Source organism: Enoplosus armatus, chromosome 14 (assembly GCF_043641665.1).
Source record: "Enoplosus armatus isolate fEnoArm2 chromosome 14, fEnoArm2.hap1, whole genome shotgun sequence".
Lineage (NCBI taxonomy): Eukaryota > Metazoa > Chordata > Actinopteri > Centrarchiformes > Enoplosidae > Enoplosus > Enoplosus armatus.
In genome coordinates, this window is record NC_092193.1 from 17117137 (window position 1) to 17188254 (window position 71118).

The 71118-nt window shown below is 43.1% G+C and overlaps 5 protein-coding genes across 8 annotated transcripts in view; 2 read left to right on the forward strand and 3 right to left on the reverse strand.

The window, feature by feature from the left end:
• Window positions 1-2940: 2940 nt before the first annotated feature.
• On the reverse strand, window positions 2941-31286 carry ephb3a (eph receptor B3a). Of its 3 annotated transcripts, none has more exons than XM_070919099.1 (15): window positions 31223-31286; window positions 23765-23829; window positions 20874-21546; window positions 18663-18818; window positions 16126-16461; window positions 15258-15382; window positions 14166-14322; window positions 13851-13959; window positions 13499-13551; window positions 12336-12458; window positions 11373-11620; window positions 7642-7857; window positions 7207-7356; window positions 5353-5546; window positions 2941-3052 (listed from the first exon to the last, which is right to left on the reverse strand). In XM_070919099.1, the coding sequence occupies exons 1-15, from the start codon at window positions 31284-31286 to the stop codon at window positions 2941-2943; spliced, it is 2781 nt and encodes a 926-aa protein (XP_070775200.1). The 3 variants fall into 3 exon arrangements, with proteins under 3 accessions (XP_070775200.1, XP_070775202.1, XP_070775201.1); XM_070919101.1 differs by lacking the exon at window positions 2941-3052 and adding an exon at window positions 22567-22581 and having other exon boundaries at window positions 5349-5546; window positions 13487-13551; XM_070919100.1 differs by lacking the exon at window positions 2941-3052 and having other exon boundaries at window positions 5349-5546; window positions 13487-13551.
• Window positions 31287-48399: 17113 nt separating this feature from the next.
• Window positions 48400-51201, forward strand: LOC139296659 (neuromedin-U receptor 1-like). Its single transcript, XM_070919129.1, has 3 exons — window positions 48400-49087; window positions 49725-49946; window positions 50897-51201. Exons 1-3 carry the CDS (start codon window positions 48400-48402, stop codon window positions 51199-51201), a joined length of 1215 nt encoding a protein of 404 aa, XP_070775230.1.
• An 8187-nt stretch (window positions 51202-59388) lies between these two features.
• Window positions 59389-63679, reverse strand: cpdp (CPD photolyase). Its single transcript, XM_070919114.1, has 10 exons — window positions 63577-63679; window positions 62993-63348; window positions 62746-62894; window positions 61881-62063; window positions 61618-61776; window positions 60858-61056; window positions 60579-60731; window positions 60256-60377; window positions 59972-60131; window positions 59389-59872 (listed from the first exon to the last, which is right to left on the reverse strand). Exons 1-10 carry the CDS (start codon window positions 63597-63599, stop codon window positions 59724-59726), a joined length of 1653 nt encoding a protein of 550 aa, XP_070775215.1. The 5' UTR covers window positions 63600-63679; the 3' UTR covers window positions 59389-59723.
• Window positions 63680-63926: 247 nt separating this feature from the next.
• On the forward strand, window positions 63927-71071 carry LOC139296666 (UAP56-interacting factor-like). Its single transcript, XM_070919137.1, has 9 exons — window positions 63927-64064; window positions 64235-64375; window positions 64493-64656; window positions 66303-66451; window positions 68983-69055; window positions 69157-69212; window positions 69430-69504; window positions 69730-69856; window positions 69975-71071. Exons 1-9 carry the CDS (start codon window positions 63992-63994, stop codon window positions 70074-70076), a joined length of 960 nt encoding a protein of 319 aa, XP_070775238.1. The 5' UTR covers window positions 63927-63991; the 3' UTR covers window positions 70077-71071.
• Window positions 70872-71118, reverse strand: part of LOC139296637 (TSC22 domain family protein 2-like) — a 21233-nt gene continuing 20986 nt past the window's right edge. For both annotated transcript variants that reach the window (XM_070919103.1, XM_070919102.1), the window contains one exon: window positions 70872-71118. This exon is cut by the window's right edge and continues 1737 nt beyond it. The gene's annotated coding sequence lies outside the window, so the exon portion shown is untranslated.

The window sequence follows — 71118 nt, forward strand, 5'->3', positions numbered from 1 at the left end:
AGGGATTTGACGTTGAACCGCAGACTGTCCGGTCACTGACGAGTAACCAGCAGCCATGAAATAAAACAGTGTCTGTCATCCTGCCATCACTTCCTCAGTTTTCCCTCCACCAAGCACGCTCATTAAAATCTCCGTGAGAAACTGTCACAGCTGATTTCTCATCACTTAATGGCCTGTAATACGATAATGAGATATTTTCCTGTAGGTTTGCTGCCATTTTGCATCATCTTTAAGATGCAGCAGTGAAAAACATTACACCCGGCTCTGCTGAGATGGAGGGCTGCGAGTGTTTTCTGCAGCGAGCCAGAGCGGCCTGCGAAGCTGGAAACGCTCCAAATGTTTTAATGCTAAACAGGATGCAAAAATCTCACTTTTGACATTGTGTCAGATCTCAGATGCAATGGCAAATACCAAGCGAGCGTGTTTTAAAATAGTCTCCTCTAGTGTTTTAGAGCTTGGTTAAAAGCTGGGCCCTAAAAGAAATATTCAGCCATTCACTGGAAGACTACCTCCTCAGCAGACTTGTATGTGTAAAATTCTTCAAGGTCAAGCACCTCTACACGTCTTCTTTCTTTCCACAGAAAGAGCAGCTATACCACCACAGAGTATTTATGCGCTATCTACCTGCAAAGGTTTTACACACATGATAAATGCCACGCTTCGTGGGGTCACCCAGTGGAATTACGCTCAGTGTCTGCATATATTGTACATTTCCGTCTGGCCTTTGTGTTGGCCTGCGTGTGTGTGTACATCCTGTGAGAGCAGCAGAGATGATTAGAGAACATGCAGAGAACACGACACCACCAGTCCTCCCTTTGGTGGCTGATCATACAGCTGCTGTCTGAGCAGCGAGTCAAAAATGGTTAAGCATGAACCGCCGGAGCCCCGATAGACTGAGCTTCCTCTCAGTCAATAGAAACAGAAGGTGACAGCTTCACTCATCTGCACTAGTATGGAGAGAGACCCAGTTTGTGTCCTGGCTGACAGATTAAAGCCAAACAACACTGACATTTGGTGTGAAGCCAGATTAACTTTGCCTCCTTGAAGCCTCTCCAGCAGCAACAGAGACTGAAATCCCCAGAATAGTCCTGTGGTCTCGCTAATTGGCGAGCCGTGTGGACCGGCCTTTGATTAACCTTAAATCTTAATGAGTCCATCCAAAAGCTGCTGTGATATTCCGACTGGTGAAAAACACACTTGCTATTCCCTCTTTTCTTCCTTCGGCCAGATAAGAGGAGACCTGGAACTTCAGCCTGGTGAACCCGACGAAATCAAAAAGAATACCAGAGATCCGTTTAATAATTTATTTGCATATGATTATCGTAAAAATACTGAAAGAGAAATGCTTATTTTTGTTCTAGTTTTCTTTTTTTTTTTTTCCTTCTTTTTTTACAATCTAATACACCTTTAATTGCACAGGAAAAAGTCTGCCCTAACAGACACACATTTTCTTCTTTCATTGTGACATATAGGTTTCAGATATGTAATGACCGTAATTTGTAATGCAATTTCTCCATTTTGTTTGCTCCCCAACAATAAACAAACAAGCATATAAACGAGGGTCATAGAGAGGCCAGAGTCAGGTCAGATAGCTGTAAATGCTGAGCTGACTGGTCTGATAGAAATATAGTAGTATATACAGGCAGTTGTTGTTAGATAGGAACTGCGCTGACAGCTGGCGCGCTGAAGAAAACACATGTCAGGAGAAATGGCCCAATGAGTGATTTGTTCTACATCAATGTTTGTAGGTCAGGTCAATATTTAGGTCATGAGGCTCTCATCTGGATAGTGACCTTTTTAAATTCCCACTGATCTGCAACACGCTTGCCAAAGTAAAATATACAACACAGCACTACCACGGGCGCTCAGCGATCTGGACAAAAAGTCTCCTCAGTGTGTTTAAAGGTAATTATTCCTTCTTCATTCACTCATTCATGTCTGTCTGGTTTTGTTAATGTGTGAAAAAACAAGCATTGTAATAAAAAAGTTTTAAGCCCCGGTGCTTGTAAAAAAAACAAAAAAACACACCTCTGCGATAATAGATAATAACTTAGCATTCAAAAACAATGCGTATATGAATCAAACAAAGTTAAAAAACACGGACGTTAAAGTCCAAACAGCAAAATGCCACCAAAGCAACAGTTAATGTGGAACTTATTTGTACTTTTCTCATGAAGACGTTTTCCACTTTGGCATGCACATGACGTGTCCCGCACAGTGTCAGTTACATCTCTCCTCTGACAAGAGAGACGGTGTGAAGACTCGGATGCTTTGTACAGATTTGTAACATATATATATATATATATATATATATATATATCTCCCAGTACATGTGGAAGACAGTATTTAAAAGGAAGCAGATGAAAAGTGTGGTTTTTTTCTTGTTCCCAAAAAAAAAAGCAAAAGAATACACTTGGTTGGGTTGAAAAGAAGAAGAAGAAAAAAAAAAAAAGATTGATTGGATTGAAGGTCTTCAGATGTGGAGCGGTCTTTAGTTTCAAGCAAATGTTTGCTTTATCTTGGCACTGTCGTATCATCTAGACACTGAACCCTATCATCTGTGTGTGTGTGTGTGTGTGTGTGTGTGAGCTCTCCGGTCCTCAGCTGAAGGTGAAGAGAAGAGAAAGACTGATTCCCAACCAGCAGAAAACACATGCAGACATGCAAACACAACCTGAGAGGGGGGCAACAGGAAGTTTGGCTTTATGTCAATAGTCACAAATCCACAAGTGTCAAGTAATGAACACACACACACACACTGCAATCGAAAGTTCTCTTTAAATCAATCTCCAAACTGAGATCCAAATCTCCAAAACGGTCCTCTCTCTGTAGTCGGAGCTTCCTTCTTGTATTTTCTTCTTATTATTTTACATCAGGCTCTTCATGTCAGAGTTTCTAGGTAGTTTTCATCCATTTCTGTATCCTCCGGTCTGCAGCGGCTCACACCCTGATGGGGAGAGTTTGGCTCATCTGTTGCCGAACAATTTCCTGACTGCTGTCCGGACTCTTCCTGTTGTGTCCCGGCAGCGTCCCTCCGAGCCGCAGCAGGTCCCTGCCAACACAAAGCCACACAGGTCAGCAGCAGGTTCACAGCCACTTTAAACAAAAGACACAGCTCGTCATTACTCCGCTAAGTGCACTCATTGAAGGTGGATAAAGGTCTAATCCATCTTGGTGTCAGTGTAGCTAAATTCTGCGTAGCATATACGACCTTGTGGTCATAAACAATAAAAATACAGCAGCATGAGAATATGCTCAAATCTGCTGATCTAGAGCTTCAGTCCAACTCAAATGCCGAGCCAAATCTATTCAACACATTTCCAGTTTTAATAAAAGTTCAGCATATTTCACTGCTATCTTGGAAAAAAAAAGCGCAGCAGCCTCCGAGTGTCCTTTCTTCGTCGGCCAGTGTCCTTGTTTCTTAAGGCCCTCGTGGCTGAAGATACTCTACAGATAGCGCCGCATCTCATATCCTCTCTCTCCCTCCGTTATCTGCGCCAACATCACTGAGCGGGCCAATGGCAGGTGAGCAGGATCGAGCGTTCGCCGCCGTACGCGCACAACACGGGAGACGCTCTCTAAATCATGCTCTGACAACATGATCCTTTGCCTCTCCTCCTCCTCTTCCTCCTCCTCCTCCTTCTCCTCCTCCCTCTCCGTCTATCTCCCTTGCTGTTGCATATACAGATGAGGCCATAAATTAATCATTGGCATGTCATCTGCACACAGTGACACGTAGCATAACATGCACACACACACATAAGCATACCACACACACACACACACACACACACACACACACACATATCCCTTTCCTATTCGCCCATCACAGCATTGGGTGCGCCCTCCCCTGATGCATTAAAAAGCTCATTAGCAACCTAATTAAACACATTCCTCTCTTTTAGCTTCTCCTCAATCTCCCTTATTACTCACACTTCATCACCTCCTGCTTTTCCACATCAGCAGCTCTGGCTGCTGTCTGTCCTATCACCTACATTCCAGCATCCAGCCAAGTATAGGGGGAATTAAACCGAGGTCAGCCATTACATTTCCACACACAATTAGCTTCACTGAGCCCAAATCCTGGCATAGAAATCGCCCTTGGGGCTCGGTGTTAGAGTGAAACTGTGAGCCAAGGAGCTGGCACAAGACCTGGATACTGTATGTATGATTTCTGCCTTTTGTGTGCCGGGAAACAGGAAACCATCGCATAGTCAGAGCCACAGAGTCGGGGAGGCGCGCTTGATTCATTATACATCACTACAGAGCTGAGGATCTAGCATCTAAACCAGCACTAATCATACTGTTGACTGGATGCCAGGCTAACAAAATTCAGAACAAACACGTCGGTAAAAATGGCTGGAACGTTTGGAGTCGCTGCACTCTAAACAAAGTTGAAACACAACTCGTCAACATGACGATGGCTACCTATGAATAAGTCAACTTCTACGCTTCCAAGGGAGGTGTCAGAGAAAAAGAGGCAGACATCTGTCTGGCAGTGAAACCCTTCAGCTCAGAGAAATATCCTCCTAAATCAACTGAAAGGATAAAACAAACCAAACCCAACAAGCATGAACCTTGTTGTGCTTCTCTTTAAGGCAGCCACATTTTTTTTTTACTGTGACATCTTATTCCAAGAACCCGGAGGCTCTGCGCCGCTCGTCTCTGCACCAGGAGGAATCTTCATCCTGCACTTCACAGCCGTCATATACAATACAAGGGACAATTTCACACAAGGTGAAAGAGAGGGAATTGCATCACCCCTTTTTTTGCACTATTCTGCTGTTATTCTAGAAAAAACCTCAAAAGCATTTTGTGCTTATATGGAAAACCCAGCAGAATAATGGATATATTTTCAACAAAAGGTCGGCGACAGTAGCTGCCAAGTCAGCCAACAACAAAACTGCACCAACGCAGCCAACATTACACACCTAATGATGAAAGTTCCTGCAAATTTGTTATCAACTATTATAACATTTCTACTATGAGCTTCAACATTTACTGTAAAGTCTGGTTGCTGTTTTGACCTGAGATTTTTCACAATGCTCCCTCGATACATAGCTGCATGCCGTAGAAAGTACATTCAGCAAGTCGGAAAAGTTGCTAAATCTCACAACAAAGTTGCCAGGGTGGCAACAGTGAAGTGCTTTGCTCCTCCTAAAAAGAGCTGAGATGTGACACATTTTCCAAAAGCAGACACTTCCCATCCACCTTGAAACTTTTCTCCATTTGCTTCAATGTAAGAAAGCAAGTTTGAGAACAATGCCAGGGCATAAACTACGACATGAACCTTTGTTTAATCAAGAAAAGCGTGTGAGAAAACGCGCCCTCTGCTCTTGCCTATGGACTCACCCTGAGTAGGTGCTGGTCACCACCTTGAGGCTGGCGGCGTTGCGGAGCAGCTTGTCCAGGGTGCTGACGATGCGGGAGAACTTGGGCCTCAGGTTTCTCTCCTTCATCCAGCACTCGAGCATCAGCTGGTGCAGCACCATGGGGCAGTCCATGGGCGGGGGCAGCCGGTAGTCCTGCTCTACCGCCGTCATCACCTGTGGGACAGGAAATCACCCTTAAAGGTCTCCGTGAGGCTGCACTGAGGCACAACATGCTAACAGGCTCACAGTGACACTGCTAACAGATATTGTTTACCGTGTTTGTCATCTTAGATTTGCCTGTTAGCATGCTAACATTAGCTAATTAGCACTAAACACAAAGTACAGCTGAGGCTGATGGGAATGTTATTAATTCTGCAGGTATTTAGTTATAAACCAAAGTATTGGACAGACTAAACTTTTGACCTGATGATGGCACTAGAGGAAAAGTTAAGGGATCACCAAAGTTATCATAATTCATCCTCTGGGGAACTTGAATGTCTGTATAAAATGTTCCCACAATCTATCCAATAACTGTAAAGGTATTTCCCTCTGAACCATCAAAGTGTTTCATTGAATGCCGTTAGCATCACGTTCACGTTTACTGGGAGAAATATCGACCCAGAAGATCTTGCATGTGAGGATTCAAGCAAATATCATGTGGTGCTTCGACAGAAAGTGTTAACATTTGGATCTGACTCATTCGCGTTATGCTCACTCGGTTTGGCCTTTGTCAGCGTGGTGGAGGAACAATCCCCAGTTACTGTATTATGTCCTACATTAGACAGTGTCTCAGCTCGTGCTGTCACACAGTCCAATCTTCCCTTTCAGTGTCTTTACAAAACTATGAAAAACAATATTCTCAAGTCTTCTCAAAATTGTCACTTCAAAACCAGCATGATTGACAGGAGAGACAATAAGTGGAGGATGAAAACATTCGCTCATTGATTTGATTTCGCCTAGCAACTGCGTTTCCCTCCATAAGCTCTGTATGGGTTTTAACTCCCCACAACAATAAAAAATTGCCATTTGGGAACAATAAAACATTTCTGCTGTAGTCCTCCTCTCCTGCTGCTTGTCCTTTGATTTTTATGTCGTGCTTCTAGTCGGCGAGCACCTCTGTTTATACCTCGCGTTTGTTGACTGTTGCTTATTGAGCGATGACTGTGGCACAAAGGCTATTGGGAACAATAGAGGGCCTCCACTTTGATGCTTTCATTACTGCATGTGGGTTTTGTTATGAAAGTTATACATACATTACTGGCATTTTTCATTCCGGCTCCTTTTTTTAAATTTTTTTTTTGCTTTATTGCTATCAGTGTTACAACTCTCTTTCTGAAGCACAATACAGAGTCGATATTCCTCAGAGAATAAAGTTGAGGTGTACACATTGCTTCAGTACTTTGTTCAGGGAGGAGGAACCAAGAGATTTCTTTTTCTTTCCTGCGAGCTCACTGCTGTAGTTACGATGTCTGTGCAGTGCAGATAGCCTACAGGTAACAACGCCTGCAAAAAAAAATAGAGGGAAAGACGGGAAAAAAAGCCTTTTCCTGACTATGCCTTTGTGAGTGTGTGTGTGAGGCTTTACAGTATGGATTTGTAGAGGGTGGGCAGGCTCGGGCTGTAAATAAGGTGGTAAAAACTAGAACACAGGCACACAGCTGCACCAGCATCTGCAATGAGGAGATAAAGACAGCAGAACAGGCCCCGGTCCAACATGTCACGCTGGAAATCAAAGCCACTCTCAGCCGGCCCCAAACTTACACGTAAAACTCCCTGCGTGTGCGTTTGGTCTATGGATACGTGTTTGTAACATGACATGGTCAAGCTAACTCACATCCTGGTTGCTCATGTCCCAGTATGGCCGCTCTCCATAGGACACCACCTCCCACATGACGATGCCGTAACTCCACACATCACTGGCAGAGGTGAACTTCCTGAAGGCGATGGCCTCTGGCGCCGTCCACCGGATGGGAATCTTCCCTCCCTGCACACACACATACACACACACACATAGAGAGGGGGGGTGGTATCAACACCCTGGGAGACACTACAGTCCTATGAAAACACACACACAGAAGCTAATGCAAATTTCACAGACGGCCTTGCACACTAACGCAAATATTGGCACGCATGAACAGTCACACATGCGTCCATATGCACATGTGAAACAACTGAAGGGGATCAAATTAACAAGCTCAATTAAACAGTATACAAACACAGAGCGGAGTTAGCACACACATACACACACACACACACACATAATACTGACCAGGGAGCTGGTGTAAGTGGGGTCAGCGGAAGTGTCGTCCAGAAAGCGCGACAGGCCAAAGTCAGAGACCTTGCAGACCAAGTTACTGTTGACCAGGATGTTCCGGGCGGCGAGGTCTCGGTGAACATAGTTCATGTCGGACAGGTACTTCATCCCCGCAGCGATGCCACGCAGCATCCCGACCAGCTGTGTCATCGTGAAGCGCCCGTCGTTCAGCTACAGAAACACAGCCAGAGAGGGTGAGGCAGGTAACAAACAGGGAGGAAAGTGAACAAATGACGAATGAGAAGGTCAAAAAAAAAGGATGCGTTGAAATGTGGAGAAAGAGGCGATAGGGAAGAGTACAGGAGATAAGGAGGAAGCACCAGAGGCAGCCAATCAGTCGCCGAGGCCACATAAACATGACATCTGTCATAATGCTTCATGGCTGCTCCTGGCAGTCGGTGACAGCTGACCTTTTCACGCATGCTGTCCAATTAGCTGATTAATTAGACTCTTTACTGTAGTACTAAACCCATTAGGGCTCAATATTGATTCCACACACAAAAACAAAAAAAGGGAGCTGCAACGCTGAAATCAGAACCAGACAACTGCAGGTATTTTTTTCTTCATTCTCCAACTGACACAAACTAGTTGCAGGAACAGGCACTGCACGGTTGTTAACAAAAAACGTTGTTTGCATTTTTTTTTTTGCTTGTGAACATTAAAGCAAAATGGGCCCGTCAACTGAATTAGAATGGCATGTTGCTCAAAGCTTATTTTCCCCATTTGAAAGTCCTTGATTTGCAGAATTGTGCCCTTTCATGTTAACATTTGAGAGGCATGAAACAAATCTGAGATTAGGGCTTTCAGGGTTTAATTTACAATTCTCCACGTTTATGAAGCGTGACACAGAGGGATAAACTCGAGATCGTCATAAATCAGCACTCCAACATGTGAAGGCTCATGAGACCTGATGTGTGTGGACTGAAACGAATCAATGGAATATCAATACACAATTAACTGATATAAAAAAAAATGGATGAAGCAGAAACTACTCTGTGAGGTTTTCTTTCATGACCTGAATATTGAATAAAAGTAAAATATGGAGGAGGAGAAAAAACAACATAATCAATCCCTTCTTTCACAATGAGAAAGCAAAGACATGACATGACAAAACCATAAACATTCTGCTTTGTAGTCTGCACACTCCAATGAAGTCTGACAGCAAAACAAGCCGGGATGGATGGATGTGTAAACACCCATGATTCATAGCAGGCCTTCAAAGCCACATTGGACAGTGTGTGTGTGCGTTATTTCTGTATATCTGTAATGCTTTTACGTGTGCATATGCCGTGTGTGTGTAAGTGTGTCCATGTCTCCAGGGAGCTGCAGTACCAAGTCTCATGTGTGTGACACACATGGACAGTTTGTGCATGTGTGTGTGTGTGTGTGTGTGTGTGTGTGTGTGTTAACTCTATAGTCTCCTTGTTAGAGCAGAATTCAGAGTTCCTCTGAGTCACAGGCAGTGTGTCACTGGCTGGAGAGCGGGGGTGAGGACAGCACAGGCCGTGGAGTTTTTAGTGTTATTTGTCGGACAGCTGACTGAGAGGAGTGGGTGAGAAGGAGGGAAGAGGCTCAGGCTGGACTCTCAGATGTAGGTCCGCAGTTAATGATTGTTTCCATTATCGATTTATCAGTCAATTTCTTGTTTTAATAACGGATTAATTGTCTGGTCCATAAAATGTCAGGAAAAATTGTGAATAGTGTCCATAACAATGTGCAAGAGCCCACGGTGATGTTTCCAACTGAAAATTAATTGGCAATTATCTGATCATTGATTTATCATTTAAGTCACTTTTCAAGAAGGAAGAAATGCTGTTTGCTGCGCTCAGCGTCTCAAACGGTACTGTCAACGGTACATGACAGTAAACATGTCAGTTGGACAAAACAAGCTATTTGAAGATGCCACCTCGGGCTCCTTTTCACATCTCATCAACAAATTTACTACTTGATTATTTGAGAAAATAATTGGCAGATTAATCGATAATGAAAATAATCGTTAGTTGCAGCTTTTTCAAATAGCTTGCTTTGTCTGAGCAACAGCACAAAAGCCAAAGACGTTCAATGACAAACAAAAAGCAGCAAATTCACGCTGGTAGCAGTAAAAAAAACGATCACCAAAATTCAATTAATTGAATTTTAATTGACCAAATGATTGGGCTTGGTATCCATTCTCATTACCTTTTTACAGATCAAAATGCGTATCAACAAACGAGTATCAACAGCAGTTAAGTGCCAATAGTCAGCACTGAATGCCTTCTGAAGATCCGTCTCATTTACTTCATTTATCTTCTATTCACGAACTTAACTCTCACTCACGCAAAGTTCTTGTAAGGCTGCATGTTTAGACAACATTTAACATCGAGACGTTATAAATATTTATCACAAGTTATATTTAAATACATTATGTGGAAAATCATGTTTATATTCCTTAAATTAAGGTAGTGAAAAAAGCACCTACTAAAAGACATATCAAAGAAAAGCAGGGCTGCAACTAACAATTATTATATTAATAATCTGATCATTATTTTTCTGATTAATTGATTAATCATTGATTTTTTAACTTTACTGACCATCAGTCCAAAATCCAAAGCAAAAAGCAGCAAATCCTCACATTTTGATTAACATTCTGTCAATCGATAATCGATTAATTGACTTGTCATTTCAGCTCTAAAAGGAGGGAAGAGGACTTAGAAGGAATCTTTCAGCTGCATCTAACTGTTATTTTCATTACTGATAAATCTGATGATTTTTTATGTTTCTTTGCTCAATCAGTTGGTGAATCATCGGTCCATAAAATGACAGAAAGTAGTAAAAATGCCCATTACAATTTCCCTGAGCTCGAGAGGACAATTTGCTTGTTTTTTACAAAAAAACAAAGATGAAAAACTGATAAAAGCAGAAAATTCACACATTTGAGAAGCGAGAAGCTAGAACCAGCAAATATTTGCAATTATGCTTGATGCATTACTTAAAAACTAAATGTGTTGATCAACTAGATGTGGGTAGCACCAGGTATTGACAAGAAATATAGTAATTGTGTAATGTTCCTTTTTTTTATCATCTATGCAAACAATCAGCTGTACATCGCTTAAAGATAAACAGCTTTTAAGACCAGCAGCATTAAGTAGCCTCACCCTGCCTAACAGTTACAGTAAGTAGACTTCTTCACAGTGCAGCCATGCAAGAAAACACATTTTATTGAATGTAAATGACATGTAATAGCCCCCACACAGCTGGAAATGTACTGTGTGACACCTCATTTCTCATCCTGCCTTTGTTCAGTGCTTTGTGTAGGTGGTGGTGGTCTGAACCGAAAACTCTGATCAGTAATGTATTCTGTAGCCGTACAAAGACTCTCTAATACACTGAAGCAAACCTATCCAAAGGTCTGCTGTGTGACAGTTTTCCACCAGGAGTTTGAGCATTGGAAAGCCTGTCAGCATCAGTCAGTCACGTCAAGCAGAGACACTATGCCTGTCTCCAGGCGTTATATTGCACATTTAATCTCTATCACTCAGCAAGTGAGCGCCTCGGGGTGTTTTACAGAGAGTAAAACATTCCGATAACCCAGAGGTGTCGTGAATGACTGTCTGTGTCTGTGTGTGTGCTCCTCTCAGCTTTCATACAAACAGAAAGTAATCTTCCCTGTCAGAGGTGTTACGGCACGCACCTCCCACCAAGCTTACCCTGAGGAAGGAATCGAGTGCTCCGTTCTCCATGAATTCGGTGATGATGAGGACGGGGCAGCTCCGAGTCAGGACGCCCTCCATCCGGATCACGTTGGGGTGGTCGAACTGGCCCATGATCGAGGCCTCGGCGAGGAAGTCCCGCCTCTGGCGCTCGGTGTAGCCGGCTTTCAGCGTCTTAATCGCCACCACCATCTCCCTGCGACCGGGCTGCTTGAGACGTCCGCGGCACACCTCGCCGAATTCACCTGGATTGAGAGAACAAGGTGGGGGTGAGGGGAGGGGGGGGGGGGGGGGTGTGGGTGATGGGGGAGAGGGGTTGAGTGAGCAGAGGAAGGGTGGAGGGAATGAGGGAGAGGGATGTGCAGGGAGAGGGAACGTTACTGGTCGGATTCGGGAGTGAAGGAGCTGATTTGAAAGAGTCAGGGAGTCGGCTTCAACTGTGGGAGAGGATTAGAAAGAGAAGAGGAGAGGACAGGAGGTCAGGGGTCAAAGATGTTGGGGAGAGAAGGAGTGACCGGTATCGATCGAGTGTGCAACCTGGGAGCGGTGAAGGGAGACAGAGGACGGGCGAGGAACTTGAGGGTTTTGCATTTGGTTTCTGAGTACGAGTGTTTACAAGGGGGAGAGAAAGAGAAAGAAAGACAGAAAAGACAGGGAGGGGGGAAGGTTGAACGAGCAGGAGCAGACCGTCATTTGAGGTGAAGTTAGGACACAACATGCCGCTGGAGAGAGAAAAAAAAAACAGACTAGAGGGGAAAGAGCTACAGAGAAGATTTTCACTTCAATCCTTCCCACCCGCAGCTCTCATGCACACTCTGAATCCTAACCCCCTTTCTCCCAGAGAGGACTCTCTTACAGAACAGACCTCGGGGCTTGATGGCACACTCCTGTTCAAATGAATGATTAATAAACCTGAATTATTCTCCGTCCTCTTGGACAAAAAACGCAGGCGTAGTTTACCTGCGCCGATGACTTCTTCTATTTTCACGCAGGAGATGTCTATCTCTTTGGCAAACTCGTGGACAGCGTCGTTGGGGTCCTCGTAGGTGAAGGGGTCGATGTACACTTTGACCCCCGGAGAAACTGAGGGGGAGAAGTCACAGAGAAGTCAGCATGTAGTCACATCTGCCTGAGTGAAATCTATGTCATGATGTTAATAAGAGTAAATCACAATATGGCTATTGTATAAAAAATACAGATAAATGAAATAAATGTGATTCTTGTAAATTGCATTAAATGAATAGTTATGGGAAATATGTTTATTTGCTTTCCTGCTCAGAATATGATGAGACGATTGATACCACTCTCATGTCATTGCGATAAATATGAAGCTACGGCCAGGAGATGGTTGGCTTAGCTTAGCATAAAGCCGCAGGAAGCAGGAGGAAACAGCTTACCCAAAGCTCACCAATGAACGCGTTTTAGCTCATTTGTGTATTCTGCACAAAACAAACGAGATACAACGTGTTGATTTGTGAGCGTTAGAGGTGCTGGTAGGCAGATCTTTTGCACTTTGGACAGAGCCAGGCTAGCTGGCTTTATGCTAAGCTAAGCTAACCATTGCGTGGCTTTAGCATTTAATGGACAGACATGAGAGTGGTATCGAAGCAAGAAAGCAAAACGTCAAACAATTTCTTTGATTGCAACATAATTTTGAAAAACCATAAAGCTACATGTTTTGTGATTCATTGCCCAGGTCTGCAGTACATTTGTCTCCTTTTTATTTTACAGCTCAACGGATCTGTTTGTTAATTGTGTTTATTTTCTAATTTGATTTGTTTATTGATCAGGGACATTGTTCATTGGTAAACAGAAAAAATTAGACTGTAAGTGAGCCAGAGTTTGCCTGAAGGCTCATTTTAATCTGCTGTTCCAGGCCAAATGCTAATAATGCACCCTAGAGATACACTGAAACAACATATACTATAAAGTTCACATATAGAAAGGAGTATAGTGCCAAAATCAGGCAGACAACAAGGCCAGGACTTCCTCTGAGCAAATGGGGGAATGGTTTCGTGCCTCCATCAGGTGATTGGATAATTGATTGAATCAGTTGGTTAACTGTACTGGCATGACCAAGGACCACGGAGGAGACGGTTCCCAAGCCGAACACATAAACTTACTGTATTGCTGCAGCTTCTCAGTGTACTCCAGCTCTGAGCCGCTGCGCTGCTTCCTGTAAACAAGCAGCACATAAACAAAGTCACAATCTCATAATCAGTCTTGACCCTTTCCGGGTAAAGCAAATGAAACTAATATCTAACTCGACTATCGGATGAAACCATGGGCTGCCAATGAAGAAACCCAAAGAGCAGCTCTGGGTTTTTTTCTCCTCCAGAGCTCCTTTCTGAAGCTCAAGAGTAAGTATACGCCCTTTGAAAGCATGTAAAAATTTAATGAGCGTCTTTGTTCTGAGTCTAACTAACAAAATGAAACATGCAGTTCAGGCTGTAGTAATAAAAATCAAACACTTACTTAAGGCAGACAACAGCAATAACCACCAAGGCAACAATGACCACCAGACCCGCTGAGGCCGAGCCGATGATGAGAGGCAGCTGGTCCTGCACCGACTTCTGAGGGTCACCTGCACCACACCACACACAGAGACGCAAATGAGTAAATAACAGCAGAAACACTACTTGAGAGATTAAAGGGTGGCCTGTACTGCGAGTGTAATGGCTACCAATTAAGGCTGCCGCAAAAACGGCTAAGCTTGAACCTCTCATTAAGAAAACTGTAGCAGCACATCATTAAGAACAGACTGTAACGCAGGAGAGAGATGGTCCGTACTGTGAAGGCTGGTGCTGAAGTCCATGGGGTTGCTATAGCGTCCGTATCCAGCGACGGTGCGAGCTCTGACCTGCACCACGTAGGGCGTGGCGGCCCTCAGCCCCTCCACCTTGGCTGAGCTGTGCTGGGATGTCACGGTGTGGGACATGGCCTGACCCTGAAGTGAAGCAAAGGAGCTTTTTTAAAGCAGCAGTGTCGAGTGTTCCCTGGTGATTTTCAGATGGCTCTCAGTTAGCATTATAAAGCATGTGACTTTTGAAAGATGAAATAACGCAATGTTCATCTTACAAATTAAAAGTTGAATTCATGACCAATAAAACGCACCACTGCTCATTTCAATAGACTTTAAGGTTTTGCTACGACAGCTTTCCTGAACCTGGAATGAGCCCGTAGCTTGTGGTGGCTAATGTTGCTAATGTTAGCTAACCTAAGATAGAACATCACTGAGTAAGTTTGACTGTTCTCTAATTAGTTACACTACATTTTAGCATTCACCCGTATCCTGCAACTGTCACTTTTAGCAAAAGTTACAAAGTCTAAGATTAACATTAGCAGTGCAAGAAGACAAAATGCAGCCTTCTGTAGAAGTGGCCCTTATCAATCGCTCTGCTAATTCAAATATCTATATTCAGTTCAAAGATTTGTAGTCATTGACTATGTAGTTTGTTCATTTAATTTTGTTAAATGTCTGTTAAACCTTCAAACAAATGGACCTATTACTAAAACTGGCCTTACTGGAACCAAAGCAGACCCTTACATTCTTTTAATGCAACGCTGTTTTCAGTCTGAGCACCCGTTAAGGATCTAAGGGTCCAGGTCATAAAATGGACATGTTATATCTGCAGGGCTTTACTGGGGAATTTGATCAATACCAATGACGCAGTATTTACCAGCATCACCAGTTGCTGAGTCTAACCAGCCTATACTCTGCAACAACTGACACACACACACACATCACATTTCAATATAACATTTTTCAGCATCCACAAAAATGCTTCTCTCTGCATAGGGCTGGAAAAGTAGATTTTCAGAGTCAATAAAGCATGCACTGTGACCTACATTAAGGCAACAGCTAAAAAAGTTAGAGCTTACCCTCTCATGGTATTTAATTTCGTAGTCGAGGATGACCCCGTTGGGTTTCTCAGGGGGCAGCCACGACAGGCTGAGAGTGTCTGAGGTGGAGCGCATCAAATGGACGGTGGGCACTGCTGAAGGTGCTGCGGTTGGACATCAGAGTAGACACAGTTTACATTACACGTTAAGGTACTGGAAAGTTACTTTATTTGTGAGTTTGGGGGGATCGTCACAAGTTCTGAGGCTGCCAAGATTTTCCTCTTTGGAAGCCACAAACCATCACAGTAAGATCATTATGATTCAAAATACCTCAACCTGAACGGTTTAAGAAAAACGGGACATGTTTCACCTTCACTGTTCTGCAGCTTATTGATTTGTGAGGCCTGAAAGTGACTCGATTGACAGTCGTTGTCTTGGGTCCATAAACTGCAGTAAGGTGGATTAAGTGCAGGTTAACTGGGAGAGTAATTACAGCCTGTGAAAGGTGCTGAGCAGTTTGGTTGATGATGACGCTGCAAATATTAAGTGGAGATTTTGAAAGGTGACATTGTCAGTGATGTGACGCAAGACGCCTGGTTGACAGTGTGCTGAATGCTGACAGTGGAGATATGAAGTACATTGTATCTGCCTTTCATGTAACCCCCTCAGAAAGAGTTTTTCCATCTGTCGCTCTCGCCGAGCTCGTGCAACAATGTTTGCTTGTTGGTGTTAGTACTGCTCTGGATCCTACGAGCTCATTAAGACACTCATTGACATTGACTGAACGTAGGATCCACTAACCACCCTGTTTCATCGCGATGTTAAGTGGTATTGATCGGAGCAGCTCTATGAATTAACTTGGTTTGTGGACACATCCAATGTCACTGACAGATCTCCACCTACTAACCGGCTTGGTTGGTGGTGATGTTGACTGTGGAGTAGCTGGGTGAGACAGGGTTTTTCCCAGAGACCCCGTTGACAGCCTGCACCTCGAAGCTGTAGCGGGTGTGAGCCTGCAGGTTCCTCACCACCACCTTCCTCTGCCTCAGCCCCAGCCGGCGAGGCGCGATGTCTACGTTGTCGTCACAGCGCGTGCATGGGCTCTGGTCCCGCAGGCACTTCTTGCACACCACGTTGTAGACGAGGTCGCTCCTCCCGCCTGTGTCCTCGGGCTCCTCCCACTCCAAGGACAGCGAGGTCTCGTTCACGCTGGATATAACATTGCGAGGTGCTGAGGGGATTGCTGCACAAACACACACACACACACACACACACACACGTAGGTGTTTAAGAAGGTGGGCAAGCAGACTAGGAAAAACACACAACGGAGGCTTTAGTCATGTTCCCTATGCAGTGCTTACATTATTCTCCCTCAGTGGTGAAAGAACTGTTTTAATGTCTCTGTAAGAAGGCAACACAAGGAAGAATTTCATGTACAGAAATAGGCAAAGAGTGTAATCCTATCCTTTTTATAAAATCCTGTTGCACAAATAAATGTGTTAGATTGCTTTACATGCCCCAAACAAATCCTTAGGATGGAGCAAAGGGCCTGGAAACGTGTCAAAACATAACAAGTGGGAAAATCCTTCCTGGTGCAAATAAATAAATCAACATATTCAGAAACAGAGGGATAAATACAACTTGTCACTACTGTACTAAGTAATGGTCCTTTATTAAAAGCACAATGCCATACAGCTCCATTCCTATGCATACCTCCTCTTGGTGTTCGTGGAACTTAGCTAATCCACTCCTGATAGAAATTCATGTTCTTGTATCAGTATAACCCAAGGCCGCCACGTTTCAATGAGCAGCTCTCCGTTTTGAGTGAAGAGTGTTTGAAACCCGGATAAAGTATGATAACGGCAGAGGGAGGCAACAAAGATACTTCCATCCTTTTACCGCGAAAGAAGAGAAGGGCTCTCCCTCTAAGCTTCCAGCGGCATAAAGTCTAACCTGTCTCAAAGCAGAGAGAGAGAGAGAGAGAGAGAGAGAGAGAAGGGAAGGCTCTCAGGCCATCAGCTCTTGTCGGCCAAAACTGCCTGTCCTCTGAGTTCAGCTTGCCCTGAGCTGCATTTCACTCGCCCTGTCCTCTCTAATTAGGCAGACACAGTTCAGAGTGGAGGCTCTTCTAATTGGACACCCGTCTGAAACACACGCTGAGCCCAAGCTGCCGGCCATTGACTGGCTGAGTCTCTCTTGCGCAACACACCGCTTCCAACACAAAGCACAGGCGGCCTGGCACAAGCTCTGACAGACCGCGGGGACAGAGCTGTCAGGCCTGCGTGTTTGTGTGTGTTTGCGTGTTCAGTCAGAGGTGGTGCTTGTGTCCCTGCCCGCCTGTCTGTGTGCGCTGGTCAGTGTCCACAGTGTTCCTGTGACAAGGATCTGGGGAAGACAGTTGCGGGCCGTGTGTGTCATTAAATGCGACGAAAGGCCCCTGGGGGTGATTTTACACGGTCAAGGCAGCACATGTCGCTCTCCATCAGCACGACTGCTGGGACTTCTCTCAGAGGCCTGTGCATGCAGTGCAGGCCTGGACGCTGCAGTGAACACCGGACCAGACTAGTTAGAAATGCTGACACGTAGCCGCAGATTTGTCATTTTAAAGTCGAACTTAATTGTGAAATCTCCACAGTTTCTTGTGAGGGCATACCAACTACAATGATACTGCAGCTATAGTGCATGACTCTACATTTTTTAGAGAGGATAAATGCATTTGTGGAATCTGTTTTTAAAGGGGAATTATTATGCTCATTTCCAGATCTATATTTTAATTTTGTGATTCCACTAGAGTAGCTTTGCATGATTCATAGTTCAAAAAACTATTTATCAGATACTGACCCTTCGCGCAGCCCCTCAGTTCACCCTCTGTCTGAACCAAGCCGTTTGAGCTCCTGTCTCTTTAAGGCCCGCCTCCCTATAAGCCCACTTTCTTCTGATTGGCTGGCCAAGTTCCGGAAGTCTTTGGAAGAATTTCCAAAGGCAAACTGCAAACCTAATGTTACTAAGCAACGTTGACATAAACATAGACATCTCGTCTACCATATAAGGACATCCCTACCTATCTGACATCAGATAGACACGGCGATTGTAAAAACTGAAACGGAGCGTTAACTCACTATAAGCACTATTAGAGAGCTGCAGATTCAGGTGATCATTCTGAAAGTGACCCCTTTCACATCGTCACTTTCTTTTCACATTGTGATTTTGATAATTATAAAAATATCGATTACAGCTGCTTTCAATGTCTTCTATTCTGTAATTACAATTTCGAGTAGTACGCAGTAAGTACACACGTCAAAACAAACACCACAGATATGTTCATTTCAGTTGGGCTGTAAACACAATGATAGATGCAACCTGGCACTGATCATTTACTCCTCTGACTTTTCAAAAGAACATTTGAGGATTTTCTTTTTGTCTGTGCAGTGGAGGATGACTTACTGGTGCAGTCAGAGTCAGGGGGGTCGCTGTCAGCGCGGTAGAAACCATTCTGGCAGGGACAAATATTGGCTCCTCGTGCACTGGTGCGACTGTTGGACGGGCAGGGGGAACAGGATCCCTCCCCAAATTTTGATTTGAAGGTCCCACGGATGCAAGCTGGATGAGCGGGAGAGAAAATAAAAGGGACAATAAGAACAAAAGAGAAGGAAAAACACACTGTGCTGTCACTTATCTAAAAGACAAGTGGCTGTCACATCTGTCACAGAACAGAAACTGTACCTGTGAAGTACCCGCGAAGCCCAATATTCATGGAGAAAATGCTGATACGTACGTGAGAAATGGCGAACACTTAAGCATCGGGTCTTATCTATATATTTGCATCTGCTCTTTCTCTCTACCAGGTGACATTAATCTCCCCAAAAAGAGAGTCGGGATGACAGCTAAGTTTCATGTTAAAGAGGAGGAAAAGGAGGATAAAGATGAATATAGACTACTGACAGGAGATTGCTGTTGTCAGACAAACGGGGATGGAGAACGCTTCTGAGAAAAGGGATACACCCAATCCTAAACCCATCAATCAGTGTCTGTTCGGTCCTCAGCTCTCCAAACCACATCGCTGAATACAAACAAGGCCTCCACATGCATGCAGAACGGCGCCATAATAAGCCAATAAATCAATTCAAATGAAGGCACATCAGACTAGACGTGAATTAGCTGAGGAGAGTTATTAGAAAAATACACAAAGTATGGTAATCTAAGACGATGTGTCCAAGCGATTAATTTGAATTCCAAAGTGTAACGCTGAAGGTTGGCTGATATCGAGTCTTAAGGATAAACCGCATAAGCCCAGACTAAAGAAGGATTCAGATAAAGGGGATTAGCAGCAAAAGGTCTGGATATATCAGCCTCCAGAGCCCCCACGTTTTACTGTTTGCCACATTCCTAACTGGTGGTGTAAAAGTGGGGTCTCTGGCAAACATCTGTCCTGTCAGCGTGAGGGCTCATAAAACCCTGCCAGTGAGAGGGAGAGAGTGTGATTAACTAGTTAGGCTAAGTGGTCTTTTTCAGCTTGAACTCAAGTTCCTCCCTAATTCCCAACAATGGCACTTTTAGGGAAATCAGCACGGCTAATGGCCCCCGTATTGTGGCTCTAAAACCGTGCAATAAAAAACCAAAGAAGATAAGATGAAAATGTGCCTTTTTTTCTATCTCTCCCATAATTCACTGAGACCTTTTGGGCTCTACACTCTCTGAGCTGATTTATTTTCCTCCTATTACACACTGCATCATCATTTTCTCTTATTTGTTTGTTTTCCTCGCTCCTTTTCGAGAGGGTGCTGAATCACCCCACTGTCTTGCTTCAATCCATAAACCTCTTTGGAGGGCACCATGATTCTCCTGTTTTTGATACAGTAATACCCCCCCCCCCTGTTGTCTCTCCTCTCCTCTCCCTCACCTTCTCCCCATCTCATGCGGTGTTTGGCTGGCGAGCGAGCGGCGAGACTGAGGTAAGAAATGAAACGTCTGAGTGATTAATGTTAGCGTGGCAGTGTTGGCTCACGTTGGTCTGAATGGTGTTAATGAGTGTGGCCGACTGTAGATTAACTAACGGGAGGCCGCAGAGGAAATTACACTTCCTCATCGCAACCGCTTGCTGAAGCCCTGGAGAGCTTTTTATCAGGCATTGGCGGCAAGCTTTTAACCTTGAGCCGCCAAATGGCAACGAATGAGCTCCCCAGCGCATGTTAGACACTATTTCTCACGCCCAGGTGAGAGGAGGCTTTGCATGTCTTTCTTTGACTTCCTGCAGCCCCCCCTCCCTTTTCATTCTTCTCCTTTTGGCTGCTGTTCCCACCCCATCTTTAGCAATTCACACCTTTTAACTCACACTATCTCTCTTTCTCCGTTAATATCTTTCTTCTCTGGACGTTGGGTGCCTTTCCCTTCTATTATCTGCATTTTCCTCTCTGGCTCTCTATTTTGTGCCTCCCCGCTATCTTTCTCTCCCTCCCGTCCTGCTCTCACAATATTTGTATGCTGCTCCTCTCTGCAACACCTCATTAATTCATACTCTCCTCCACCCTCCTTCACCCCCTTTCAGGAGCCACACAATAAATGCAGAGAAGAGGGCACAGACTGAGGTGACTTGCACTGAGCATATAAAGGAGGTTTGGTTAAATAAAAGTCCAAATGTCTGTTAAATACACATACCCTGGCACTGAGTGCCGTCAGCAGAAGGTTCGAAGCCAGCGACGCAGGTGCACGAGCCCACAGGAACCATCCACTCGCCGTCCCCGTTGCAGTAGAGCTTCAGAGGGACGGACACCTCCATAGCGTTGGTCACACAGGCCCCCGGAGCGATGACCAAGGAGGTGGCTTCTGCCCCTGTAGCAGTCTCGGGGAAGACAGCGAAATTGGCGATAGTGGTGGAGCACTTCTTGAAGAAAACCCTGACTGAGATAAGCGACATGCAGGCGCCCAGATCCTGGAAGGCCAGGTAGAAGCCTGCCTTGGAGAGGGGGCCAAAGCTGCGCACTTTGGTGTTGATCCTGCCCGCCTCCAGCAGAGAGAAACTCTCATCTGGGGCGATTGTATCCACCTTCACATAGGGGTTCTCCCTCCACAGAGGGCTGGTGTCTGTAGCTGTGTCCCCCTCCGACTCGTAGTAAAACAGATTAAAGGTCTCTTTGCAGGAGCCGGGGATGTTGGGGATGCTGGCACAGTCACGCACAGAGAACTTGAGCTCCACATAGACACGCAGCACGCCCTTGCGGGGGATAAAGTCCGTCCTGAGCCAATTGTTCTGGTTGGGCTGTCGAACGTTACACACCTGGTAGGTTCTGATCGGGCTCATGGAGTCATCATAGCCGCTGACTTCCTCCCACTGTGGAAACAACAGAGGCAACACTGTGATAAAGAGAGAGACGACAGCAGGGAAACAAAATTCTCTGATGACGACTGATGAGTGGAATAGGTTTAGGAATAAAATGAGGCTTAATTTAATTGATTATCTAATGCTTTCTCTTAATGCAGCAACAGTTCTATTTCTCATCCGCCAACAACTGAGCTACAGCAGAACCTCGCTTATCCAATATGTTGTTAATTAATATTGAGCAATGTTAAACGCAGTGCATCCTAATGCAAACCATTCAAGCATGGAGGGCCTTCAAAACAGCAGCGCGACGTCTGATACAAACAGAATCTGAAAATGCAACACATGCACACTGACACACACACACACACACACACACACACACACACACACACACACTTTCCCACAGTGTGCTGTGTACATGTGGCCTGTGAGGAATAATTTGCAGCTAAAATGTTTCTAATTACATGAATCATTCAGAAAATTCCAATCACTACGGACTATTAATAGAAAACATTTTCCCATTAAAACACATTTCACGCATTATGCCTACTTGACTAACAGTTGTGATGCTGATCACGGGTTGCAGGTTTGGAGGAAAGAGGGATGTTTTGCAGCTACGATCATCACAAACGTGTTGGTTAGACCCTTATCGAAGTCCACCTTCAGTGGCTATTAAACAAACTGCAGACACACTTATAGGAGGCAGCGCTCATATTTATAACTGCTGCAGTGCAATCGAAATAGCCTCAAGAGGCGATTTGGTTTCTACAACATATATATTTGTTATCTGCGCAAAGAGAGATGAGAGCATTAAACTGTATATTGAGAAAAGGAACTTCCCCCATGTATCTATAATGCAAGCTGTGAGTTATTTATTAAAACGGCCATCTAAATGCAAGGCTGTCAGTGTGATTGCACTGTTGCAGCACTCCTGAGCACTTCAGGTTATTTAGAATATATTATATATGTATATATTGCCTACACATATAGCCTGAGGGCAGATATTTACATCTGTTGTGGTTAATATACCAGGTGGACTGATGACTGATGTTTTTACATCATGCAGCTTTGAAAATAATACATTAAGGACTAACGTGACACAGACATGACCGTGTCAATGTATAGCTTTATATATGGTTAACACTGGTCTTTGTATATGGTAACTAACATTACAGGCTATGATAAATGGCTGCATTGGTCAATAAATTTAGTCCATAAGGAAATAACCTTGTGAGAAGTCAATCTTTTTTTGATTTTTTTCCTAATTCCCCCTCGGACAGAATGCTTCGTTTCCATAACAAATGAGCTTCCCAGAAATTGATTATTTCAACTGGAAGAAAATAATGCATAACTCATCTCACGTCTCTGAGCTCCTGCGCAATTTATTCCCAAACGATGAGCCCAAGAGTCAGCATCAGATGTCGTAAATCACCGGCAACACGTTGATGCACTACCTGACAAATATGATAATTGCCGGCCCCCGAACGTATGGGCTTGTCAGGCGCGAGGAGAGGGGCTGCCTCGCCAGTCGTGACATATGACTTCATGGATGCTAGGACATTCAGAGCTGGCCCTTGTAGGGAAAGGAAGGAGGAGGGCTGCCGAAGATCGTTTCCATGGAAACTCACCATTTCCATTGACTGACTTTGCGCTCACGTAGCGAAGACAAATTACACTGGCCGGGAGTGGGGGAGGTCTGTCAGGCTGTTAGCCCTGGGGTCAAATTCATGTTGTTTTATTTTCTCACAATTCCTATAGGGGGTATCAACTGAAAACCTTAATTTCTGCCTGTAATGCGCTCTTGGGCCCATATTATAAAAGACACAGACACATGCTTTCAATTATCAGGCTCTCTATCCTGGGGAGACATGCAAGGTAGGGCCTACCTAATAGTCCTTACACACTGCGGGGATTTGCTTTGTGCATCTGCATGTTTGCTCATTTGTTTGTTTAAAGTACTATATTTGTTCGTCAAGCTTTTAGCATTTTCTAAATACTGAAAATCCTTGATTTCTTCCACACAATGTCACACAGTGTGTTTTTCATTTGCTTTTTAGTATCCAAGAAAGCAAACATACACTGCAAAAACAAAGATATAAAACAGTAGGAGGTGTGCTTTTCAAGGCAGACTGGGCTCTATTAACAAGCAAATGGAACAAATGTTACAAAGAAAGGAAAAAAAAGGGAACACAAAACAAACTAAACACATGCACACACAGTAACTCACCCCACTCTCTGGGAACGTGGTCCAAGCCAGCTCTGTGGTTGCCCACCGACTGTCCATAAGGGTTTCTGCAACAAAAGACAGGAGTAGGAGGAGGGTTAACAAACCTGAATTAAATGGTGTGCGGAGGAAAAAACAAATTGTTGCACAGCATTAAGGAGCACACACACAAGTTCCCTCTGCTTGACGAAGGATGCAGGTAAATCTTCCTCTCCCTCTCTTTCACAACCCACATGCACTCAGTTTTTGAAAGCACTGACAATCATGGCATACAGTGCATCCGGAAAGTATTCACGGCGCTTCACTTTTTCCACATTTTGTTATGTTACACCCTTATTCCAAAATGGATTAAATTAATTTTTTTCCTCAAAATTCTACACACAACACCCCATAATGACAATGTGAAAAAAGTTTTTTTGAAATTTTTGCAAATTTATTAAAAATAAAAAACTAAGAAATCACATGTACATAAGTATTCACAGCCTTTGCCATGAAGCTCAAAATTGAGCTCAGGTGCATCCTGTTTCCACTGATCATCCTTGAGATGTTTCTGCAGCTTAATTGGAGTCCACCTGTGGTAAATTCAGTTGATTGGACATGATTTGGAAAGGCACACACCTGTCTATATAAGGTCCCACAGTTGACAGTGCATGTCAGAGCACAAACCAAGCATGAAGTCAAAGGAATTGTCTGTAGACCTCCGAGACAGGATTGTCTCGAGGCACAAATCTGGGGAAGGTTACAGAAAAATTTCTGCTGCTTTGAAGGTCCCAATGAGCACAGTGGCCTCCATCATCCGTAAGTGGAAGAAGTTCGGAACCACCAGGACTCTTCCTAGAGCTGGCCGGCCATCTAAACTGAGTAATCGGGGGAGAAGGGCCTTAGTCAGGGAGGTGACCAAGAACCCGATGGTCACTCTGTCAGAGCTCCAGAGTTCCTCTGTGGAGAGAGGAGAACCTTCCAGAAGGACAACCATCTCTGCAGCAATCCACCAATCAGGCCTGTATGGTAGAGTGGCCAGACGGAAGCCACTCCTTAGTAAAAGGCACATAGCAGCCCGCCTGGAGTTTGCCAAAAGGCACCTGAAGGACTCTCAGACCATGAGAAACAAAATTCTCTGGTCTGATGAGACAAAGATTGAACTCTTTGGTGTGAATGCCAGGCGTCACGTTTGGAGGAAACCAGGCACCGCTCATCACCAGGCCAATACCATCCCTACAGTGAAGCATGGTGGTGGCAGCATCATGCTGTGGGGATGTTTTTCAGCGGCAGGAACTGGGAGACTAGTCAGGATAGAGGGAAAGATGAATGCAGCAAAGTACAGAGACATCCTGGATGAAAACCTGCTCCAGAGCGCTCTTGACCTCAGACTGGGGCGACGGTTTATCTTTCAGCAGGACAACGACCCTAAGCACACAGCCAAGATATCAAAGGAGTGGCTTCAGGACAACTCTGTGAATGTCCTTGAGTGGCCCAGCCAGAGCCCAGACTTGAATCCGATTGAACATCTCTGGAGAGATCTGAAAATGGCTGTGCACCGACGCTTCCCATCCAACCTGATGGAGCTTGAGAGGTGCTGCAAAGAGGAATGGGTGAAACTGCCCAAAGATAGGTGTGCCAAGCTTGTGGCATCATATTCAAAAAGACTTGAGGCTGTAATTGCTGCCAAAGGTGCATCAACAAAGTATTGAGCAAAGGCTGTGAATACTTATGTACATGTGATTTCTCAGGTTTTTTATTTTTAATAAATTTGCAAAAATCTCAAAAAAACTTTTTTCACGTTGTCATTATGGGGTGTTGTGTGTAGAATTTTGAGGAAAAAAATGAATTTAATCCATTTTGGTATAAGGCTGCAACATAACAAAATGTGGAAAAAGTGATGCGCTGTGAATACTTTCCGGATGCACTGTATCTGTGATGCCGCCTAATTAAGGCTTTCTCTCTCTCTGTGTTTGGCACTCACAAATGCACTCCTTTCAATATTCATTTGTGGAACTAAGAACAAAGCATCCTCCAAGATGCCTTCAGTGGGAAATATTCCATTAACCAGCACCGGTTCAGAAAGGTCATATAAGCACAGGGAAATTTATGTATATATGTGTATATTTTTTATTTTCTATTTCTTATTTTTATATTTTGTACATACTTTTAGTTCAAAATTTTTGCTACTTTCTACTCTTGAATGGGAGCACCAGTACTGTACAATTTTCCACCGGGGATCAATAAATTATTTCTGATTCTGATTCTGATTTAATATATCATTTGGGTGGGGGGGTGGGGGGGGGTCGGGGGGCTTTTGCCCAAAACACCTGGCGGTGCCATGCGTGTGTGTCGCCTCTCGCCTGATCTGATATTTGTCAAATCTGAGTTAACAGGTGATCTGAGCGGCTGTTTTCTTCACCTTGCTGTTTATGACTTTGCGAGGAGGCGAGAGCTGGGCAGACAATCACAGGAGAGGCAGAGAATAAACAGCAGGATCAATGAGCATTGTTGTCTGACTGTCAGTCGCTTGTCACCTGAGTGGGGGTCCAGCGAGCTCCTTACACCTCAGAAGGAGCAACCCCTCTCTAGGTTCTCAATATGCAGCTGTGGCCGCGTCGACTCCCATTGTTCTGTTGCTGTTAGCACATAATTACTGAAACAATTACACTTTGTTCATAGAGACTCAATGACATGACGCCTGCTGTGCACCATTTGCTCACAAGTCGTTGATAACGGTGCTAAAGGGGGGAGCGAGAGGCTAAACAAATAGCATGTCCTGTGCAGAACAACAGCAGCACTCTTGGTTTTGTTCTGGTATCATAATGTTGGTTGTATAATAATAATAATCGAGTACAATGTTACTTCACGTTTTGCTTTAAAGACAACAGTGCCGCGTGTCCTTGGCTTTTGTGTGTCAATAATAAGAAGTGTGATTGAAAGAATAGATCTCCGGTGCATCTGTGGCTGCTGAGCTAGAGATATGTGCGCTGTTTACAGTCTGTGCTCTATGTTCATTAGAGACACCACAATGGCTTTTCTTCTTTCTAGAGGACGAGGGACAGTGAATAGTGATCACTACATCCAACAGGACGGATTATTATCCGTGCTGTTCAACTGTGTGCCACGGAGAGTCCAGACAATGGGTGTTTTCATTGTAAGCAAAGATAAAAAAGGCACAGATCACACTAGAACTACATACAGTGATCTCTCCTCGTTTTAGTGCTTCATGGCGTCACGTTCACGCTGCAGTTACAAGACAAGACCAAAAGCAAGCAGTGAGACTTCCTAGTTCTTTGTTTCTATGCAAATTAGCTTAGCTGTGTGTGTTAATGGTAACAAGTTAACAAGAGTTGACAAATGGTATTTGATTAAAGGAAGAGTTTAGCATTTTGGTAAATACGCTTATTTGCTGTTAAATGATGAGATGACTGAGACCACTCTCATGTCTACTAGAAGCAGGGATAACGGCTAGCCTGGCGAGCTAACCTGCCCGCCAGCACCAGCAGATTATTTTGTTATAATTTTGTTTGTTTAATGTGTACAAAAACAGTTATGTCAAACACACAGGTGCATTTTGATACCTTTGGAAAGACCTAGGCTAGCCCCCCCCCCCCCCCCCCCCCCCCCCACATTTAGCCGACAGATGTGAGAGTGGTATCAATCTTCTCACCTAACTCTCGACAAGAAAATGTCCCAAAATGTTGAACTTTTCTTTAAACTAAAGCATGATTCAGGATGAATTAAAGGGTTAATTATCGCAGGATGTATCATGACTTCCTGTTTATCACCATTACGAAATGATCAAGCCACTATGAGTTCATGTGCTTCGTTAATGCTTCAAGGATCATGCAGCTACATGCAGATGTTTCCATATGACTAACAGTTTGATAAGAGAACAAGTACAGTTCTGTTTTCAAGCTGATCAAATGTGAGACCCTGAAAAGCCCCTTTTCTATGTAACTGGATTTCAGCTAATTTGGTGGAATATAGATTAGTGTATGAAGTACATTTGAATTAACAATCATTAAGTGATGATCCATTGAGCAACTAACTAACTAATCACATGAACTCACTTACTCATTTCTTAATGGTGAGCAGCAGGAATAAGCATTAGTTAAAAGCATGTGATTTGTAGCCTTAACCAGAATTATTCTATGCACAGATAACAGTGTTTTAAGAAATGTATTCCAACATTTAAAAAGAAATAACCTCCATCTTTGTTGACAATGGAGACCACATTTGTATAATATTTAATAAGTAATATTTATGCGCAAAGCAAATGTACATTTACTGGCAGAGCTTTAAATACAAAAGCAAGTCCTGTTATTCATTTATAAAAGCTTTCTCGGCCTTCTGTACTTCTGCGTGAGGACATGAGTGACAGCAGCTAATAACTCCAGTTGTCGAGCCCAAATACGATTGTGAACAAGGTTGTTTTACTGATTAGCACGACTTGAGCCAGAGAGGAGGAACTAATCAGTGAAATCAGCGGCTGTTGTCTTTGCTTGGCTACACTCGGCCCTCTGTGGCACACAGCTGAGTGAGTACTCCTGGACTACACGCTGCTGATCCAGCCCGTCCCTCTGGTGTCTGATCCGGTGCGTCACCCCTTCCCTCTTCTCTCCTGGTGCCCAGAGGCAAGAGAGAAAAGGATCGCTCCGCCTCGGCTAACCACAGGCCTGAGCTGATGCTCCTTTAAACAGGCTTCACCTCACACAATGCGCATGCAGGGGCAGCAGGTTGCCCATCCTATATCTGTAAAAGCCAGGTTCAAGCCCCCGTGTGAGCAGGATTTCCCCTTGCTGAAGCATTCTCAATGCAAGATGCTGAAACCATGGCAGATGTGCTATCCTGTATTCGAAACCTGACCTATGACCTCGCTGTGGAGCAAGAGAAGACATTTCTCTGCAAAGGTTTTCAAGAATCATGTTTGTTTGTTTTTTACAAAAACTATAATTAGCCAGAAGGAGGGGGTGACACTGTGTATCCTCCAGCTTAACATCTGAGTCCAGGCTCATGTGTTGCTCTAAAACACTCAAATTTCAGTATGAAAAAGGTTATTGTTCGCCAGCAACTCTCAAAGTGTGTTATCGTCAACTCACTAAATCCTAGAAACCGGTTAAGATTGAAAAAGATCCCATTTGTTCCACAGTTCTCCCCCTTTCTGTCAAATTTACAGTGCCTCTGAGATCGCCTCGCTGCTATAACTCAAATCCAGAAATCTCCCCCCTCTCCCATAAAACTACAGCAGCGGTGGAGTCATTCAGCCCCTGGGGTAAGAAAACAATGCTGCAGTGGGAACTTTAGAGCATCACCACCCGTGGCATTTACCGTTTTTTTTTCTGATCGCCTGCCGGAGCCAAAATGCCACACAACTGTGCATTCTCAGAGCGCTTTGGGAGCTCACACATGCTAATGTTTTATTCACTTTGTGAGAGCGGGTGCATCATGAAAGAGAGGCCTCGCCTTGTGACACTAGCAGACAACAAGCAAACATATGAAATATTAACAGCCAAACGTCATCATCAGTGATCGAAGGATAATCAAATCCGTGGCTATAAATAGGTGTACAAGAATCGGGTGTTGTAGCTCAAAAATGTGACTTCCGAGCTCGTTCTAAGCAAAGGTTCGTTTGTATTGGAGAGCATGTTTCTCTGTACAGAATCGCAGTAATAACAGGCAAGTGTGATGCTCAGTTTGACGCTTGATGAGCAGTTTATGAACAAGTCAAGCTGACCTAATTCAATCTCTCTTCGGGGCTGCTTGCATCTGCTTTTACAGGTCAACAAATAATTATTCTCGTTGATATTCTCATGTATGAAAAGCAGGGAAATGTGAATGAAGCTCTCTGTTGAAAATGCTTAATGCTCCTCCTACAATCACGTATACACATCCTGTAGATTATTTTGTCAAATGCTTTCCGAGTGGTCATCCATCTAGTTTATGAGCTTTTAAAATAAGAGTACAGTAAACGCTGACTGTAAATGAGAGTAATACAACATAAAAATGTCACAGTTGCTGAGGCTTTTACTGCAGTCTGTTGGTGCGAATTGGAGATAAGTCATCATTGTAGCTTTTGTAAATAAGCACACACTTCAAGTTGCAGTCCAGCTTGCATCATCCATGCGCAAACACTTGCCAATCTGAAAAAAAAACACTAATTCCAGATTCAAGCCATGTGTTGAAATCCACAGAGTAAGCAGCTAAACAACCAACATGCACCTCGCTGAAAAAAAGGCCTCCCTTTCCCCCCTCATGTAAACCCATCCGATGATCTGCCCTTCATGTTTATCCTCAGAGGACAAACATTAGTTAACCCCTGAGCTTTGAGTAACAGTTAGTGGTCCGGTTGGGGAAACGGGGCTGATCATCGCGGCGTGAGAGCCCACTGGGACTTGGAAGGCTGCTGCCGCTGCATTGATTTACTTGCTGACACCAGAATTGATGAAGGATCAGGATGGCCACGGTCCAGGAGAGGCAGATTGGACGGGGAGGGAAAGACGGAGGCAAGGCAGAGAAATGTAGCTACAGCTCAGAGAGGAGTCGCTGGGTGGGTAGCAGCGGTGGCGAGGGTGGGCTTCTCCCAGGGAGCAACACTCCCTCGGTGATGGAGAGAGCCTCGGGGGCTGCAGCATACTTGTTAAGCCATTGACCTTTAATTCACACTTGTCATCTTATGTGTTTCACGTGCGTGTCCCTGTGGCACTTCAGAGGCCGGGATTGATCCGCTCTGGACCGTGTTTAAGTGTTCACGGTACTGATTGGTGGGTGAACCCAACAGCAGGTTTAAAACCTCTGGCATTCACCATGTGAGGAGTGTATTTCTATTTTACAGTGACAGCAGAGGGACGCCCCCACTGTACTGTCTCTGTGGCGTGAATCTAACCTCTCTGGTTCTGTTGGGGAGAAAAGGTGGGGCAGGTGGGTCTCCTCACTCAGCTTGTGGGTGTGACAACAACAGGGACAATAGCAACAGGGCAGTCCTTCAGCCGCAATGGAAGCACTGGGATGTCATCACACACACACACACACCGCACACACGGAGGGAACGGGGCGTGCTGATACATGTGTACATGGATAACAATCAGAGAGCAAATTGATACTCAGCGGAATTGCCTATTTAACAGAGCGGGTCTGCATTATATTAACAGCTTTAATTAACCAAAACATGAACGGAGTCTTGCTTACAGATGTAATTCCACCTATAGAATCAGCATAAATGACTGATCTGGTATTTAAACGGACGGGATGGACTGATCCCAATATGATTCAAATTGTCAGAATAAAACACACACACAAACACACACACACACACACTGTGTACTTTTGTTCATATAACCTACATGGTTTTCCTTGTGTTAATGCTATTTTTTGCTTGGTGAGAATAAGGTGTTTTACTGCCAAAACCTAATGCATCCAAACAGCCCATTGTTCATTCACGGGATACAAAAGTAGTCATAAAAATATAAAAGGACATACCTTCTACAGCCAGCACCACGGGCACAATGAGGCTGCACGCCCACAGCAAGTAATCCATTGTCATAAAACAGGCTTTTGCAACATGAATAAAGGTGTGTAGACTGGACCCTTCGGATGGATGGAGACTCAAACACAGAGCACCGCAGCCGAGCTTTTTGTTCCTCTCCCAATTCTCATGTCTTCAGTTGTGATGAGGGCTCTCACCGCCCCATTCTACCAAAACCCTCAAAAATAACCGGGCGCTTCTTTTTGTTGCATTCAGTCGGGTCCCGTTATTCCTTGTGTTGTGAACGCGGTGCTACAGGAGCGCTACACTGCGCCCTTCCCCAGTCTCATTCTCTTTATCTGACTTTACCGACACCGAACCTCTGTCCAGGGGCGCATCTCTCGGCTGCCGCCCTGCCCGAGCAGAGGACCGAAACCCCGGGTGTGAAGTCGTCTCCGTCCGCAGAGGGGCCTGTGTAGTCCACTTTGGCCAACTCCGTGTAGCTGTTGCTCCTCTGCGAGGGATGTGCGTCGGAATGGCAACACTGGGACAGAGACACAGAGGGGACTGGGGGCTCAGGCAGCGTCAATGTGAGCACAATGAAAGTCTAGCTTCCGGTCGAGATTTTCAAAATAATAGTACATACTATTGTATGTTAGGCCTGTTAGTTTATGGGAGAACACACATTGCTTACCATCATTATGATGTAGGCTAAATGGGCCTGAGTTAGCCAGAAAAAACAAAGCCACATTTTATATAATGTGTTTCTCTTCTTCTTCCGATTATCATCATCATCATTATTATTATTAATGTTGTTGTTGTTTGTCTATTTATTTTCATTTATTAATTTATATTTATATATGTTTGGTGTATACTTAATGTTGTATTCTAGTGTCTACTTTTTTTTAAAAGTCACTTATCTATAGCCTTCTGTTATTGTACATCTGCTGCCACTTTGACACATTCATTTCCCTGCATGGGATCAATAAAGTTGATTTTATCTCAAAAGGAAAGCCCAAGAAGAATTTATATTCTTGTAAAATGTATAAAATCAATAAATAGGTTCCTTTGATTATGATCTGCTCTCTCCCCTCTTATGTAGAAATTCTAATATATATATAAGCTAATAAACTGGGAGTTTTATCCTGTTTTGGTTCAGATCAGCAAATAGTTTTAACCTATAGCCTATTTGCCCATCCAAGTGCAATTCAAAGGTGAGTCACACCGGACAGAAAACAGCAGCTGTTGTACAGTCTGTGGACTTGAGATGACTTCATCCTAACCAGTGATGTCATAGCAGCATCACCTGTCAAACTGACCTGTTCTGACATCACGGATTGGGGTGATGAGATGCATTTTTAATTTAAACCCCCATTTCCCGCTTTTATTTTGAAGTCAAAAGTGCTACACTTCCGGGTTTCTGCTGAATATCTCCGTGTTGCTTGACGCAGCCGGCGGGGGGGCGCGGAGGATGAGAGGGTGAGAAGGAGGACGAGGAGGAGGAGGAGGCTGGTTGGTTGGCCAGCAGGCTGAAGCGGCCAGCAGCCCGCAGTGTTTGTCCGTCCTGGCAGCAGGTAACACCGGCCTGGACGCTCCGCTCACCGCCGCTAAATGCCGATCAATTCTGGCATTAAATGGACTGTGGTCGCATTGGCGGAGAACGTCAATATGAGCTTTGATAACAATGGACACACAGCGCCTCCCGCGTGTTATTGAGTGGCCTTTGAGGCTGATACTGCATAATAACCACCTGTGATTTGATTCCAGTAGCACTTGGTGATTTAACAAAAGCAAACCCACAGAGTTTACTTTGTCTTATCAACTGGTTCATGCTAATGGATACCATACACGTTTTAGGATTATTTGATCAATTTCAAAATAAAAGTCTACACGTAGACCTACAGTAATGCCACTGAAAACTCACTACTGAGTAGCACAGACACACTGAGGCACCCATAGGAATGCTGCTGGAACAGGAACATATAGTAGGTTTCTCTTGTGGTGTTTATGAAAGAAGATACAGTTTTACTGCTCATCAAAGTGATAGCTGCAGTGCAAAGCAGTGTCTTGACAGACTGCCTGCCCTCATTAGTTCATGTCATACTTTGACCTTTTGCGGTCTCCGTCTTGCAGTCCCTCTTTTTAGGTCCTTTTCCTCCAGACCCACCCGGTCTTTTGTCCCTTGGCGGGTTCCAGCAGGAAGAGAGTGTGTGTGTGCTGGCGGGTTGTAGCTCTCAGCTCAGGGACAAGGCTCCCCTTCACACTGCTAATTCATCCCTCTGTGTGCCCCCACTCCCACTGCTTCAACCCCCCTCCGGCTGAACCCCGACACAGGAACACACACATACAAAGTTTCTCCCCAAAAGTCCCTCTGTGCTACAAACTCACGGACCCCCGCTTTATCCCCCTCTCCCAAATCTTCACCCCCACACCGCCCACTTTCAAGCAGCTCCCCCATCACCTCCACCCCAAAGTTTCTTTTGTCCCCCTGGCTTTGTGCACTAATTAACTACAGTTCAGTTCCCAGCAGGCTTGGGTCAGGCTCTACTACTGAAACCAGTGATGGACAGCTCTCTTTAACCAGCTATATTCAAACTAAGACAAAAAAAAAGGACAGCCAGTGTCCTTCATGGCAGCATCGGTACTGTCATTATTATGTTAACAGGTCATGTAAATAATGATATGTGATTGCTGCTGCTGTGTGGTTCTTATTTGTAACAAAAAATCCCTCATAGCTCGCTTGTTTGTGTGTGTGTTTAAGAGGCTCCTAAGAGATTAAGAGAGTATTTTGGACAAAATTTACAAATCTGCTAATGAATTCAGCTTTGCAACAGTCCTTGAATTCCCCCAGTATCTTAAAAGTACACAGTGCAGCACTTTCATTCCTCCTCTTATTTTGAAATATCCTGACAAGCCAAATTTTGACTGATTAGCTCATTACATTTGCTTGTGTGAAGGGAAAAAGGGTCTGATTGTATCTCTTTAAGGGCCCCATGCAGTGGTGCCTTCAAGTTCATCCGTGCTGTATCTTCAGGTGTTGTTCCAGTGCAACCTTTCACCCCTCCGACATGATGAACTGGCAGTCAAAATCCCAGGATTTAAGTTGCTGACTGGACTGGGATTGTGTGTGTGTGTGTGCTTCAGTTGTTGCCGCGACAGGTGGAATAAAGAATTGCTGCTCTGGAGAGTCTTCCCATCCTGCCGCAGATGAGAAATCAGTTCTCGGGCTCAGGGGGAAAAATACATATTTTACAGAGCATGGAGAGGAGACATGAAGAGCCAAGGATGAGGTGGAGGGAATGAAAACTAGCTCTGTGGGACAGCCGTGTTAAGCTGACAAGAGGGGATGACAGAACATCTCCACAAATCCAGACTGTCTCCTTCCAAACTACTTGAGAATTATGGAGTCTGTCCAGTCCACCGCACTGTGTGTATAATAAACATGCATGTGCACATTCTTTGTACATGTGGATTTATGTTAGACTCATGCAGCCATTTTCTATTAAATCTACATGAATGCAGCGAGTTCCTTGCTGATGTTTTAGGCTTATGCTCTCTATATGTTTCTTTCTTTTGCAGCACCTAAAATATATCATTTGAATACAAAATGTAAAGCATGAAAACTAAAAACCATAATTCATACTTATGATTCATATTCTTCCTAGTTGCATAATTTACAATATATCCTACAGCAGGGAACACATTGCCTATGTGAGCTAGTTCCTGATAAGAGGAATCATTCCAATAGATTCTTCTTCAATCCATCAAACAATAACAATGAATTCTGGTTATTTGTTAGGTTGAATGGCTATCTATTCCACCTTAAATCGACAGTATAAAAATTGAAACTCGGAAAAAGGTAACCACACTGGGCGTGAATAAGCGTTCACATGCACTGTAGCCGGCGTGATGCAATGCAATGGACTGACATTGACTATTGATTAAATGTTGAATTTAAAATGTTGATTAGTTGGGCATACTGGACAATATGGATGCACATCTCTCAGTACATAATAACCATCAAGTATTCAGCGTAGCCTTACTATGAATAGTACTTTATATGAGAGAAAAAGAAAGAGAGAAGGTGATGGAGATGAGAGAGGAAGAGCAGGTACAGCCCACTCTGCCCAGGATAGGGTTAACATTATGTCCCTGTGCTGTTCGACACAAACAAAATATGACCTGATCCAATCCAAGCAGTGTAATTACCACAGAGCATAATTATAGTGTGATAATATAGTATTGTTGTATAAATATATTATTGTAACACATACAACACATTTCACTCACCTTTATGTACTGTTTGAGACACATCTCTATTATTCAAATCCAGACTGATGCAAACTCCTCATCACTTATGCTACTGCCCACTGACATGTTTTAAAGCTCTGATTTTTGCTCTCCAAACGTCTTGAAATGCACATATTTAGATCAGGGAAATCATTTTTTCTGACCTCACAAGCTCGACAGTTTGCATCATATCTTTTTGGTCGTGTCATATCCTTTCTACATTCAGACATCTTACCCATGAAGACAGGTGAGATTCAGCCCAGAGAACATCCCACTAAAACATGCATCAGACTATAAGCAGATCAAGCAAAAGGCCCTGAGGACCATCCACAGGATCAGGGGGGCAATAGACAAATACTGTATTTACTGGAGTCTATTTAAAGATAGTGTTGCTGCTAATAGGTCCCACTTTAGTCTTTATTTGTACATTATGTGTGCTTAAACTAACATTTACAATACACAAGGTGGTTCAGTGCCATGTGAAGAGGCAACACATTACAATGAGGGGGGGGGGGCAAAGCAAATCCTGCTTAGGGCCCCAAAAGTCTAGGGCCGCCCCTGACTGTACTATCTTGAGAGAGGCATCAATCTTCTCTCTACAAGAAAAGTGTAAACAATTCATTTATAAGCTAAAGTCTCATTATGTCACAATGTCAATATTAGCACAAGCAAGGCAAAGCTGCTCAAACCTCTGGCCACAAAACTGACAGAATTCACTCTGTTCACGGCAACACAAACTCAGAGGATGATCTATTTTCTTTGGGGCTGCTGACGTGAGAAAATGATCTGTCAACAAACTCTGGGAGACAAAGTTAATGTGGGACGACACTGACGGATACAGTGAGGGAGAAACAATCAGGAAAAGACTTTGCCCAAAGAGTTTTCACATAATTCTGCATATGTTTGTGTATCTGTCTTTGTCTGCTCCTCGTTTGCTAACAAGGCCAAAATAAAGAGCTCCGAGTGCTCACGAGCAGCGCTGAAACGCAACATGAACTAGTGCGGGAGTGGCGCTTTGCGTCACTGATTGGAGAAGTAATGATGCGTGATGGCGTTCAGACCGGAAGCTGTGCTGTTCGCCGGTGCTGGAGGGCACGAGCTCTGCTGGGCTTTTCGCAAACCTGCTGCCGGCGTGTTGTTCCGTGCGGCGCCGACGGATTAAGCGCGAACCGGTGATGGGTTTTGGGGGGGGGGGGGGGGGCTCCTCGTTGTTTGTCTGGAAGTGCATCTGAATCCGCTCCCCTCGTGAAGCTGTCAGTGTCAGCCACAGCTCCGGGTTGGCGGGCGTAGAGCTCCGCCGAACACCCGCCGCTGCGCTTCCTCTGACTCCCAGACTTCACAGCTAATCAGCGGAAAGCTGTCAGTTTATAGGCGCTTGCATAAATGTGGGATTTCAGCAGGAGATTTCAGGATTGCAGGTGATCTGAGGCGCAAATGAGTGGAAGCTCGCTTGTGAAATGAAGAGTGCTCATCCAGAGAGTGAGGCAACACACAGCAAAAACTAATTAAGAACAATTCCATTTTAGTGGGCACAGACAGTTTCAGCAGAAGTCTTTTTTCCTTCAGAATTATTCACAGGAGGCGTTATTGATGATTCGCCACATTCGGCAATTTTCCCACCATTCTCCTCCTCCATTATTCATCCACCCCTACTTTTTAATCTCCTGTGAGCTGACTCAGAACTCCACTTCCATTTGCAGACTGTTCCTCCTCTATGCTCATGTCTGTAGCATTGATTAAATGGACCCCAGTGGGCTGGGGATTACATCGGGGTCTATTTGAAATGGCATTTCTACAGTGTTTTTCCATTACTGAGCATACTATTGGAATTTAGATAAACTGGGTCTGGGTAAGCTGTGTTGATTTCTGAGTTTATTTGCCTGGCTCACATGGGGTCCATTTGCTGCAATTTAACAATTACTAGGTTTGGCGTGTTTGCTAATTTTCTGTGTTCACATCCCTCACCAGCCTAGAGCGCAGCCAACTGGGCTCCCACAGGAAGGCAGAGGAGAGGAAGAGGGAATAGTGGAGGCAGAAAATGAATACAGACAATTGTTTTTCATCAGCTGAGATGGAGCAGGGACACGATCAAACGGGAGTGGGACAAATTAGATAACCGAGGACAGAGTGAAAGACAGGGCGCCCGCTGTTTCTGTCTCATAGACATATTTGTGGTTTTAACTATGAGCTCGACGCTGGTTTGTTAGTAAATGGCTGGCCCTCCCTCATAGCTTTCAATGGAGAGACGATTTCACTCTTTGCAGCCACAGCAGGTCAGAGTGAAGCTCTCTGTGCGAGCTCGTGGTCATCAGAGGTGTGTCAGATCGCTCTGTTTACTCCCTGAATGCAAATGTGTTCATGCTCATACTCCATCATGCAATTCATTTTTGAGTCTCATGCATACAGATGTTGAGAAACGTGACATCCAGAGCTTTTTCTGCATCCAGTATGAACACATGCTAATGTTCAGTAGCGAGAAAACCTAAAGGCGTTTGACCTCTCCATCACATGTGATTTTACATAGCCCAGGTAAGTGGTGTCTGTCTATCTAACAGCTTCCCCACCTTCCCCCTACAGGTGGAGTAATCGGTGTCAGACGGTTTTGCTTCTTTTGCTCCTCATTTAGAGTAAAAACTGTCTGCCGCTCCGGTGTGTCCCAGCTCGGTTTGGCAGTCATTCCAGCTAAAGGTCCACATTTTAACAGAGTATTTCTTCACCCTGCACAACCTGCAAAATGATTTGAGTCAGGCGGCAGCAGCCTCCACTTCAGGTTCTCCTCAAGCACAAAAATGATCACACCGGCTTAACAGATAGCTGCAGAGGCCGCCCATGTGTCCCCCGAGGCTAAATTCAACCAGTGCAAGACATCCTGTGACCTCTTCTGTTAGAACTTTGGGCGCCTGGAGAGCAAGTTAACCACAAAAATACCACAAAAATATGCTGTATCTTAAAGGTCCCATATTAAGCTCATTTCAGCTCTATACTTTTATTGTGGGACTCCACTAGAGTAGCTTTGCATGATTCACAGTCTTAAAAAGTCCTTATTTATCTTATACTGGCCCTTCATGCAGCCCCTCAGTTCACCGTCTGTGTGAAACCTGAAACAAGCTGTTTTAGACAAACTGAACAACCTCCAAAAACTGGAAGAGTGGTCCTGTCATATAATTTAGTTAAGTAAAAGTAGCAAAACAGCACAATGAAAATATTCTGTTACCAGTAAAAGTCTTTCAAAATGTTACCAAAGTAAAAGAACAGAAGTGTGAACAAAATGTGCTTAGACCTGTAATGATTTGCTAGCAAACGCTTACTTACCCATCCATCAGTTACGGGGCAACATTATCATTCACTCACCATTGAATGTCCAATATTCACTCTTCTTTTAGCTCTGTTTTGGTCTCTACCAACGACATTACTTTCCCCTGGAGACCCACCCAGCATGACCTGAGAAAAAAGCAGAGGAGTCAATTTGTGGGTCGAAAAGGCTCTGTGAAACCTTTTCATAATGAGGTCAGGGTGATGCCGTGTGCCCCTTGTGTGTGTGTGTGTGTGTGTGTGTGTGTGTGTGAGTCAAACGCCTTGAGAAAGGTTTATTTCATGTTTGAGCGGATTAGCCGGACCAAACTCCTGGGAGGATTGCAGGCTGCTACAACTTGCATGCAGCAGAAACGACTCCACAGCCAAATTTAAAGGTAGCGGTGATGACGATGAGAGCTTGTGACTGTCTGCCCCCTCCGAGCCCTCCTCTCCTCCTCATCCCTGCGACGGGTGGTGACACAGAGCGAGGAGAGGGAGGCCCAGTTGTTACGCAAAGTGAAATTTGGGTTGAGGACTCTGTAATTTTATCTGGCATGAGTACACAGGGAATATTACATCATGATGCAACCTGCTGTATGCTTCAGTAGGTGTATTCCTCATGCCTTTAGCGGAGGGTCATTCAGTCATGGAGCGTGAGCGCCTCCTAGTGTCAGAAAGGTGAAGTGCAATGTCTAAACGCCACGATGCAATGCACACAACAGAGAACAAATATAGAAGCTACTCACAGCTGCAAGAATTTCAAAGAATTAGCGGATGGTGATGAAACAGCTCCAGGAAGATCTAAAAACACAATACAAAGTATGAAAGTAAATCTTTGGAAAACAAGTTTTCCCTTTCTCTGTGAAGTTTGACTGGCAGTGGCATTCCAAGGTCGCAGTTTGTATCAACAAACATTGAGATATAATTTATCAGCATTATACACTACATGTGCATTATTGTACATACAAGCAGAATTCATAGATTCAAACAGGGTTATAGTTACCATTAAGACATCAAGTTCATGTTTTGTTTTTTAAGGACAGGATCTGGGAGCACACAAATATGACACATGTTGAGTTTCTCCAACAATGACTCAACTATTTGATTTGATAAACTAAATTTGACTGGCATAAAACTGATCAAATTAAAGCGAAAGGAAATCTGTATCTTCCACCAGAATTACATACTGAGCACCACATGTTTCCAAATAATGAAAATGTATTAATAAATAGCAAAGACTAAAAACACACAGGAGAAAATACTAAATAAATAACAGTTAAAAATGAATGTTAAAGTGTTAAGGGATTAGTTCGACATTTTGGTGAAAAAAACTTGCAGAAGGTTAGATGAGAAGCTCGATACCACTTTCATATCTGTATGGTACATAGGAAGCTACAGCCAGGACACAGTTAGCTTAGCAAAAAGACTGGAAAAAAGTTGGCATGGCTCCGTAGTTCACGCTGATTGTCCAGCAACCACGGTCCAAGCAGCTGCTCACTTGTTTAATGAGCATTAGAGGTGCTGGTAGGTGGATTTAGTTAGTTCTGGACAGGGCTTGGCTAGCTGTTTTCAGTCTTTATGTTAAGCTAAGCTAACCGTCTCCTGACTGTAGTTTCTTATTTAGCATACAGACATGAGAGTGGTATCAATCTTCTCATCTAACTCTTGGCAAGAAAGCAAAGAAGTGTATTTCCCAAACTGTTCCTTTAAGTATTAATTCATTCATTAAATTCAGGGGACATACCAGACAAGTCTTCATGATTTGTAAGGTATGTATAGGTAATAATCTATAAAACCTATTAAAATGATGTAGTTTACAATAAAACACAAAGTTATTGTTTGATTGATGTCTGCGGCACATGTATTATACCATTTCCTGTCAGAACAAAATAGAAAAGTACATTCATTGCTTGTATACTGACCACAAAAACATTATACTTCATAAGTTAGTATATAGTACGCACAGTGCACCCTTAGCTTTGTGTATAAGGACACAGTTTCAGTCAGACTGTGGAGTTGTAGACGGAAGGGTAACTACATCTGACTGGACTGTGGCTGCCATCCGTGTTCAGCTAACGATGAAAAGATCCGATGGGTGACAGAGTTCAAATGAGGCATTTTGTTTCTTTCTCTTTTTTTGTATAAAGTCGGCCACAGTCTCAAAATAAAGCTTCCAGGGTCCCACGAGAAGTGGGCTTGTAAACAAAAGCTGTCATGTTGTTGTGATGGCTGTAGTACATGGAGGATCAAGTCAGTGTTCTGAACCCAGGCCTGTAATGTTGGAAGAAGACTCAAGTGCTCATTTTGAGAACTGGGCCTTGCCCTAAGGTAAATGAAACAATATAGTGGCCTAAGCTATAAAGACGTTTACGTAAGAATTTCACAGAATTCATCATTAATTTGTCCTGGAAAGTCCCAGATCAACTCACAAATCTGTCGTGGCAGGGCACTCTGAGTCACCTCACACCTTCTTGCACTGATTTGGTGGCCTATTGAAAGGTCCTCATGCCCACATCGTGACGGTGAGACTGCTGCCTCCTCCACCTGGATGTCCACTTGATTTGGTTCCTCTCCGTTTGTATACACACTCTTCATTTCTTGATTATTTGCTATGCGGCCTGCATGCCGCTGATGATGCAGCTGCAAAATCTGTGCTGTTGTTTTACCACAGCTGGGAGCATCTGCAGGAGCAGAGCCACACCGCCAAGCTAAACTGTGTACTCCACACTACTCTACGTTGCAAGTGATCTCTGACAGAGCTTTCTGAAGTATTTCTGTTGGAAGTGAGCGAACATCACTGGCACCCATGCTACGTACTCTTCTGTAAACTGTGGTTGAATCTAAAAAAAGCCTATACCCAAGTTTGGAGAAGCAATCGTACGACAGAGTGTCACTGCTGCCCTTTTCCATGAAGTCAGCAGCGGTGACAGAAAGCCTAACAACCTCTGCAAAGGAGGGGATAAACATAATTATGGATTACACAGTTTTGAGCTGTTGAGGACAGATAGCTGAACTGCTGCAGCTATTTATCTCCAGTATATGCTCTGCATGACTCGGAGGTTACGTTAGGTCATCCTGGATGAATCTTCCTGTTCACTGTCACACAGTGTTTTCTGTTTTAAATACAAATACAAAATACGTCATTGAAATCATTCTGCTTAATGAAGCAGCCATAAGCCTGTCATGAATTTTGAGAGCTGTGTCAGACTAGCAGTCTACCAACGTGACACAAATAGAAGAATTTATGCTCTAATATATATGTTCTCGCTGTCTGACTCATGTTGTTTTTCAGGAACTTAAGAGAGCAGAGTTGTTTTTCCGTTTGATTGTAGTAAGTGGTGTTTGTGATGTGGGTTCAAATGAAGTTTTAAGAGGTTTACTCAAGTACAAGGGTCATTGAATTTTGTCATGTAACCAGAAAAGAGGTCCTTAAACCACAAGTGCTTAGTCGTAGTGACCGCACACTCTGCAAGGGTGTATTAAATAAAATAGCCTTGAATTTAAAAAAAAAGGCTCATGCAAGATCGTTGAGATGAAGGTCCTCTTCATTACTAGAACTCTTTTCTTTTCTTTTGTAGGAGGAATGTATTTTATTGAGATTTTGCATTTGTACACGTGTATTTGTGTGTTTTGCAGACAGCTGACTCACTGCTGGCGCTGATTGAAGGCCTGTGAAAGAAACACACATTGTATTTCAATTTTTGGGTGCCGAAAAAGTGACTGAATTGAGTGTTTGTGCAATTAGTTAAGGGGCCCCCACTATTTTTTGCACATGAAGTTCAATGTACTTGTCCCAAGGGGTACTAGTTGTATAATGTCTTCTGTGGCTCTGGAAGAGGAGCGCCATTCTCACCAATTTAAATGGTGGGACTTCATTGGCTAAAGGTGATGTCACGTACTTCTGCTCACCAATCAGGGTTTAGCAACATTTAAATCAGTTGTACAATCTGCTGTACAAAGTAGATTTGGTAGTTTTGCTCACACAGTATGGTGTGGTAATGTGTTGGTGTTGAGGATCTCTGCAGACACTTACAGTTACAAGCCTCAGGTAGCCACACTGTAACCACAAACTAACTAACCAGCTGAAATGAAGTACTCTGAACATACCACTCATTTGTTGATTCACTGTATTTATACTGCTTCTTTAGGCACCTACTTTGGACAAAAAATGTTCACACTTATTGTATATTCACATTCATGTTCATTTACACGCCCTTGCTATCTAAAACCAATGTGAAACAGTCCAGGAGACGCTCCAGCAGCCTCTCCAACTATGTCTTCGTCCATAATGGACACTGTGATGGAGGCGTGCTGCTGGGGGGACGGAGGAGACAGAGAACTCCACTGGCCTTTTTAATAGATTGACTCATTAAAAAGAAGACACACACAGACTTGCAAATGTATGTCAAAGATGCAATTAGAAACATCGAGAGAGTGCTCTTAAATGTCAAATTTCTTTAGCAGTAACTGCATTCACTGCTGTAAAAATGCCACCGTGTAAGTACCCAGAGTATAAATAAAGTCTTCATTCGAAGCTGAAAAAAACCTTTTTTCTTCTTCTTTTTCTTTTTGAAGTGAAAAAATGTTGATCTATTCTTTTCTTTACTTACTTACTTTCTTGTGACCAAGATGCAATTATCTCATTGGGCACAGAATTACTTACTCCTATAATGAAATTCAGTGGCACCCATAAACCATGAAAATACTACAGATTAATGGATTAGTAGGGAGTTACAGTCTTACAACTCAAAAGCGTGGTGCTTGGAGAGGAGAGGTGGAGCTGTGTAGATTTTAACAGACTGTAATTGCATCCCATGAATATGCCTCTGCGGGCGCAGGTGCAGTCCAAGAGGAGCTGTATACAATTACAAGAAACCCTCCTGACATAAATCTGACATTGCGTCATCATCATCATCATCTTATGTGATGCTGCAAACAAAAAACGGTGAGAGAATGTCCCACTGTGAGCCGCCATCAGCCACTGTGGGCTCCCCCGCGACCTTGCCACCTCACATATGATGGTTTGCCTTAAAGCTCCTCGGGGGAATGTATTTCAACAAGAGCAGACGCCCTGGCATCCAGGACAGTCACACATTTGGGACACTTTTTTTAAAATATCATGTTTCTGTTGTACACCACAGGTTTCTGTTTCTTTCCCTTTGCTGTTTGTCCACACAGAGAAGGCTTTGTTAGCAAGGCAGTGGGCGGCAGATGATAGGATTTAATACGTGTTTCCTGGACAAGGCCAACACTGCATGCGATGTGGATGTAAAACCTGTGGCAAGAATAGGTCATGAATAAGAAGATTTTTCATCCTTCATGTACGTCATGTATTCTAATTTTTCTTCACATATGTACTTTTAAATTATTTTTGATTTAGAAATGCAAAGTAAACACACACCATATGTTACCATATTCCAGCTGCTCCGCTCCTTTTTTCGCTTCTTATATCTGCAGCCCTCTTCCTCCCCTGAACCAACCCCCACAAAAACAGTGTTAACAGTCACACTCCTTACAACACACAAACTCTCCAATAAACAACAGAGTAATGATTACAAACACTGCAAAGGGGCGAGGAGGACTTAGGAGGTTGCTATTTTCCAAAGAATGATGACTGCGTTCCTGATCTTTCACCGTTTTAGAAGAGACATGTCTAAATATTTAATATCGCTAGAGGATAGGTTGTAAAGGTTTGTCTTGCAACAGTTTAAGCTGTTTGTAGCTCACTGTAATCATTCCTCCTGCTCATACTGGCCATTAAAAGATTTCCACTGAAGTGTGCACTGTTTTCACTTTTTCACCTGACTGCCTGGTCTGCACATTTGGTTAAAGAAAGTTTTGACATTTAACGGTGCATTCTTTCACCTCAACAAGTGTGTCACAAGGTTAAAAGAGTTTGGTCCATGGTAGTATTAATAGTAGTGTTGGAACTGATCTCATGTGCGTGTTTTGGGGTATTCAGATGAATCGTGGTTTAACTCAGAAGGGCTGCTTCATCGTCTAATGCGTCTAATTCACAGCTGGTGCTTAATTGTTTCGGACTCGTGACCCATCGCCACAGGTTGCACGTCTTTGAGCAGTTCAGCCAAAGGGTGATTGAAAACATTTTGTTGCAGAAATGTTTTTTATTCCCCTTTTCTATCTTACTACATAATCTCACAACCCCACAGATGAATGTTGCAACCCCCTTTTGTAAGGTCTTGACCCCCAGAGAGGGACTGCTCTGGTGACATCTATCCACACAGATAGTTTTGATGTCATTTCGCCAACATTGTACTTATCCAACCTTTGAGATTTTGGCCAATACAACGGAGGAATTCTGTTGTTTGAATTCACAGCACTGAAGAATATACTCCTTCACCAACAGTAAGTAGTCCCAATGAAAGCTGCTGCTGACAGTGAGGTCTGTGGATTATCAGGAGTAACAGGGACAGCAAGGATGGAAAGCAAGCTCAGAGGTTATGGTTCAATACCTCCAAAATGGTCACAGTTTTTTTTTTTTTTTTGGGGGGGGGGGCAGGATAATGATAAGATAATCACTTCACTTCAACTCAAACCAAATGTTAAAAAGACACTGTTGACCTGGCAGGATGTTAAGACGTCTCGTAACAGTCAAAGCTTTTTGTCTCAGTCAGCCTGACACAGAAGTCCAATTAATGCCTGACTAAATGGAGGCACCAATGGGAGCATGTCAGTTTCCTGCCGGGGAAGTTATTGGAGCCCCTGCTTTGGGATTAAAAGCTGTGATTGAATTAGACACCACTGCAGGGGGAGGCAGAGAAACAGGGAGGAAGGGGGTGCAAGACAGTCAGGCGTGTGCAGCCGGCCAAAACTGTAAATGTTCTGCCCTCTGACAGAAGCCCTGTTGATGATTTATTACACACAGAATTCCCTGTTCCCGTCCTTGCTTGTCTGTAAGTGCACTGCGTAGGATGTTTCTCATTGGGCTGGTCTATTAGCCGATCAGTCATCAGCATATCAGCTCAGCTCTCCCCTGTACGCATGCATGAATATTCCTTCTTATTAATTATAGGCTTTTGGTTTGCAGTAGGGAAAATACTCATCTGAGTTTTAAGGTTGTGAATATTTTACTTGCTAATGTTCAAGCAACACCTGATGACTCACATGCTGCACGTTTGAAATCGAAGCATATGTTCACACATTAAGATATCTTTACCCTGACTTTCATTCTCTGGCGAGTCACTGCAGATGAAATAAGATGTAATGAGACTGTGCTGATCATGCAGTGCAGCTCAGATTAGGCTGGATCTAATTATGTTTTGAAATATGAAAACAACAACAAAACACACATTAAAACATGCACAAGGCTGTTACCATTCACGGTCACTATTTGCATGTGAACCGACTTGCTAATTGTTGTCAGTTCAATAAGGCCGTGTTCAGGCCGACAGGAGCCCTGCGTGAAAAAAACGTGGCCCTCTCTTTCGCTTGAATTCGCTTTCTGTGAGTATTACAATCTGTCTGAATCACTGCTGACACAGCTTCTCATTGGCCAGTTGCTTGAGGGTCGCCATTGTGGTTGTATTTGCTTGAAATATTGCATGCAAATAAAAGTATATCCAGTCAGGGCCCTTTAACAGCTTTTATAGTTAGTTGTAACAAGACTGAAGAGTCTAATGGCAACTCTGTGAGGCTGTACTTCAGCACAGCGAGCTAAATGCTAGCAGTAGCATGGCAACACAATGACAATGCTAACTTTCTGACCAAGTATGTATACAGTGCACACCATCTTAGTTTAGTCACACCATCTGTTATTAATGATTCTCAGGTTTAATGAGATATTGGCATAATTTAATTATATATATAAATGGAAAATGTGTGACTTGTTTCATTTCTTCAACAAGACCTCTTTGTGTCTTATTATAAATTCTTATTTTATTATTGATTTGAGTGTATGTTTATTTTGTCTTTGACTTGGAATAAATGGGAATAGTAACATATGTATTTTTTTTCTATACGCCTCGACTCCACACGCACACACATCCAGGCCATGGGTTCCAGGGTCAAAGCAATCTCAACCTTAATTTTCACATTGCTGCCTTACGTGGTTTTTCAATGGGAAGGGTAATAGAATGGGGTATAGAGTCTCTGTAGGCTCACATATAAAGATAATGGAAATGTGTGTGTGTGTGAGTGTGTGTGAAAAAGAGTGATAGAAAAAAAAAGAAAATGACAAGAAGTTGAATTGGAGGAGAGCGACTAAAGACTGTGGCTAATGGTCAAGGCTGCAAACAAGATGCTCTGGTGATGAAGAGAGAGACAGAGAGAGAGACAGAGAGAGAGAGAGAGGGAGAGAGAGAGAGAGAGAGAGAGAGAAAGAGAGAGAGAAAGAGAGGGAGAGAGAGAGAAAGAGAGGGAGAGAGGGAGAGAGAGAGGTGGGGTGAACTGCAGCGCTCAAATACGGGAAGTTAAGGCAGCTGTGACGCACTGAAGCACCAAAGCAGTCAAGACAAAGTGCCAGAAAAGTCCAGGATGCAGAGAAATATGATCATCACAGAACTTCTCACATTTCTACGGATCTTGTTCCTCTTGTAAACAAGAAGAGGATACAGCCCTCGCGGAGCCCACAAACTGCAGGTGTGTTGGGGTTTTTCTTGTTACTGACATGTGGTTATCTTAATAACTCTGTTGCATGTTGAATGGATACACAAATCCAGAGTGTGGGACTCTAAACAAAAGCCTCTCTGGAGTCAGTCTGCTGAACATAAATCCCTAATAAGACAACATTGTTAGTCTTAAACAACAAGGAGAGACTATACCAAACATATTTAAGAACATTATAGAAAGCTTACTCCATTTCCAGCATAATTACAGGCGAGGAGAGCATGTGAAATTGTGTCAAACATATAAATGATTGCTGCCATGGTGATACTGCATATACCATTTATTCCTTCAACTGATTAGGCTGCTTTTTGTCTGCATGTTGCTGCCAAGCATAGTTTGTCTGCTAGTCGCTATAGACGAGAGCTACAGCTGCTTTGTAACAACAGTCTGCTGTATGTGAACGGGTCAGAAATTTAAAGTTAGGATATCACTTAGGTATATCATACCTTTGGGAGGTTTTGTGGTGGCCACAAATATGCTGGAAACAGTTTCACAATACATTTTCTGACCCTAATATTGTTCCAATGAATAGACACAGTGGTGAGAAGTCCTTGTTTCCCTGCCTTTCATAGTTCAACAAACCAGATGATTTAGTGTTTGAAGAAAATACAGTTAACAGCGGGAAATTAAAAAATCATATTGCTCCAATAGTCACACTCTCAGTCTCATTTTTAATCAGATTCAACAAATTCCCCTTTCACAGGACAAACAAGCATTTCGTCCAGTGGGAAAAAAAAGGTACCAGTACAATGTATGACGTTTACCATCATAGCTTAAAGTTGCATTCCAGCAATTTAGTGTTACACTTCCATAAAGTTGAGGGACTCACAAGACATAGATTTAAAATAAAGTGGTCAACATCGAAGCAGCAAATGATGAGAGCATCTAGTACGGGTCTAGTACTTCTCATGATGAGTGAACTAAACTGAAATTTTCTCCTCCAGGTTTCAGAAGCTGAGTAACCTTCTTGCCAATCAGCAACATGCCGCAGCTGAACTGCTCCCTTGCAGCTCTTTTCACAACTGGTGCCACAGTTTTCAGTGACGTTGGCTGCCCCGAGGCTGCTGTAGTGTGTGGGATGAATATGTCCTGGGTGTTGGCTAACGCTACAGCACAAGATCTTGATGATATGTGCTTGAGCGAGGAGGAATACCTGGCCAGGCACCTGGGGTCTCGGAGGTCCCCTGTGTTCTTTCCCGTCTGTCTCACCTACCTCACCATCTTCATGGTCGGCGTACTGGGCAATTCCCTGACCTGCACAGTCATTTTGCGCTACAGGGTGATGCAGACGCCCACCAACTACTATCTGCTGAGCCTGGCCGTGTCTGACCTGCTGGTGCTGCTGCTGGGCATGCCGTTGGAGCTCTACGAGATGTGGCAGAACTACCCCTTCCTGTTCGGGGAGGGAGGCTGCTACTTCAAAACCTTCCTGTTTGAGACCGTCTGCTTCGCATCCATCCTCAATGTCACAGTGCTCAGTGTGGAGCGCTACGTGGCGGTGGTGCACCCCCTCAAAGTCAAACACGTGACCACACATGCTCACGTCAAGAAGGTCATCTTCATGCTGTGGGTGCTGTCCATGTTGTGTGCTGTGCCAAACACCAGTCTGCATGGGATTTTGGTGCTGCCTCCGAGGTTTGGACGACAGTTTCCCCTATCTGCTATCTGCTGTACGTATAGAATTAAAATGTTATTATTGCTATTATTTTAGTCTACAGCCATGCTAGTGGCTCTGTGAGGATAAAGGCAATATCAGCATGCTAACGTGCTCACAGTGAGAATGCTAAAGTGCTGATGTTTGACGATGACGATGCTTACCACCTTAGTTTAGCATGTTAACATTTGATAATTGCACTAAACACAAAGTAGGCCACACAACAAGTTGTTGGCAATCTCATTAGTTCTGCAAGTATTTGGTCATTAACAAAGTATTGGACAATTAAATTTTTCACCCCTGATGATTGCGCTAGATCAAAAAAGGGATCCCTAAAGTTATTACAATTCATCCTGACGGGGACATGAATATCTGTACAAGATGTCATACCACACCATCCGATCCAATAGAAATTTCACTGAAAACCACCAATTCAACCTCATGATGAACCAATAAAATAGTCGTTGACATATTTCAGTCTGGAGCAAAGTGGTGGACAGACCGACATTGCCATCCCTAGAACCATGTGGCTAGCATGGCTTAAAAGGGCTACGAGGTGGTATATAAAGCTATAATACCCATGCATACACCTTGGATCATGATCTAACTGACAAATCTACTCTACCCCCACTGTGTTACGTCTCCATCATCAGTTGTGGTCAAGCCCACCTGGATGTACAACCTGATCATCCTGATTTCCACGTTGGTCTTCTTCCTGCTCCCCATGCTGATGATTAGCATTCTCTACCTGCTCATTGGCTTGCGGCTGCACAGGGAGAGAGTGATGACCAGGTGTAGCTTTGGACCAGAAAGTCTCTCCAGGTCCCACATGCAGAAGCTGAGCAAACGCAACCTGCAAGTCACCAAAATGCTGAGTAGGTGTCATTTCATCCATGTTTTCTCCAAGCTGCTGAGGAGCAGACAACTGAACTTAAACTGACTGTATGCATGTGTGTGAATGAGTGTTTACACCCATTGTTCCATGTGCATGTGTTATTTCTCCATGCTGTTTTTCCATTTGACTATTTTTAACTTACATCTTTAACTTACAGCCCATCTGTCGTTATGTCTTGTCGTCTGTCACATGCCGGTGATTGGACTGACGTCATGATTCTTAACGTGTCTGGCAATAGAGTGCTGCAGGCCTTTGGGATTTTTCAATGGGATTTTGGATTATTGCAGAAAATAAACTGTGTGGCAAACAAAGGTTTATGATACTTACATGTTGTGTTCAGCAAGATAATCTTCACAAATGAAGACCACTTTTTCAAGACACTGATTTTTGAAGCGTAAATGGAATCACCAGAAGTAAAAAGCTAACGTTAGGCTATAAACGAACAACACCACAGTCGCATTACTTCAACGTCACCACCACTAAGCTTAATTTTTAAGAGAATATAAATAGATATAGATATATAGACAGATAGATATAAAGTTTAAACACAACGAGGCTGTGAAGGCGGACTAGTGAGTAGATGACTTTCCATGTCGGCATGAAGACGTTAATGTCTGTGACAACCACTGTAGTCTCATTCAGCCTTTTTTAAGACGCATAAAACCTTCAAAATTCAGGAGTGGGGTATCTACTGACATGTTTTGTGTTTTAAAAGAAAACGTTGAAATCTCTTAAGCTTGTGTTAACCACAGACCTTATTTCAGGCATCTAACCAAATACCCATTCAAAAAACCCATTGACTTTGAGACAAGGGTGTAAAAATGCTAACTCATTTCTGGGTTTTAGGACTCGTTCCTGCAGCGTTCCTGCTGTCAGTTTATCTGCCCAGTTGACTATCATTCACCTAAACTGTCCATCTGGCCTGTCCAGGTGTGCTGGTGGTTGTGTTTGGTCTTTGCTGGGCTCCATTCCACGTGGACCGCTTGATGTGGAGCTACATTGACACCGAGCATCACCATAAGGTCTTTGAGCACGTCCACATCGTCTCCGGAGTCTGCTTCTACCTGAGCTCTGCCATCAACCCCATCCTCTACAACCTCATGTCCACCAGGTTCAGAGAAATGTTCAGTCAAGTTACCTGTTCTTCCAACAGCTGGCCGACTCGCTCCAGTTTACAGATGACACAACGCAGCACCTTGAGCGAGACAACGGCCAACAGTACGAAATTGACTTAGGCTCTTCTGATCCAGTCTGGGCCAACGGAAGCCCAAGAACACGAAACACAGATGTGGGACAAATTAAAGGATAAACTGAATAAATAAGTGGAGAAACTAAACTATTACAAGGAATGAGGGTTCATTGAATGGTTTGATGAGCCTGAAAATGGTGTGAATCGTATCCTACGGCCCGCACAGATGCCAGATCTGATCCAAACTCAACACCTCTGGAAGATTAGCTTAATAAATGTAGATGTAAAATTTTGGACCGGCCACCATCATAATCAACACACCAAATGAGAGAATATCTTTTGGAAGAATGCTGTTCATCCCTCCAAAAGAGCTCAGATTGAAGAATCTTTGCAAAGGAGCATTGATGCTGTTCTGGAGGTGTTCCAACACCTTACCAAGACACTTTATGTTGGTTTTTCCTTTAACTTGTCACCCATTCTTACATATAAGTGGTCCATAGAACTTCAAATGGGAAGGTCTTAGCCCCAAATGGAAGTGATATTACCCTCCAAGTGGTGGAGGATGTCAGACGAAGATGACCAGGCATTACCTTGCATGGACAGAACCATGTGAGTAAAGGCTACGTGACGCGAGGCGCACTTAAAAAGAAAATAAGCATACTTGCATTCTACACACTCTCCTACTGCATCTGGAATTCCTCCAGACGGCAGAAATACCTACAGTAACTCAAATCCCATTCAGAGTGAGGACCAACAAGACAAGATACTGAATGAAGTGAAAAGATGATGAGATGGAGCAACATCTATCTCTCTGAGGTCAATGTTCGGCTGAACAATGAAATTATCATATAAATGACACAACAAGCATTTTTATGCATGGGGAATATAACCCATCAACTGTCTCAAAAGAAAATAATTTCTATTTGTTTACTAGGTGAATGTATTTATTGTATATACTGTATAATGTGAAGCATAACATTTCCAGGCTTGCTTATTTGCTGCTGTAGAGCTCCGAGTGCCAACATTAACTCACTTTCACAGCAAAGAATGAATGCACAATGGTAAAAGCAAGAACATTTGTCTGGGAATGAATCAGAGGTGAACATGACGGTAGATTTGACTGACGCAGGGAAATAAACATAAGATAATTTGTCCATAACCAGTGACAAAGCTGATTAGTCAGGCTCCTTACAAGTATTGAAATTATATTCTGGAAATACTTGAGGCATAATGATTTAGTATGCCACATTTCCACACACATTTCTTTAATAACTGCATTGTGTAATTACTTATACAATGTACAATATTAGTAATTCTACATATTGTTTAAAGCTTCATTAACAAGAAATGGTAACTCCCAGGTTTAAAGGACCACATCCACACCACATTTATTGCTTTCCTGATAGCAAAAGATGAAAGTGTTCCTGTTGTTTCATGTATTGAATTAATTGCCTTTACATTTTGCAAATTGTATTGAAGACAATACCTGTATATAGGACATGTGAATATTTATCAACTCTTTCATTAATGCACAGGATCTGATGCAGTGTTCTCTACTGTTTAATGAAAGCAGGCATGTTTTTCTCAGCGTGCACCCTTGAAAAAGTATATGTGATTCCATGACCTGCTTTTGAATGTGCTTCAGTGCTGCTGCCAGCAGAGTTATTGTTCTTATTACCGCTTTGACTTGGACACAAACGAGCATAATGAGTCTTTGCACTTGTTTTCATGTTCCGACTCCTATAGAGCGACCAGCTCCCGGACTTCTGTGTAAACATCATGGTTAAAGTACTGCCCGAACAATACAAATTATTTATGAGTAATGAGGTCTGCCAAGAGCCACAAGAACCTTTCCACTAGGCTGTCTCGTCTCAGCTTTGGTGACACACACAGTGCAGGGGAAAAACTTATTTGTGCAAATGTAGATGATGATTATGAGGGGTAGAGGCAGAGGGGAAAGATGACATCACCGGGTCAATAATATGGAAAAAATGAAATAATGAACGACATGAAGCAGGAGGAGGACACAAGACAAAGATGAGCTAACTGATACTGATACTGACAAATCGCTTTGTCATGACACAGTGTTCCACACCAACACTAATGAACAGCAGTCTACTCACAACTTCCATCACCATAACAGAATACACTGTTTACCCACCAGCTCCCCAAATAGACTCGTTTAAAAGGCAGCACCAGAGTATCACCCAAGTAATGGTATTCATTCAGGAGCGCAGATATTATTACCAGCGGTCGCACTTTGATATGACAATATGGAGCAGGCAGTATCATTAAACTGTAAAGAGTTGTGTGAGCGCTGTGAAATTAAAGCTCAAATCCAAACCCAAATGAGAAGTGTAATGTGTTTCATTTTCTCTCTCAAATGAGAAGAGATCTGGAAATTTCTGCCTGTTGAAAAACCATAAAATCCCAGAATTGGAAACAATAAAAAACAAGTTCAATGTGATGCTGAGCAGAGTTGTAGGAGGGATGAATTGCAAAGTTTGTGACCTCACATCACTGATTTTCATCTTCATCAAACTCACCCTAGATGGAAATTTGCATAAGTAGTTTATGTGCATCATCCTGACATGTTTTGACTCACAACATAATGTAAGGAGGGATAGAATTTTTAATTTAGAATCTTAATTTACACAGTCAATGCAACCGCAAACGTATAGACCACCTTTATTAAAGTAGCAGATGATAGGGGAAGGAAACCGAGGAGCTACAGCACTCTTACAATATTCTTATGACACCAAAAAGGAGGTAATGTAGAAGCACAAAAGCCTATCAGACACAAGAAGAATATGGAGGTGGAGATATGATTCACGGCAGAGAGGATGATGAGGTGAGGTGTTTTATAATGAGATGAGTTTAAGCGTATTGTGAGGATGGGGACTGACACTGATGGTCTAACTGGGGCTCCAAGATCATTATAACAAGAGCAGCAGTTGAGAAAAAAGACAGAGAAGACATGAGACTGATACGTCCTTGACCTGATGTGTTAAGCAGAGACCAGAGCATATGCAGCCTATGGAAGGAGTGTTGTACACCCAAAAAATACAGCATCCAGCAGAGGGGTGAAGCACACAAAACTGTTACGTTTAAGGTATAAATTTGGTTGCATGTGTGATGGGTAGCGCTTTTTCCCTCCCCTTCCCGGTTTAGCCACACCTTTCAATCACCCTGATGCGCAACAACCAGGTGCGACTAATCATTGCCGGCTCCCTTTTTAAATGTGAGTGCGAGCAACCTGCAGCAGGCTTGCCTTGCTCCCCTGGCCTCATGATTGTCTGGAGGATTGATGTTCAATAAGGTATGGGTTTCTGTGTGTATGTATATACGCCACCCTATACTCTTTAATGACATGTACCTCTTGTACTAGGAACAGGAAAAAGATGTCGGCCCCTGCCTGACCTAGATGCTGTATGTGCAATGGAGGAGTTTGGGCAATTGCTGTTTTTGTCCCTTGTTAATGTTCCTTGGATATTCTCAGTTACCTGATTTTGTTTTCTTTGTTTCTTTAATATGAATTTGTGATCTGTGGTTTTCTTTAGTTTGCTTCCTGGATTTATTGATTTTCCCCCTGCATTGAAGTTAAGCAGGGGTTGTATGGTGCGAGGAGGTATTTGTTGTTTTCTTTTGTTTCTTTTCTATAGAAACCAATATCTGTGAGCTGTCTTTGTTGGGAATTTGTAACATTGTGGGGTTTTGTTAGTTTCCAGTACAGGTTGGCTGTCTTGTGCTTACAGGTGGTGGGTCACTAGGTGGAGGGTTCCCCCTCTCTGGTTTCTTTTGGTTGCATGTCATCTCAAATTCCTGTGCCTTTTTTTTTTTTTTTTAAATATTTATTATAATTGCATGATTAATTTGCTGTGTATTCTAACTTGTCCTTTTTGTTGCTGTGCTGTGTGTGTGAGCCTCTCCCCTTCCCCTCACTCCTGTAGGTTTCCCTGACACCCCTGCCTGTACTGGTAACGACTCTTAGTATGGTGGTATGTTTTAGAGGATTTTAATATATATATATATATATATAATTTTTTTTTTTTTTTGTAATAAACTGTCTTTTAACTGACCACACTTTTTGACCTGATTATTAACGCCCCAACTAAATTCTGTCTAAATAAAGGACCACCAATGTTAAACTGGAAACGCATGTCTCTGCTCTTATCTTATTACAAGAATCTGTAAAGTGAGTGATTATTCTCTGGGTGAAATTCCCAGGGTGGCGTTGTCACACATGCATACCATCAAATAATTTCATGAACTAAACTTAAAGCTGCACTAATCAATATTTTTAGCAATGTTAGGGATGGCAACGTCATCTTTGGCCCAGACTGAAATATCTCAACTGTTTGATGGATTGTCGGGATTTTGTAAAGATATTCATGGATCCCCCAGGTGATGTCTCCTAATGACTTTGGTGATTCTCCTGACTAGTGCTTTACCGCCACCATGAGGTTGAGCATTCAGTTCAAAGCAATGTAGACTGTCTGGTTAAATTAATAATTGATCAAATGTTTGTGTAATGTGAAAAAGTCATAGTGATGAACCCACAGAAATGCATCACCTCCTCTGCAGTTCCCCTCGGCTCTACGGAGCATTTCAACATCTTTCAGCTTGTTGTTTTGGTTTTACGGTCAGCAACTTTACTGTTTTGGTTCACACTCACCGCTCTCATGAATCTAATTTACAGCTGACGAACCAGCTGTACGCTACCTGCCCTGCACCAATCAGCAGAGAGGTCATTAAAAGCTAACAACTAGCGGGTGAACATAGAGCATTTAACTGCTAATGTAAATGTAATGACATATTTTCTCAGGGGTTGGTGGACACCACACAGAGAGCTAAAATAAAGTAAACAAAGTCTTATTTTGAATGTGCATTTAATAAAATAAAAAAACTCTGTAGTTAATTCCAGTGGCAAAGTGCATTGTACTGGAAACCAGTTCAGGGTTGGTATGAGGAACTTTAAAAGCCAACCTCCCCTTGGATCTGGCATCATGGTTATTAGCTGTTAACGTCAACAGTGTTAAATATCTCAGCAGCTTAGACCGCATGGTCTTAAAACTGAGGATGCTGATGTCGTCTAGATGACAAGCGATGACCTTCCAACCTTTTCATATAACTCACAATGGTCAGTGTATTGTGTTACACAGTGAATCGCTGTTTAGCACTCAAAGGGAATAAAGCTACAGTAAGTCAGGTTATTTCTGTGAGTGGGTGTCATCTCACAGGCCAAAGAAATGCAAGTTTGGTTAATTAGCAAACTCGACATAGGGTGTACCATGTGTCGGCTCAGCACATAGTGAATGCTATCACCTCCTCCTCCTCCTGCGAGTGGATTTTCTTATGAAGAAACCTGGCCAGTGAATGAAAATGTAAGAAACACCATGACCATTTGAAGGCATTTTCTCTCCTTCTCTCCTGTAAATTGCTGACCAGTATTGGAGTGTCGAGGTTGTGCCACAACATTATTCAGCTGGGCACCTGGTGCAATAAGCCCGCATACTTGCAGAAAAATGTACTTACAACACGACAGTGAATGTCAGTGAAAGCAAAAAGTAATTCAGAGACCGGTAGATAAAAGGGAAAAGGGGATATCAACAGCACATTGATTAAACTCTGGCACCGCTTCACTGTTTTCATTTCCTCCTTGTTATACCAGTCTTAGTGGGTGAGATTAGCTCTCCATTCAATTTATACGCAAGCAATTTCACAAAAGACTGGTAAATCCCAGGACACAGGGATTCTGCTGTGATTGCATTCTCACTCATGTTTATAATATATATGTCTGATGCTCTAGTGCTGAAATGACTCATACTTTTATACACCTGCAAAGTCAAGAGGGAGAAACTCCCCAGGGGAGCAGGATGAAGTCACAGTTCCCGTGGTCCAACATCTTATCTTTATAGTGTTTTCTATAGGGACGTCAAAGTCAGCCTGCGGGGAGTCAGCTGACCATACCAACTGGTTTCAGCTATTTAGCACAAGAAAGCACGATCTTGAGAGACATTTATTTATTTCCCTTGAAAAGAACTAACACAACATGAACAAAAGAGCCCATAGAATAAAGGTCCATATTGTAATTTGCAAAGCAGTGTTAAGTGCGTTGTTACCTGGAGGGATTGTTTGTATCCACTACTGAGGGTTTTTGTTTCTGTGCTTAATTACATCAGTAAATAAAATCACATCTGTAAGTGTGATGTAACCCAAACGCTGAAAATACGAGCGTGTTACTGTACATATTTGTTTCCTATTTTAAAATGAATAACATGAGTTTCTCTAATCAGATACCTTTTTGACATACATTTGATGAGGCTGAAATGTGTTTTTAAAAAACAATAGCATATGCACTGATGTGATTAGATTTTTTTCGAATGTCGCTGGTCTGTCACAGTAGCTTGTGGATAACAATACCTCAAAGTGTGGCTTTGTTTAATTCTAAATTAAATTCAAATGCAATCAATTCAAAGTGATTGTGGGTGGATGTCTGCTTGTGAGTAAAGAACAAGTCTGTTAAAGGCAACATATGCTGCATTTCAGGTCTTACAGATAAATTACAGTTCGGAAAACTGTAAATGAATTAAGAAACTGTGATATAAGTTAACAGAAAATGGTTTAAGACTTTGGTGTGAAAAGAGGGCTAGCAGCATGGCTGGGCCACCAGGCAATTTGTCTGGTTTGACGTTCACCTGGGGACATCAACAAGGGCTCCTGACGCGATAATGTGAGCCCGAGACAAAGTTATAGCCAGCTTTTAAGTGAGAAGGAGCTCAAGACTGCACAAGCAAGCATGTGATTGGTAAAATAAAACACAGCTGAGCTACTTTTAAGTGTGTAATCTTGATTTGTACCTATACTTATATATAGCCCTAAGAGTCTGCTGCACGTTTCCCTCAGAAACCAAATACCAGCTGCAATAATCATACTTAAACCTCAGCGTAAAAACAGCTGTGACTATATTCTTACAAAGCTGGGACTTCAAGTAGTTTTCTGTCACTCTGCTGTGATCTATTTAATAAAGCTGGAAGATCACCAGCAACATCCTTCACCGACATCATGAAACACGGCTTACTGTGTACAGTTGCAGCAGAGGTACAACATCTAAATAATATTTAGATGTTGGACATCGTTGTCAGCTCGTATGTCCACCACACTGTTCTCCATTGTGAGGATGCATATACGACAGCTTGTGTGTGAAACTACACATCACCTCCGAATCAATTCATGTTATGAGAAATGTTGCATTTTCTCTTGTTGGAGACACGATTAGTTTGAATGTAACTGACATACTGCTTTATTGGTTTGCACAACCTATTCTCATCTCAAGGAAAATATTTTATTTTAATGCGACTCACAGTCCTGCTGCTTTTCATCCACCCAGCTCATCAAGAACGGATTTACTCCTCATCTGCAACCGCACGTGAAGACACATAGCCAGTATGATAGAAACTTGGATCAATTGAAGTGCTGAGGACCACGAACCAGTAAATTACAGTATGAAATGTCACACTAATATTCTTATTCCCTATAGCCAACTGGTTTCAGCTAATTAGCACAATCTTGGGAGACGTATATCTCTTTTCCCCTGAAAAGAACTAACACAATAACAGAGCCCATAGCATGAAGGAGTTCCAAGTTGTAATTTGCGAAACGGTGTTAAGTGCGTTGTTACCTGAAGGGATCGTTTTTATCCACTACTGAGGGTGCAGTTAATTAGGTTGGGTAGAAGTGGTTTTTGTTTCTGTGCTTAATTACATCAGTGTTCAATAAAACCAAATTTGCAACTGTGATGTAACCCAAACCCTGCAAACACGAGCGTGTGATACTGTACATATTTGGCTTTATTGTTTCCTATTTTGGATTGAAGAACATGAGTTTCTCCAATCAGATTATTTTGCCATCCGTTTGTTGACAGTTGATGCAAAAATGTCTATGTACTGATTTGATTAGATTATTTTGAACGTTGCTCATCTATCACAGTAGCTCGTGCTATCTACAAGCTACTGTGGTATTAAATTAATTTAGAATTGATTTAATCTAAAAAGAAATTCAAATGTAATCAATTCAAAGTGATTGTGGGTGGATGTCTGCTTGTGAGTAAAGAACAAGTCTGTTCTGGCAACAGGTCTTACAGATAAATTATAGTTGGAAAACTGAATAAAGAAACTGAGGTACAAGTGATCATGACTTTAACTTTACATGACTTTGTTTACTGGTATGAGAAGACTTTTTAGACAAAAGGAGTCAAAGTAAAAACCAAAAGCAAAAAAACTAATATAAAAACAGCATAAAACAAAGTAAAAAGCTCTTTCTGCTTACTAAGTAGGCACCGCAGATCATAATAATGTTATGTTAAGCAACAGCAGTTAAGTACAGGAAATGACTCTAAAAGAAACAGCCCAAGCGATAACATACTGAATATTTTGGAAAAAACAAGAACAACAAAGAAGCAAAGAAAATCCACTGCTGGAGAGCCCGTACAAGCGTTCCCTGAGGTAAAGGTGTAGGAGATGTAGGCTGTCAGGCATTTTATTCCCATCCTTCAAAACATTTTATGCTTCAAAGGTTTTTGGGACAGTACTTTTTCTCAAAGCTGGCTACGTCAAACTTCCGAAGGCAGCCTTTGTAGTTCATGTAGCGGATCTTTCCGAAAACGGGTCTCTCTGCCCAGCCCTGGTCATGGATGCCACAAATAGACCACATGCAACCTACGAGAGGGGTGGGGGAGCATGAAAGATGTGAGAGAAGTCATTCAGTAAATCAATGTCACACCGTCACACAAATGAGAATTGAATCCATGTCCTCACCGACAAAGCCGTTAGGGTCCTGGCCATCCAGCTCATAGCGATCGTTTAGGTACAGAGCGATTGAGAGCGCCTCCTCTGGCGAAGACGTCCACTCCAGAATCTTTTTGGCCCAGTACATCCTCAAGAAACCATGCATCTTCCCCTCAGTGACCATCTGGTACTATTGAGGACATGCAGTAAACAGCAGTAAGACACAAAGCAGAACACGGACTAGTGATCAAATGTGTTTGCATCAAAAACACAGGAACACTGTGAGATCTTGTGTTTTAGACCGTATGTTGTACCTGAGCGGCGTTCCAGAGTTTGTCATGTGTCTTTGCTTTCTCTAGCTGCTCCCGCATGTAGAGATACGGCCTCTTGTCTTTGGCATGATCTTTCAAGGTCTTCTGAGCCCATTCATACGCACCTGAGTACCAACATTCAAAAGGAACAATCAAAAAACAAGGACAACTTCAGGAGCTGAGTCATTTCAAACCTACTCTACAAGCTACCAATTTAGACAAATGAATTCGGCTTGTGAGCAGATGACTCATCTGAATGATGTCACTAGTGGGACACCCATCACAACAGAGTGAACGGGATGCAATTTAATGAGAACTCAGCTGACCCTCCACGCTGTCGTATTTCTTGTTGTAGAAGCAGAAGTTGTCGGTCAGCTCCCTGCGCACCACCAGCTCCTCAATGAAGGAGGAGACTGACTGACCGGCGCTCTTCCCGCTGCTCTGAACCTGCAGCACCACACGCTGGGCTGACAGGTGGCCTGCAGGGAGGAAGAAGAGATGGTTGAAGAGCAGAAAAAATCTCAGATTTTAGACAGACAGAAAAGCTTATGGTATAGGCCGTGCATTAGATTCACACCTGCCATCTTTCTCATGGTACGACTTACCGAAGCGGATCCAGGGGGAGAGTTGGCTGAGGGCGGCAGCGTTTGGGTCGTTGCGTTGGGAGTCAAACTGTTTAAGGCGTATATCAATGAAGGACTCCAACATGGCCATCCCTGCCTTGGTGCCTGGCTTAGCCCACTCCGTCTCTCCGACTGTTTTGTCGACCTGCAGAGAGGCTAGGGTTTTGTCCCAGTCTACTGGCTGTGAGGTGAGGGTTGGGGGAAAAAAAAAAAAAGAGAAGAATTCAGCCAAGGTCACAGCTGACAGTGTTGAGCTGAAATATACACTGCAAACTTCAAAAGAGGTGAAGAAAGTTCTCTAACCTAGCTTACATTATCAGGAACCAGAGAATGGCACATCAATCACAGCAGTGCAGTGAAGGCACACAATATCGCTTTAATATCCAGTGCTGGGAAGGAATTTATAACTTCTGAACGGTATAAAAAGTCTGCTGTTTATATTCACTCGTCAATAAATAATGTGCAGTGGAGGGGAGCGGCTGAAGGTTGAAAGGAAGCACTTTATTGCAGCACTGACTTCCAAACTCCCCATCAATAAGCTCTTAGATCTTAGAAGACACCTCCAAAGCAATGAATGCTTTTAGGAGGAGACAAATTGCGATTGTGTCGTCTTAACCAACCCAAAAGTCCTTGAATGTGACATATAAACATGAATGCATGACTTCCATCTTACTTACAATCGCATATTAACTTTTATTCACAACAATCTGAATGTGCCCTTCACTGTTAGTGCAGCGCTTACTTTGGCGGTTCTTGTAGCCGTGTAGGGGTGTTTCTCTACCAGAGGAAATTCAGTGAGGAACTCTGGCAAAAGCTTGTTGATTTTTCCTCTGATTGTCCTGGCGGCATACTCAAGTTTAGGGGATGCTACCCAGCAGGTAACAACATTGTGGGCATCAACCTGTAAAAACGGAAAATTAGCTGTTTAACTCCTATGGGCACAACATGAGGTCAATTGCATTGTGGACATAATCAGGGAAACGCTCTCTCCCTCAGTGTTTTTACCTGGATGAGGGGAATGGCCTTTGGAAGCCTCTTTTTGACGTCCTCCAACCACTGCAGGGGCTCTCTGAGAGGGGAGAAGTCCATCACCACGGCCCCTAGGCTGCGATCTGCCACGAAGGTGGGAAGAACGTCCCCAGCTGAGCCATGCAGCAAGTGGAACTGGATGTCTAAGGTTTTGCATTCCTGTTTGAGGCAGAACAATGAAGTTATAGACTGGGCTGTGGGTTCAAGTACCTGGATCACGAACCGCTGACGTGCCACAAACTTGGATGTCATGTGAACAATGTATTTGACTTGTGTGCTTTATAAATGCCCCCCACCCATTACACACTGATGTTATCTGTGACTACGCCTATACTCACTAATGATACATGTAAGGGAGCCACCTCTTTGACTTTTCTATTGACTGATTTTAAACACTCATTAAACTGGGGCTGCAAACATTGTTACAGTAATACTGTAAACATTATCATTTTCATTATTGAAGAATCTATTACTCATTTAATTGATTATCATTTAGTCTTTAAATACAGTAGCCAAAGAGCCCAGAGGGTATTTTGTTTGGTCCAACCAACAGTTTGATATGATATAAAGTTAGCTTACCAGAGTCTAACCAGCTTAAAAAGTCTAACCAGCTTAAAACAGCAAGTGTTCACTTTATAATTACATTCAATAAAAAATAAAAAAAACATTTTGGACAGCCTGCAAACGTTTGGTGGTATTACTTGATCTGAATGATTTACTAATGGAATAAATGTACTGTAATGTATGATTTTCCTGCCAATTAAGTGAGTGAAGACAAACTAATGCACAACTGGAATTTATGGCTGTGGTGAGTGCATTCAAAAAATCATGAGGGCAATACCTTTGCAACTTCTTCCAGACCTTTCAGCATAAAGCTGTAATGTCTCAGAGTGGACAGTTCTGATTTGGGGACATCCAGGCAGACACAGACGTGCAGAGGAAGGCTCTCCTTTACAGCAAGCCGCTGGGCATGGATCAGCGCCCAATTATCTAAAACACACAAAACATGTTGCCAATGGAAACATGGAGAAAATACAAGCCAAAACAGGTCCTTCTCTGCACTGCTGGTAGTTGTTTTAGGAGTTTACCTTGTACTCTGTGGTCTCGTGTCATCCAGTACAGGACACCCTCTGAGCCCTGCTTTATCTTTTCAGTGTCGGACATAACGCGGAGGCGCTTCTTGTTGAATTTCATCTCCTTCTCCTTTGTCCTCTGCTGCCTCACAAGGTCCTGCAGCCAGCCCCCAGCTCTCTCCGTCTTCTCCTTCTTCATGGCAGCCATCTTCTGCTGCTTGGCACGGGGCTCTTCAGCAGCGGCGGCGGCGGCAGATGTTGCCTTGCGTTTTTTGTCCGACATGATGGTTTGACTGGTGAATGACTTGGTCAGGCTGGGGAACACCGAGGTGGGCGTCTGGTTATTGTGAGCAGCAAGCCTCAAGAATTGCCTTGACGCGGAGGAAAAAGATGGTGGAAAAACTCTGAGAACACTTGTGTTTGCAAAACATTACAGAAACAAAAATTATGAATGCACGCTTATGTTGGACTTAAGTGTGAAGACACAAAGCATTAAGAAACACGAGCCAGACATGGAATAATAGGGAAAAAAGCCTACAACACGACTAGCTGGGGAAGCGTCTCATTAAAATGACCGTCGCGTTCAAGATTGAACTTACCTCCTCCAAATGCAGTGCAACATACAGTGAATAAAAGTTGCAGTGGGTCTGGGAGAGGTTATTTGAAGCTAACCGACAGAAACGGGACACAGAGTAATGTCCCTTTCAGCAGGCCAGTAGCGAGAAACACGTTGGTTGGTGCCGTATTTCGTTTTAAGCAACTGGTCACGTGAGAACGCCGGTGTTTCGGTTTTGTAACACGGTTTTGTAACGCACTGTTTTTGTCGGATTGAACTACATTTCCCACAACGCAAATGGAACGTCGACACAGGGCATGCGCAGCGCCGTTTACGTTCGGAGGAGGTTCGTGGCTGTCTGTTGTAACGTAGCCTCGAAAGGGACGGTCAGCTGGCACGGTTGCCAACTATTATTGTATTTGTCGTTGGACTCGGGTTGCGTGTAGTGGTTTTAAAGTATGAACAAAAATGATTTTACAGCAGGTCGGGGGAGAAGACCAGCGGCTCCCGATAAAGTCGACATGTCATTAGGTAAGGTCCTCGATGGCTAACACAAACGTTACTAAAATAGAGTACTAGCTAATGTTAGCTACTAACTGGTGGGAGGTTGCCAGCTAGCTGGCTAGCTAGCTAGCTAAATATATCTCATTTGAGCATTCAGACGCCCTCGTTTATCATTGCTCGTGTGATACATTTAACAGATGACATCATTCGGTTGAACAAAAAAGAACAGCAGTTAAAAAGGAGACAGGCCACTGTGAACCGCCGACCAGTCAAGAAGAAAGGCCGTCTAACCCAAGGAAAGGGAGTTTCGTCCAGGACTGCTGGACCATACCAGAGAGGTGTGTGCTAACGTTTTCTCGTTGTTTATTCGCTCGGTAACGTTAACCTTTGCCTTTCTCTATCGAGACAACTCAGTAACGTTACATGTGTAATGTCGCTAATATTATCTTTACTAGGAGGTGGCGTGCCCCGAGGAGGAGCACCTAAATTAAGAAACAGAAGGGTCCCTCCACCAACGGGTCGACGACGGGGTCAAGGGGTTATTACAGGACTGGCAGCCAGGAGGCCAGCTGCCCTGCTGAAACGAGTCGGCACACTCAACAGAGCTACAGTCAACCAGGTAATGGAGGACATGCTGGAATGCACACCGATACAGGCCCATGTGTCTGGGCACTGATAGAAGCGTCTCTGATATTGGCCTGAAACCCCATTGCAGACTGCTGGCAACATTGGCGTTTATGCACAGATCTTATTGTGGGATCATAACGTTAATGTAATCGAATAAAAAAAGTGAACATTTGTTCAGAATGTAGGAGTCATCGCTAAAATGCAATTGCTGTGTTATAACTTTCTAAAGCGATGTTGGAAACGAGTGTTTCAGTGGGAGTGTATAGACTTACATAGTCCTTGGAACGTACTGGCCACTGAGACAACGTCTTGAATACAAAGAGTAATAAAACATAAAACATGAAAAGACTAATTACACTTAAACTTAATCTTGTGGTGCTGGTATTGCACTGAAGCGTGATTAACTTCTGCAAGACCTTGTAACTGCACTAACTGACAAAAGAGAGACTCAAAAAAGACAGAGCTCAAGTACTTTTCAAAGACCTATGCATCATTATTTTGTTACCTTGGTAACCAGAACCAGTCTTGATTGCCTTTTCTACGAACAAGAACACCAGCAGACTGTACTCCTCCTGCTTTAATGACCTGGATCTGCGTGACCTTCATCATTTTTATTTTTATTCTTATTTTACCTTTTTATATTCTACTTATTTGTTATCGAAACAATAGCACCTTCAGACCACGGCAAATTCCTTGTAATGTATGTTACTTGGCAATAAACAGTTTCTGATTCTGATTCTGATCACGCCCAGAGGCAGCGTTTTCTCCACATCCTGTCGCCTGGCAACAGGCATCAGCATTCGTCGTCTGGTATCCAGGAACGGCTAGCTCACTTCGTTGGCTGCCTCTCATGTTGCCTGCTCCAGACGACCTTAGAAACTTTCTCATTTTGTTTCCCATCATCTCAGGAGGATCTGTTCAAGGCCATTAGGGAATGATGTAATTGGAACTTTGAGCTATCACGACCGCCACAGCATCCTTGGTTGTTTTTTTTCTCTTTTTCTATCAAACTTCAGAGTGATGTCAACCCTCTTGGGGATTCATTGACTTGATTTGACTCTGTCATTCTTATCAAAGTTATCTTTAATTTCTTATTTACAAAGCACATACAAAAATTCAAGTTTCATCTCTTACACACTGAAGTTCTGCAGATATATGCCCGAGCTGATTGGTTGATTAGGTAGTGTTACTCACTGAGCTTACCTGTCTTTTGTAAAGAATTTAATGACTAAGTGACTGTTTCTGTCTCCCGTTACCTTCAGGTTTTTAGTATCAAGCTGCATCACATAGTAATTCAGCCTAATATATTTATTTTTTACTTCAAATGTGAATGGTGATTCTGTTTCCTGTTCAAAAAGTGCCTTTATACAGGTGGCATTTGAAATGGATTTGTTTTGTGAAATCAAGTTTTAATGCTGGTTCTTAAACATGGCAATATAACGGAAGTGAAAAAGTAGATTTCTCATTTTAACTAAACCTACCTACATTGAAATTATGTTTTGCTTTCATTGCTTATGTTACACAGAGCCAGTAGCTAACAATGTTGTCTCTTGCTGTCTATTTGTTGAAGCAGTTCGGTCTCAAAAGTTTTGCCTTTGGTTTTACTGTATCTATCCTCATCTGCACTTCCCTTTTCAGAAAACAAGACAGAAAACAAAGCCCTTCATTCAACGCTCTGAAGCCCAGTACAGGAAACCGGAGGTACAGAGGCGGCCGTACAGGCAGCCCGATCCACAGAGAGGCCAGAATGTGACATCGGTCAGGAGACCATTTCAGCTGCAGCGACGGTGAGAACACCTTTAGAACAACTTGTGTACAGTCCTGCGGTGCACTTGTGCAAATGTATAGTTCTCTCTGAATTAGAGGTTGACCGATAGTGGACTTTTAAGGGCAGATAATAATAATAATAATAATAATAATAATAATAATAATAATAACAATAGTTTGGAGCAGGCTAAAGCTAGTTAATCAGCCGATAAATACAAATTTGGTTTTAGTTTGAACTTTTATGTACATGAGTGATTTAAGTTGCTATTTAATATGGGGGGAAATGATACTGCAGTTGTTTTCTTAAGATTCGAATAATACCTTTCAGAAGGAGTTAAGGTTCCTAAAGTTAGAAACAAATGGTTATCATCACAGAAGCTTTCTGGCCTATATTTGGGGAAAAAGGCAAAAACACTATATAATTCAGCAGACACAACTCAAGTGGCATCAAAGAAGCTACCTTAGTGATCTGATTCATTAGATTCTAAAGTAAATTAGCCCTTTTATCACAGCGACATGAGTCTGAGTTTGTGGTGTTGTCATGCAAGACATGCTTTACCTCTGAAGTGGCCTAGTCGGCTACTTTCACATACGCCGTTTTTAATAAACCAGTTTTTGTCACTCTGAATTATTTAATCATTAGTAAGAGAACATCCTAAAGTGTGATTTGGTTGATTACATGTTTGAAATATGTTTGCGATGCGCTGTTCTGTGGCTTATGACTGGCCAGGATCACTTCTGTTGCACGCCCTGTCACATTGTTAAATGCCACTCTTACAAACGGTAATGTTAGTGTGTGTGTATATATACAGTGGCTTGCAAAAGTATTCAGCCCCCTTGAACTTTTCCACATTTTGTCACGTTACGACCACAAATCTAAATATATTTTATTGGAATTTTATGTGAAAGACCAACACAAAGTGGCACACAATTGTGAAGTAGAAAGAAAATTATACATGATTAAAAAAAAAATTTACAAATAAAAAACTGAAAAGTACGGTGTGCAAAAGTATTCAGCCCCCCTGAGTCAATACTTTGTGGAACCGCCTTTTGCTGCAATTACAGCTGCAAGTCTTTTGGGGTATGTCTCTACCAGCTTTGCACATCGAGAGACTGAAATTTTTGCCCATTCTTCCTTGCAAAACAGCTCAAGCTCAGTCAGATTAGATGGAGAGCGTTTGTGAACGGCAGTTTTCAGATCTTGCCACAGATTCTCGATTGGATTTAGGTCTGGACTTTGACTGGGCCATTCTAACACATGAATATGTTTTGTTTTAAACCATTCCATTGTAGCCCTGGCTTTATGTTTAGGGTCGTTGTCCTGCTGGAAGGTGAACCTCCGCCCCAGTCTCAAGTCTTTTGCAGACTCCAACAGGTTTTCTTCCAAGATTGCCCTGTATTTGGCTCCATCCATCTTCCCATCAACTCTGACCATCTTCCCTGTCCCTGCTGAAGAGAAGCACCCCCAGAGCATGATGCTGCCACCACCATGTTTGACAGTGGGGATGGTGTGTTTAGAGTGATGTGCAGTGTTAGTTTTCCGCCACACATAGCGTTTTGCATTTAGGCCAAAAGGTTCAATTTTGGTCTCATCTGACCAGAGCACCTTCTTCCACGTTTGCTGTGTCTCCCATATGGCTTCTGGCAAACTGCAAACGGGACTTCTTATGGTTTTCTTTTAACAATGGCTTTCTTCTTGCCACTCTTCCATAAAGGCCAGATTTGTGCAGCGCACGACTAATAGTTGTCCTGTGGACAGATTCCCCCACCTGAGCTGTGGATCTCTGCAGTTCGTCGAGAGTCACCATGGGCCTCTTGGCTGCATCTCTGATCAGTGCTCTCCTTGTTCGGCCTGTAAGTTTAGGTGGACGGCCGTGTCTTGGTAGGTTTGCAGTTGTGCCATACAATTTCCATTTCCGGATGATGGATTGAACAGCGCTCCGTGAGATGTTCAAAGCTTGGGAAATCTTTTTATAGCCTAACCCTGCTTTAAACTTCTCCACAACTTTATCCCTGACCTGTCTGGTGTGTTCCTTGGACATCACGATGCTGTTTGCTCCCCAATATTCTCTTAACAAACCTCTGAGGCCGTCACAGAACAGCTGTATTTGTACTCAGATTAGATTACACACAGGTGGACTCTATTTAGTCATTAGGTCAACATTCGATCATTCAGCAATCATCAGGCAACTTCTGAAGGCAATTGGTTACACTCAGAGAAAAGGGGGCTGAATACTTTTGCACACCGTACTTTTCAGTTTTTTATTTGTAAATTTTTTTTTAAATCATATATAATTTTCTTTCTATTTCACAATTGCGTGCCACTTTGTGTTGGTCTTTCACATAAAATTCCAATAAAATATATTTAGATTTGTGGTCGTAACGTGACAAAATGTGGAAAAGTTCAAGGGGGCTGAATACTTTTGCAAGCCACTGTATATATATATATATATATATTTTTTTTTTTTTTTACACTCACAGTACCCTTTGATAGACCTGCACTGAATACACAGATGTATTTCAATACTGTTTTTATGTTGCACTGTTGCAGACCACTGCCACCTGTCCAGCACACTCAGAAGGAAGCACGCCAGGCCACATTTCTTTTCCGCAGAGGACTCAAGGTACGTGATGGTACATGTATAACCTGCTTATCTGGGCATCTATCTCTAGCCTAAATCCAAATGTCAACACACCGCTTTATGTCTGTTGCTCCGTATGACAGGTGCAGGCCCAGGTGCACAAGCCGAATCCTCACACTCCTCCTGTCAGAACTCGCCAGTGAGTATTCTTAGACCTCACAGAGTCTAGTTTGGCTCCAGTTGTTAAAATGCCTAATTGCCTGTATTACTCTGTTGTGTGTGCATGTGTGAAGAAGAGGAAATCGCACTGAGGATAGGAATCATGTGGAGGGGAAAGAAGACCAGCGTTTGCCATTTTAGGCTCAGTCTCCGTTGTGCTTGTGTGACACAAGGCAACTTTTCTGTTTATCCACCAGGTGGCGCACATCAACAACCAGCAGTGGAATCTTGACTGTTTCAATTGACAACCCCACGGCCAGGACTCAGCCTGAGTAAGTATCACAAACCCTGCAGAATCTTTACACACTGCTTTTAGACATCATTTAGGAAATCATCTCCATAAGCACATTTTTCATAGGAACTGGTATAGTGGTGTATTACATTTTATACACAAGAACATTTGGAAATACACATGTTGGTTATGACCTTCACACCAAACATCACATTCAAGACACTTCCAGACAAAAGTGACAGACTTCTGTGTGACGTCTTCGTAGGCCTCCTACTGCTTGGACCCTGCATCCCCCAGCTGCCAGCTCTGTTCCTGTCAAGGTGGAAACGGTGGAGAAGAAAATACCAAAAGGAGTGCCTCTGCAATTTGACATCAACAGCGTTGGGAAACCGGTGAGAGCATGCTACTTAAATAAAATGCACAGATATAGGAAGTGTGTGTAACCCCCCCCTACATTGTCTCAATAAAAGTGTGTTAACATGCCTCCGGTGTGCTTTTCCTTTTCCACAGCAAACATCGATCACCTTGAATGAGCGTTTCCGCATCCTGAAAGATCAGCGCACTGGCGCACCTCAAAGCAGTAAAGGCAGCCGATTTGTTACCGTGGGTTAGCCGGCAAGAAGACGGTGACGAGTAATGCTCAGAATCCCTTTTTTGTCCCGCTCTGACCCACGCTGTGTACTCCACCTTTCTGATGGATGGGACGTGCTGACCCACTGACTGACTTTACTAATGGGAGGGACAGCGACCGTGGGACAAACTGTGAGAACTCAAGAGCGCAAGTGTCAATGGAAAAAGAGTTTAAAAGAAGTCCCCATTCTTTGTCCGTATCATTGTACTGGGCTGTTTGTATTGTGGGTGTCCTCATACGGGACAGGAAAGAGGACATGGAACCGTTGACACTGTTTGGAAAGTATTTATTTTCAGAGAGGACCGCTATGCGTTTGCTAGGATGGCACATATGTTCCTAAACCCCCCTTTTCTGACACTTTTGAGAATTGTTTTGTAATGTTTCCTCAAATAAACAAATTTTTCTTTAAAGATTTGGTTTAGGTTCATATCAGTTTGTAGCACACCGACACTGAAAACCAAACGGTGCCATCCGGCTGCGAATCATAAAGCCGCCACCTCTGTTTATGCTTTTTTGCGAAGTACTTCATGTGTCTGGGAAGTTCACTTGTAACACTGTATCCTGGTGTGGGTGTTGGGTTCATGAATGGTATAAAGAGGATCCATTCAAATTCAACGATTTATGAAGAGCAATTTGAGCCTCCAGAAGTTGGCACGTTTCAGGTCGTTTTTCCACTGAACAATAAAAGGTTTTATAGTTTTAAGACTAGAAAATGTTTTTCAGTGTCTTGTATTAATAAATGTGTTTGTGAAACTTTAACAAAAGAAACAGACATATTTTGGAATCTGAATATTGCTTTTATTTAAATACATTAAAATTTGCAATGTAACAAAACTATTGGCATATGAAATTCAAACACTATTTAAATGAACAAAACATGGCTCACTTCATTTTTCTGTGACTAGTGTCAGTAACACTAGATTATTTTTCTCTCCGTCTGACTCTGCTCTGCATCGTTTTTCCCCATTTACACTGTTCACAGACTATCTTACAATAAGAGTGCTGAATAAAAATGAGGTAAGA

Bases quoted from the DNA above. Each gene is read 5' to 3' on its own strand.
- ephb3a (XM_070919099.1), bottom strand. From the start codon at position 31,286: ATGACAATGGATTACTTGCTGTGGGCGTGCAGCCTCATTGTGCCCGTG. The intron at 21,547-23,764 runs GTGAGTTACTGT...TTGTTTCCACAG, and splicing joins CCACGTTCCCAGAGAGTGGG to TGGGAGGAAGTCAGCGGCTA. The intron at 7,858-11,372 runs GTAAGCTTGGTG...GTGTTTCTGTAG, and splicing joins CACTCGATTCCTTCCTCAGG to CTGAACGACGGGCGCTTCAC.
- LOC139296659 (XM_070919129.1), top strand. From the start codon at position 48,400: ATGCCGCAGCTGAACTGCTCCCTTGCAGCTCTTTTCACAACTGGTGCC. The intron at 49,088-49,724 runs GTACGTATAGAA...CTCCATCATCAG, and splicing joins TCCCCTATCTGCTATCTGCT to TTGTGGTCAAGCCCACCTGG. The intron at 49,947-50,896 runs GTAGGTGTCATT...TGGCCTGTCCAG, and splicing joins GCAAGTCACCAAAATGCTGA to GTGTGCTGGTGGTTGTGTTT.
- cpdp (XM_070919114.1), bottom strand. From the start codon at position 63,599: ATGTTGCACTGCATTTGGAGGAG. The intron at 62,064-62,745 runs GTATTGCCCTCA...TGCCTCAAACAG, and splicing joins GTCTGGAAGAAGTTGCAAAG to GAATGCAAAACCTTAGACAT. The intron at 60,378-60,578 runs GTCAGCTGAGTT...GTTGGTACTCAG, and splicing joins GAAATACGACAGCGTGGAGG to GTGCGTATGAATGGGCTCAG.
- LOC139296666 (XM_070919137.1), top strand. From the start codon at position 63,992: ATGAACAAAAATGATTTTACAGCAGGTCGGGGGAGAAGACCAGCGGCT. The intron at 64,065-64,234 runs GTAAGGTCCTCG...TACATTTAACAG, and splicing joins TAAAGTCGACATGTCATTAG to ATGACATCATTCGGTTGAAC. The intron at 69,056-69,156 runs GTACGTGATGGT...TCCGTATGACAG, and splicing joins TTTTCCGCAGAGGACTCAAG to GTGCAGGCCCAGGTGCACAA.